Genomic DNA, 72,089 nt, shown 5'->3' with positions numbered 1-72,089 from the left:
TTTAATTGTTTTATGACACCACAACAACAGCTCCATGTTGCAGTTGCACTCTTTCTTTATCTAAAATGCTTTTTAGTTCTTTTATTTTATTTTTATTTCTGGTGGCTACTTTATCGTATTTTCAGTCAGAATCCGTAACAGGTAATAAAAACTTCTATTTTTCAAACATTTGCAAATTTTTTATATTTTTAGTAATTGTCGCAAACAGACAGTCAAATCAACAAATACAACAAGGTTAAAAAACGCATATATTGTTTCAGATGGGATTATGTTGATGTGATGATTGCATCTGTTGGAGGATTCATGATTACTATGTGAAGTAAGGTGGTATTCGGTTATTTTCTATGCATAAATTTTGTGCAAAACATTTTGTCATGAATATTGGCAAAGTAACAACAAAATAAATATTATTATTTCAGCTTAAGATCAAATTGATTACAAAAACTTTATGCTTGAAAAAAAATTAACGTATAATATTTAACCAGAATCTGTGCATTTTGCATTCAGATAAATATTTTTCATCACTGAACGTTTTTAAGTTTAATTTTAGCTCATTTTCTTTACATAAAAATGCCTGAAAACCCTGGTAATATTACCATTTATGCATTAATACCCAAAGCCCTTTTTTTAAAGCTCACATTTGCTAAGTGAAATGTACTCAGCCAAACGAACTGTAATTTTCAAACAAACTATTTATTTGGGAAACATTAATTTCTGAGATCAAACTAAGTTGGGGTTTAAATCTGTTCGTTTGTTGTTAGAATTGAAAGTACATGAACCAGGAACTGTTAATTGTGTCAGCTCAGTCATTAAGTAATCACCACACACTTCAAGGAAACAATTATAAAAACTATGACACACACTTCCTTGTTTAGTTTATTTTCATTTATAAGTTATAGTGAAGCAGTGAACTGTCATTATGAATACTTTGGTGTAGTTTTACATTAAATGCTTGTAGCGAAATGATGTATGTTTTCATTCTTGTAGGCGTTTTGTCTTATAAATGTTCAGGTAAAAAAATAATATATACAATTATAAAGTATCTTATTTCAACAATAATTGCCAACAATAGCTTATTTAATTTAATTATAATGTTATTTAAATAGCTTTTTCAGGTGTTAGTAACAAAGAAAGTTTGATGCTGAATGAATGTCAAGCCAAATGGTTCGCATATATTTACATCATCTTAAAAAAGAAGTTGCAATACACTCTTGTTTCATCATCAATTATTGTCACAGAAATCTACAGATTGAAATGTATTTTTTACGATGATTTCAATTACGCGACCAATTTGGCTTTGACTTTCATTTTCAAGCTACTTGACAGATTGAAGCTAAGTTTAAATTTGTTTTTGTTTATTTCAGCAATTTGCAATCCAGCTGTAAATGGAGTTGGGTCAAAAGTGTTAAAGTTGTCAAATGATATTTTGAATTCAAATGATGCTGAAAACAATTGTGCATTGTTGGGAGGACATCTAGTGGTGAATAATGATGTGAAAACAAATCAAATAATAACGTCGATGGCTGACACCTTACGGACAGGTTAAACCAAAACATTATATATTGCTAGGTTAATTTAAATAAAAGCTTTTTTATCCTGAACTGTTATTGTAAGTTAAAAGAAAATTACCATTGACATCAAAATTTCAAGAAGCAAAATTAAATTTAAGCTTAGTTGAATTATTTTTTGTGTATGTTTTTCGCATGCAATTGAAAAGTTCCTAAATTTTTTTAGCTCGTGGCACACTAAAAAAATCTTAATTATTTTGCGGCACACTTTTAAACAGAACAACAATAGAGTCATTTTACAATCGCCCTTAACACACAACAAATAATATGTAAATGACTCAAACTTATTAATTTTTAATAAATAGTGCGTCTTTAAGTTTAAATTGCTTGCGTGCATGCCAAGGTAATACAAATACATTGTTTTCTGAAATGACAAAAAGTTCCGCGGCACACTTGACAATCTATCAAGGCACGCAGTTTGGGATTACAAGGTCATATCATTGGTACACCGGGAACTACTCAAACACCAACATCATTATATAGATTATGATGTACATAAAGAATACATTTTTAGAGCCAAATGATCAGCTCAGAAATTTACGTTCAAAAATCATCTCGAACAACAGGTTAAAATTGAAATATTACATAATGTTACTCACAATAGAAAAACATAGTCGCATTCCTACTCCAGATTTTAAAAGAAAATAAGTGGGAATATATAAAAATTACAACTCACAATTGGCTTTTGGCAAATGATATATGAGCGAGTTAAAACAGCGGTGTTAGATGTAACTCATTATAAAGCTTATAAAGTTAAGTACCATAAAATAAAAAAATATTCTGATACGGACAGCATTTTTAAATTTATTTTTTCAGATCTTACAAGAGTTTGGATTTTCTACAACCCAAATGATTGGAAATATAAAGCATTGTTTTACAAATACTCGAAATCACCTAATGAAGTTGGTGATTGGAAAAGCACTTCTAGGTTGGGACACTTGTCATACGTCGACCTTTACAACACGTAAGTCATCTGGATTACATCATATTCTCACATTATTCATCACATGAGTTTTATGCAATCAAACATTTACACAGAAATACAACCGAAAGAACTGCTCTATACTTCTGTTATGCTGCAGAAAGAACACATAAATGGGCTGTAACGTTAGGTACATCATGTGCTGGTGCAGGTAAGAAGTTATTAATTCACATTGTTTTTTAAGTTTGTCAAACACATACAATAATAACAAGGAAACATAAATGGGCTGTTAAAATTAGAACAACATGTCATGGTGATGGTAGGAAATAATTTACTCAAATGTTTTAAATTAATTTGCAATATACATAAATATAATAATTTAGTTATCAGAATTTTTTGTCTACCATCTGAAACAACAGCTCCGGCATGTCTAAACAGTATGTCACAATTTGTCCCATGTCAACTGCTTATGCAATAAAGTGGTCAGATAGTTTTCCAAACATTTTTAAGTAAATAAGTTCTTCATAACTGATAATTATATAACAAAACTGCAAAACATCTTTCACTGACACTTTTAAATAAAGTATTGTTTTACAGGTTGGTATTTTGATTTTATGTTGTACGCAAATACATCACCAACCCCTGGACATAAGGCAATATATATTTACCAACGTAAGCTGGGAATTTACTCGTATCGTTTGACAGACGTCAGTGGTGAGGTTTATCACAATCACACCAATTTAGTTGGAACATTCAATGTACCAGGTAAAAATATTTGTTCAAGTAAGTTTTGGAAGTAATTTAATCCAAAATAAGATAAAGGTCAACAAAACATTAAAAGTTACAATTATTGACTGCCTTGAAGATGACAGAAGAACCTTTGAGAAAGAAATCCAATTTGCTTCTTTGCTGGAATTTTTTATTTTTTTAAGTTTATTAGCAGATCTTTGTTAGGTTGTTCTACAAGTGTTTTTTCTTAATCAGTTTTTAAAAGTGTATTGGTCATTTCCATATTCTGCTGATACAAAGAAAGTTTGACTGAAAAATATATTTCTTTTGATAGTGGACAAGAAAGTCTTACTTGGAGCCAAATGGAAATCCAAGCAATGGTTGTGGAGCGATGAAACAACAGCAAACTTCACTTCACTAAATAAAACAACTTGTCAGCAAAAAGCACTTTCTTATGGAACTAATGGATGGGAGACGGTTAATGTCAACTGTTCAACTGAAGCTTACTACCTATGCCAAATCAAATGTAAGGTTTTTAATTTGTTAAAGGTCAAAAATACTCAATAAAAAATAAATGTTTAAATGCAATAACAATTGCTTTGCTTTTATTATTATTGATTTTACAGTTACGCCAACTTTAAAAGGAACAACAACTAAATGCAATTCGTCAAACGCTACTATAATGTGGACCAATCAGTTTGGTAAAATAACAAACCAAACTGGACTCACAATCAACAAGGTAAGCTTTTAATTTCACCAAAAAAACAAGATGATTTTATCACAAGTTCAACAAAAACAAGTTTAACAATTCTAGGTTGATCTATCAACACAAAATAATGGAAAAGTTATTTCAATGAAGACATTTCAGTACAATGACTTCCAAGCAACTTTAAATGCACTGAAGCCAATGACTGAATATTCAATTAAGGTGAGCTTTTGCACAACAAATCACTTTTACAGTATTTGTCACAAACTTTTGGTAAAAATATTATGTTTCAGATCATAGTTGAATTTATTGGCTGCAGCAACTTTTCAGTTGAAAGCAGGTTAAACTTGACAACAAGAGCAGTAATACTTCCAGATGCAGTTACAAGTGCATCGGTGATCTCAAGCAATCCTTGTCTGTTGCAAGTAAACACAAACCACACAAACATCATCTACTATAATGTGAGTGATTTCAAATTTAAAATACAACTCAATGTGCTATGATATGTTGTTTTTTTGCTTTTATCTTCAAATTCTTATCTTAAACTTTGTGAAATTTATTTATTTATATGTATACACATATAATTTACCCATAACTTATATTTTAAAACAGCCAATCACGTAATATTTCTTGTTTCCAGGTTTCAGCGTCTAGTAAAACACTAACAACACTTAAACAATTTGAAGTGAGCGAAAACCCACAACTACGAATAAATACATCGAAGCATCAAGAAGAAAGCGATATTACTCTAAAAGTAAGATCTACATTTGTGACTAGTATATTAAAATCATGGTACAACTGCATTTAAATTTATATTACTAACTGATAGGTAGAAAAATTTAGCTTTTTTATATTATTTTATCAAAAAACAAATACTTTATTTTATTATTTCTTTTTTAAGAAGGGTTAATCTATATTAAACAGTAGGTTACAGTTATAGTTCTTCATGATTTTGCCCTTAAAACGTTTACAGCAGTCTTACAAATAAACTTACAACTTTTATACCATTTAAAGTTTTATGGCTCGGAAAACATAAAAAAAATATATTTTTTTCAGATCCAAACCGTTTTCTGTGAAGGGTTAAGTGTTTGGAGTGAGGTCAAGGGTCAATGTCGTAAACCAAAAGTTCAAATCACACAAAGTACAACTTTCACCACAAAAATACGTGATACAGGTCAAAAGACAACTGCATCTGGTAAATTGACAAGTGCTTTATTACAAAACTCTCAAAACTAGGGGTTGTACAAATAGTTTCAGGGGTTAAGAGTAGGCCGACTTTATTAATACAAATCTGAAAATCCAGCTGAACTGTTTAAGGACAATCTGTATAGTATGGAATATCAATAAAATGATGATTTTTATAAATGTAGACTAAGCAGTACGTTGTGTGGTAATATTTTTTGTCGATAGCTGTATTTTTCTAATTCTAAATTTTGCAATCAAATGGCATTGTTTAATGAGAAATTGTATTTTAATTTTGCGAAATTTTGGACAACTTTGCTTCTTCAGGTCAAAATAATAACAAAAATAAAGTAAAAGGCTTTTGTGGATATGTTCGACGTGATTCGACACAACTTACTTAAGCTAAGGTGCAAAGCAGACACACAGAAAATGTTATTTTTACCACTTTTAAGTTTTGCTATGAAACTGAAAGGGCTGCAGAGTGAAGAGTTTGGGAAACAATCCTTTATAATTCAATTCTCAGTCATGCACATACTTCTTTAAAAAAATATCCACTGTCACAAACTTTAAAAAATAAATGCTTCAATGTATGACAACACTATTTACAGTAAAAAAAGTAACAGTTTCATAAATGTCTGCTATATATTTTTTTAAATTAGGCCGTTTATTGCGTTAATAGCATTTACAACAAAACACTTCCTATTTTTTTACTCCAGAAAGCAAATCTGGTGCAATTGTTGGATCAATCTGTTCTGCAATCCTTGTTGTGTTGCTTGTTTCTGCTGCTGTTTTTCTTTATAGAAGGTAGGCGACTTACAAGCACACAGTGCAATAAATTAACATGGTCGGTTAGGGATGCCTTGAGAGCTACTTATGTGCTTGTGATTTATTGAATGCATAGGAATATAACTTTTATCTTAACTAGCAACTACATTGAAGCCTTATAAAATAAAACTTAAGTTTATTCAATTAAAACATAGTAATTTTGAAATTTTGATTTGCTTGGGTCGTTTAAAATATACCGCCTATTATATCGACTGTAAAATAACTACATTTTTTAGATTATAGGTAGCATTTCTTATAAACAGTATTTAATGTCTGCACTGAATTACAGATTATGTTTATAATTTTTTATAGATAATTATAGTATGGCATTATGTAAGGCTTTCTTAGCCATTAAACAGTTAACTTATCAGCCCTATAAACCAATGTGATGCATCATATTACAGGAAGCGGCGTAGTGCCAAGAATGTTGTGCCCACAGGACTTAATTTCGCAGGTTTGTTGTTAGGTCTAGAAGTTTGAAGTGTTGATTAAACGATCTTATTATGATTTAGCTATAAAATATGCTATTGTGATTTTATATACTTAATAAACTCATAAATGTATAGCAAAGCAGATTTACAGTTAAAAGTACCATTTTTTGGTCGTAGGATTAGGCTGATGCCTGTAACTTGCTTTAACCTCTTCTGTTTATGGACCTATACATAGATAGTTAATCACAGTCAATTTTATTGCAGCTGTTAATACATCAGCTGAATCTAATTTCTTAAGCATACAAGGTTGGTGTGATAATTGTTTTGTTAAAAAATACATAATCTCAAGGAGTTTAAGAGGACAAAAAGTATTTTTTAAATCTCATGTTTAAAAAATTTAATTTTTTAATTCTTTGTCTTTTGTATTTTTCTTAAATTTTTTTTCAATTTGAAAATACTAAAAGCAACTTGATGATGCAAATGGTTAAAAGTTGAATTATAAACATTTAGTGTTGTTGAGGTTTTTTTGTTTAACATGCTAAAATATTAGGACCCGGTTTCAATGTTGTTTTTATATTTCAGATGATAATGTACCAATGCGAAGTGCACCGCAGCCTTACATTGCACCAGGTCACAACTTAACAGTATTTTTAGTTTTACTTGCTTTTAATTAACCATACATGCATAGAATATTTGCCAGTGTAAGAATGACCAAAGTCAATAAAATACATTTAAGTCCTTTTTTTTAAATAACTTAAGTTGATTTTTGTCGTTTTGGCAAAATGACTTGACATTGACCTTTACATTGGTATTTTCATTGACATTAGTATTTTTATGAACTTTTTTTATTTTACAATATTTTGTAAACTAAGAAAACAATTTGCTTTCTATATGTTGCGTATAGGTTACTTATTTCTGAGTTATTGCTCATAATAATCTGATGTTTACAAGGTTTAACGTTTATTTTATAACAAAGATTTGACTTGGAATTGACTTGCTCTAATTATGGCTTTAACAAATGACTTGGCTGGGACTTCAGTCTTTTTAAATTGACTTGTTTACAACACTGGGTGTTTATTGTCGAAATATTTCTCAGGGTTGAACGAGTTTTTCAATTTTAATAGCCCAATATTTTAGTTGGATGATAATGACTTGGAATTTAAAAATTACTTTAGGACTTAAACTTTTTTGCAAATTAATAACTTGAATTTTTTTTTCATGAATTGATTCAAGTTATTTTATAAGTAACTTGTCAAGGGGCTTGTTTACAACACTTCTGATATTTACAGCTAGCCACAATGCAATCTCACCAAACAGAAATCCTACTGTTGTAGAAAACATCACAAACCAAAGCAACCGGCGACGAAATGTGAGTGCCAACATATTTCTACATGTAAACTTTTTTCTTAATTTCTATATATTTTTTGCAGAATGCAGATGCTGCATATGAGAACTTTAACAGAGATGGAGTCGCCATCCAAAAGCCACAAAGTGAGTTTATGTTATTTGTCTTATTTTCAACGCAATACATAGGTTTATTGGCAGTTTTTTTTTTTTATTGTTAATTAAATATAAATCCATAACAAAATTTAAATATTCTTTATTTTTAAATGTTTAGCAATAACACATAAAAGTTACACTGATGGCCATAAGCTATTGCTGAAATTATTAGAAACAAAAAATATATAATCATTTTGTTGAATATTTTTGCCTTTATAACTGTGTTTAAAATGTAGGAATGTTTGAAAGTCCAAGCTCTATTTTCAATTTTTGTTTAATACATAGTTATAATACATTGTTATTATAAACATTTTTTGTGATATGTAGTTCAAAATTAAATATGATAACAAACTAACAAATATTGAAGTTATATTTCAATTAGTTTGAGTATAAAAGTAAACTATAAAATTCATAAAGAGATGTTCAAAATGTTACTAACTTCCATATGGGCTTAGTATTCCTAAAAAGTCAAAACAACATCATTTTTTAGAACAATGGAAACTGAAAACTGCATATGAACTTAAAGCAGCGAACAACATGAAGTTATTTAACGAAGAGTTTCAAGTAAATATTTTGGTTATAAAAGAAATAGTGGTAGATGCTACGGTACTAATTATATATATTATGGTTTCAACCAGACTTTAAAACAAAGGCTAGGTTAACAAATGTACTGTAAAAAATCAGGAAAAAGATTCTTGGTTGTCCATCTATGTGAAATACTATTTATTTTGGCCAAATATTTGTTAGGATGTATAAAAACCTCAGTATCATATAACAGAGGGCAGCAACCAATGTTAATCGCCATGCCTACCTTTCAAACAAGGTTCCATTGACTTTTTAAACTATACAAATATGCCAAAAAATCCTATTAGACTAGTATTTTTATGTATATCAGTATTTTTCTTTGCTAGCAAGTTTTTATTATATATCCCTTATAGTTGCCTGTCCTGAAAGTATTGTAAGAATATTAAGCTAAGCCAAAACAGAAAGTAAAAAATATGTTTTATATGTTAAAATACTTTTGTCTGCGGCGCATTTTAAGTTACATTAATGTTCTTCCCCCTAATTACGTTTTTAAGCAATATGGGTATTCTTACTGTTAAAGACATTTTGATTAGTTTAACTTCTGCACTAAACCATGCCTGGTCTTCATACCAAGGTTAGGAACCATTGTATAATGCCGACATATTGTTACAGGAAATAGTTAAAACTAGCCAAAGCAACACCAGTAAAAAACATCTCTCACAACTGCCACAAAATGCTGAAAAGAACAGATACAAGAACATATATTCTTGTAAGTTCAACAATAATTTTGGTATTTTTTGTCTTACCTTAACTTAACTATGAAGTTTTAATTGTAATTGTTTTAAATTGTAATTCTAATTCTAACTTATTTAACTTATTAATGTAATTCTTTTAAGTTGTAATTCTATTGGACAGGATTGCCTATATGCAGTAATTATTTACTTATATACAAGAACTTTAACAAGCATTATTTTTAAAAATAGAACTATTTGAAGTGCTACGAGAAGTAGAAATAACCGACTTTTGTTAATATACAGTTGACCATGCAAGAGTTGTACTCAGGGGCCAAGGACAGGACGATTACATAAACGCTTCTTTTATCGAGGTAAAGTTTGTCATTTTAATTGTGACAATTGTCAGACACCACAAAATTTATAACATTGTTGTTGTTATCCTTATTGCTATGTGAAAAATCCAGCAAAGTGCAATTGAAAATAATGGATTGCAGGACTTAAAAAACACTTTTATTTTTCTCAATAGTTTTAAAAATTTTAAAGTGTCTGTCAACCAGTTTAAATCTTCATTATCTTTAATTTTTTTATCGTCGAACTTATGTTAATTAGAAAGCACTAGAAAAGTTTAATTTGAAATAAAGGGCAATCGCCTTTATTTAACAATAATGTCTTGTTATTGAGGTAAAATATCCCAGTATTTGTGTTGCGTTAAATTAAATTATTGTTGGTGTTATTGATATTGCGGCTTTTTCTTTCAAGCCTTAAAAACCAAGATTTGGTGTAACATTTGTTTTGTTTCTGTATTCAAAGACATTCACGTTAGTCACCTCAGTCCATTGATGAACACTTCTTTATAAAAACAGCATCAAAAATAGTTTTTTACTGTGTTTATATTTAACAGTTAAACTAGACACAGTCTCAACATTATGTAGTCATATATATAGAATACCCAAAAAAGGCCAAATACGTTTTTAAGCCCTTGCAGAAGTGTATAATTTGATGTGTTTCGAATAACTCGTTATTTAGTTTTAACTTAAAATACCATTTTCAAAAAAATCCCTACTTCTCTATGGTCTTTGATATTCATTCTACGCTTAACTATACCCTCCAGCCATTATGCTAACATTTATTTATTTTTTTCACAGGGATATTCAGAGAAGAATAAGTTCATAGCATCTCAAGGCCCCAAGCCAAACACTATGGGTGATTTCTGGCTGATGGTTTGGCAACAAAATGCTTCAATCATCGTCATGCTGACTGGAATAAAGGAAAGGAACAAGGTTTGGTGAAAACAACTTTGCTTTATTGATTTCATAGCTTTGTGTATAAACATTTTGTGTTATACTAGAACTAGATTGTGTTTTACAAAGAAGGCTACTTTGCTTTTTGGAAAAATGTGTGTTCAGGATTTTTTATGACGTCTTAGGGGATATAAACTAATTTGCAAAAAACTGTATTCTTGTCTAATTGATGACAAACACCCAGATATATTATAAACTTTTGGCATTCTTATAAATTTGCAGTTTCATAACTTATAGAAGGCTGTTTTTATTACTATGGCAATATATACCAAATGAAATGAATGTTAGACTTCCCATAGACCTTTAGAACAAAGTCGGGAAATAAAATACATATTTTGAAATGCCTCGAAATATAATCTACTTGTATAACTACAGAAGTTTCAACTAGGGCTATTTTTAAATTGTTGCAGTCTTTTGAAAATTCTTAAGAGGGCACTGAACAAAACTTTCACATGAGCTTTAAAATTGCATTTAACAAACAGTGCTAAATAAACCTAAAAACCAACAACATTACTTTAGTGTTTAATACTTGGTAATAAATACATATGAATTGTGAAGAAATAAATAACAAAATATTACATTTCGGGTTAATAAGTCACCTAATTTATGTGTTTTTAGGCAAAATGTGCGAAATACTGGCCGGATCCTGGAACTAGTTTTCAACATGGAAAGATTAAAGTTACTTGTGATGAGGAAAATATTTTGGGAGGAATCATGAAAAGAAAACTCAGCATCAGCAATGACAAGGTTTTGTCTAATTGAATATTGACTTAGCTTATAAAAAAATTTTAATAACCTAATTGTTTGTTAGTAGTGTTTTTAAAATAATCTGTTTTAATCTACCTAAAAAAAATTGTTAAATGAAAATTTCAAGACACCAAAATTTTTTTCGATGTTTATTTTTAAAAAAATTAAAAAAAAATTGTTAAATGAAAATTTCAAGACACCAAAATTTTTCTTTGACCTCAGGACTTTACAAATTATTTGTTTTTTCAAGATGTTTATTTTAATGACCTAATTGTTTGTTAGTAGTGTCTCTATTTTATAAAATAGAGTAACCTATAGTCTTAAAACTAATATCTAAATTGTGTAGTTTATTGTTTTAATGGCAGGTATATATAAAAAGAAGTACTAAAAATATTTTATTTACAAAAAAACTTATGCAAAAATTGTGTTTGGCCAAACGAAACCACCTTAAGATATCATGTATTTTTTAATCAACCTAAATTGTTTTATACCAATGTAATGTTTGTTATTGCAGAAAACACAAAAGGTTACTCAGTTTCTTAAGACAGTGTTGTGTGTTCTTAAATCAACAATACCCCGCAATTTCATTCCCTTCCCAAGCCACAGTGTCTTATTACTTTAAGGAAACGCGTAACGTGACTCAGTTCCAATACACAACCTGGCCCGACCATGGAATTCCAACTACAACTTCAGACATGGTTTACTTGAGGAGAATGGTGGAAGAAAAACACGACAAACAAGCTCCTGTTGTCGTCCATTGCAGGTGGAAATGTTTGTGTGATTTATTAAAATAAAATCTTAAAGGATTTTAATGAAAAAAAAAAAGATATCATAATTAGTACAGCTTTCTGGGCTTTGATAAAATTCAGTCCTAGTTAAACCTGTACAATATTAAATTAATCGTGCACAAAGAAAACTTAATATTAAGAAAGCTAGTACAGTTTTAATATACTGTTCCTAGACTTTAACACTGTGTTTAGACAGCAAAGAAAAAATAATGTTATGAAGGTTTGACTAAGCTTGAAAAAACAGAAGTGTTGTTTAAGCTTGTGTACAAAACCAAAAATAAGTTTGAAATATTAGTTGCCTTGTACCAGACATCTCTAACCCTTTAAAAAATATGCGTTTTAATCCACTAAATATATTGCAGGTAAAAACTAAGATATGATTCATTTAGAGAAAGCTTTAAGACTTTTAATGGAAAAAAGTATGCCAATAAGAAATAACAAAACTTTTCAGGGTTTTAAAATTTATCTTTTTCTAGTAAAACCTGTGCACTCTACAATCATTATAATATACAAATAGAACTTTATATTTTTCCAATGCAAGAAAATATAGTTCCTGTTAACAAACTTTGTGAACACAATAACAAAGCAAAGAATAATATTCATATCCCAAATAAAATTATGAAGTTTTGACTAAAATTACAAAAGTGTTATTTTAAGCTTAAACCAAAAGCAGATTGGAGTTAAATGGACAACACATATAAAGACAAAAAAGTTTGCCCAATTGGTTTGCATTGTAGCTTCTATAATAAATCTGCTTTTTTAATCTATTAAAAAGTATAAAACCACACTAGCTCTGCATTTAGTCGTTAAGACTTTTGCCAATAGCAATTGTCAACCTTGTAAAATAACACTAGTGCTGGATTCAGCCAGGCTTGTCACAGTTTATTGTATTTCACCGCCACTATTTTTTTGCACTGTTGTTATTATTGGTCAACATTGTTAACCCCCCTCCCTAGTGGTGGATCCACTTATGTTATATATGTATTATCGCTTTTATTGTTTTGTATTGTCTTTATTTTTTTGTGGTATAATTAGTACTTATCATCATTGTCACTTACCACTGTTTAAATATTTATCATATTTCAATGTTTTGCGGTATAATTAATATTATTAACATTGTAAAATACCTATATTGCTGTTAGGTATACTATCACATTTTATTGTATTGTACTGTTATTAAAACTGGTCAAATAAGTCTAGTGCTGGAGTGCTTCATACTAGCCTTATCACATTTCATTATTTTATATTGTTATTATTATTGGTCAACATTGTCACATACCATTAGTGTTGGAGTCGGTTGTATTATCTAGGTATTTGTCAGATTTTATTGTTTTGTAAGGTCATTATTATACTTTAATAATGTCATATACCTCTAGTGCTGGAGTAGGTCGTACTGGAACTTACATCGCGATGGACGTTTCGTTCGATCAACTCGACGCAGAAGAAAATGTTGAAGTTGCTCGAACTGTGATCAATATGAGGGAGAACAGGACGGAAATGGTCCAGACTCTGGTAACATTATACTTTTTGTGGCACTAACAGTACTTATCGTGACGTGTCAATTAACGGACAAGTGATGTCCGATACTTTTTTTTTTTTTTTCGACACTAGTACCAGATAATTTAGATAAAACAGGGCAACGAATCAGGCCAATGTTCAATTTCTCTATTAGAGACAATTATTATTTTTCTATTACACAACTTTATGCAGGTAAAACATTAAATCTTAAACACTGTTATAATTTTTTTTTTTTATTGTTTTGCTTCAATAATTTGGCTACTAAAAATAATATTATTTTAGTATAGCAATAAAATAATATAAATTGGTTCAAAATTATTTAAGGTATTTAATCTTCAAAATTTTGTATTTAATCTTAAAACTTTTATTTCTCTTCAAAATTTTGTTTTCTGTAATTTAGCATTGATGGTAATTTCCACATACTTAGAATTGGCCACCAATGTTTAACTTCCTTTTTTATTATTCCAGCAACAATATGTCTTCATCCACAAGCTTATAATGGAACATGAAATGTTTCCGGCAAGTGATCGGACAACAACTGAACTATCGGATCTCACTGAAGATGACTTGTAAGTAATACATATAATAACCCTAAGTGTCAATAGCAGCAACAAGTCATTTTAAAATAACTCCAAGTCGAGTTATTTGAAAACCCCAAACTTTAGTTGCCAAGTCATTGGTTCCCAGTCAAGAATTTACACAAAAATAAAATGTTAAACTAATTCAATTGGTAAACTCGGCCAATTATGAGCAATAACTAAACTAAAAATAACAAAAACACAATTTACTGGGTGAAAATTGTTTTATAATGACTCTTAAGTGTGTTGACAAATAACTTAAGTCCAAGTCAAGTCTTTTTAAAAAATAACCTAGACATATTATTGCTGCCAGGCATTGTATTAATTATTATACGTACTGACATTTTGATGATCTATTAAGTTCATCAGGGCAATAATCTTGCAACTGGGCGCAAAAAAAATATATATATGCGGTCACGACATTTATGTATAGTTATAATATGTAACCTGGTTAAACCAAAAAAATCATGTAAAAGTTTGTTTTCAACTTGCAAAAAGAGTGAATGTTTTTTCCTAACCAAGAATTGCCAAAATACATCACATTTCGTGTTACTTTAAAAGTAAAAGAATTAAAGCTAGAATGGCAACACTTTAATCTGCAGAGGTCTATATTGAAGATTATTTAGATATCCCTGCAACAGAAAAGTAATCGAAGTTATATTTCAGACCTAAAATCAGCATTGAGGAGTTTAACTTACTTCAACAGATTCAGTCACAATCAAAAGGTGATTATTGTTGTTAGTAAATATCAGTTGTTAAATTGGCAAATTTAAAATGTTTCTTACATTATTTTCTCATTTTTGCTTCTAGATAAAGCAACAAGTTTGCTTGAAAGGAGCACAGTGATACAGGTAAGGTGCAAATGTATTTCTATTACAAATAACAAACATCATTGCCTGTAGTCCTTATAACTATAGTGCTTTTACGCTAAATATTAACCCAGCCAAATCTAGGCTTGTGTCGGTGCCAATTACATAACATTTAACTGTTATATTTTTTGTGTTTTAATGTGTTTCCATTCTAAATAACAAAGGTTATTGCATAGAGTTCTTAACCCATTTGGAAACTGCACGGCTATAATTCCGTGGTTTGTTGAATATGACCAGGAATAGACAAGTGTTGTGTTATCAGTGCAGATACAATATCAAATTGTCTAATATAAAGACGTCATTGTATATTGCTTTAAAATGTTGTACATTTTGCTTAAAATATTAGATATCCATACTGAAGTAAAGCAAGTAGTTTAAAGAGCAGCTAGGACTTTGGAATTTTTGAGCTTGTTTATTTTAGTATGTTTACTTGCATTACCATTGGTATAACCTTTAAATCTTACCTATCAGTGTTTTAGACTTGTGTTTCAATTATCAGCTGTTGTTGATATTGATATATACATTTCTTATGGTAAAAGTATATGATGTTAGGTTTCTGAATTTTAAAGTATCAATAACAAATTACATGAAGTAATATCAGTGACAGAATGCTTTATGGCTTTGAAATTTTGTGTTTTTTTTGTATTTTAATTTCCAGGGAGACAGCTGTTCTACAACCTTTATTACATCACAATCAACTTCTTGTGACAGACAAGCAGAGTTCTGGAAGTCAATGATTTATCAACAAGTCAACACTGTTGTGTGCTTGGAGGTAAGTTGGTGTGAGTGAAAAATATGACAAAATTGTGTTTATAATATAATAAACGTACAAAGCGAAAAGTAAAAAATAATAATTTATTTTTTTTTATTTTAGTTTTTTCTATGCATCGCCTTTTTAATTAATATTAAATTTAATTGCAATAAATTAGCAAACTTTTGAACAAATAGGTTGGTTATTGAATGTTTTTTTAATTTTTTTGATATTTAAAATATTTGTTCAATCACACGTTTTTGAATTTGTTTGCGAGAAATGTTTTATTAATTCTAAAGCTTTGTTTAAGGCCTTGGTAATCAATGACTTATTGCATAGAAATTATTCTATAAATTCTGGCATTCTAACAAATGGATTGGTGATTGAATATATATAATATTAAAAAGAATTGCTTGGTGGCTTGTAGAGCATGGGTTAATTTTGAAAGGTAAGAGTTCATAACTTAAGAAATGATTAGCGGAAAATCATTAAATTGTCTAACACATAGTTTCACATGCATTCAAACTAATATAGACAAACCACTGACTCATAAATTCAATGGCATTAAGTTTTCCTTTTATATCTTACAATGCGGTTGTGAATAATGGTCTTGGGTCAAACCCTGGGTATCAATTGTTCACTATTTTCACTTTCCAATGAAACTTCCAGAAATACAAATAACTATTATGGCATAAAGTATTTCCGAATCGTTTTAAAAATAGATAAATATTTTGATTTAATCAACTGTTATGGCTTTGATACTTTCATTGAAATGACAAATCAATGATTGTAAAATATTTTATATAACAATACATATTTGTGTGAAGACAATAAGGAAAAGTATTTGTTGTCTTTTTTACTTGATAAAGTTTAATCTGCAAAGTTGTTAAAATTTCTGTAAAAAATCTTTCTCTCTGTACAGCTTTACCCAGCTGACCTAATTCTGGCGGGAGAAATATTCTGTCTAACCATAATTTATTGTGTAACTTTTTTGAGCCAATAAGGCAAAGTTTTTATTGACTTGTTAAACTTTAATAATCCAAATGTTTTAAATATTTATTTCTGTACAGCCTTATGAAGCTGACATTATTACTACAAGTGGAGGTGAAATGGTGGATTTTGGAGATGTGAAACTCACAATTAATTCAACGAATGATCGAGGAAGTTTTGTTGAGAGAACTGTGAAAGTGGAGATGACGTCACCACTTAAGGTGGAGCTTTGCGACAATCTAAATACAACAATAAAATCCATGGAGTTGTTATTCAAGCTTTAACATTGGTCATATAACCTAAACCAAGCTGAATATAATTGAATGAATACTGAGAAACATTTTCAGCATTTTTAAACAATGTTGCTTTAAAACCTTGTTTTTTAAAACTTGATTTAAATTTTTATAGTTCAAAATTACCACAGCATGTAATGTTGTCTGCCTATAGTTCCGCATGCTTTAAAACATGATTTTTTCAAACTTAAATTAAACTTTCATAGTTAATAATTGTATAGTCCATTATGCCTTAAAATTGGAAACTAATGTTCATGTTTCTGTAATTTCTTTGATTGCAAATTCTGTCTTTTTTTCTCTGGAATTAGTTACTTCGTTACTTCTTTGCAACACAATACACCGTTTTTTTTAGTAATTTTAATAAAAATATTAAAGCCATAATATTGGATAGTTACTTCTGTTTTAAAATAATTTTTCTGAATAATAAAGTGTTTATGTGATAATGTGTACTTAAACTATTGACCAACCAACCATAACATCCAAAATGCTGCTATTTAAATCACTTGTTATTTTAGCCGGTGTGTTTTCACCAACAGGAAAAAATTGATGTGAAGTACCTGGTTCTGAACACCTGGAAAAATGTCAACGTCCCTCCAAGGTCAAAGTTGATGTTGCAGCTGATGGATGAAGTTCAAAGGTCGCAAGGGGGTCCACAAGGTGGCAGTAAAGTGATGGTTCAATGCAGGTAAATACACAAGGTGGCAGTATAGTCGGGTTCTGGACTCAACAAAGCTAATTTTAATTTTATTTGACCTGAGTCGGACTCTGAACTTGTGGAATAAGTTGTAAAGGTTGAATAACATATTGTGGAAAATGTTTCAACCAAGTATTGCTGTGGATGAATCATATGACACCTCTTTGAGGAGGGGATTGCTGTACCCTTTGATTAAGTGAATGTTTGGAATGTAGGCTGCAGATTCATAACCCGACTCAGGACTTAAAATTGTACATTTACCGGAGCCGGTCTCTGTTTGTTATTACCCGACTCGCCGATTTAAATGTAGGCCAGTTGTTGGTAAATCTCTACATTTAAATACGACTCTAAACAGTGACAAAAACCAGGATGCTGTATATGCCTGACACACAGTGTTACAAACAAGTCATTTTGAAATGACTTAAGTCCCAGTCAAGTCATTTCCAAAAAATTCATTTGCAAAATTAAAAAAAATAGAACCTGCCAATTTAAAAAAACTGCTTACATGAAATAAACTAGAAATTGTAGTCCCTCAATGCCTTAAAACTACAATGTTATTTGTTTACTTAACCTGTTGTTCAAAATATCAATGTTTTCAGCGACGGAACTGTGAGGACCGGCACCTTCATCGCTCTGATAAACATTCTGGAAAGATTGAAAGCTCAGAATAAAGTCGATGTTTTAAGAACCGTGAAAGATCTGAGGGACCTGAGACCAAACATGGCGGACAACCTGGTTAGTTAGACAATTGGTAATCCAGTGTTTCTCAACCTTTTTCTCGGCAGCCCAAGTTTTAAACGTTAAGCACAAAAGCCTTGAAGATCTGATTCTTTCCACTAAACTCTTAAGCGAAAAAAACATAAGACGTAATGAAGTTAAAATGTAATTAAAATAAACACTTCTTCATGTTGTTTATGTGATTTATTTCAAATTTGGAAAAATCTTTTTTAGAACCAAACTCAATAAATCTGAGAAACCTTGGATTAACACCTTGGAACAGTTTATTGTCACTTAAATATGTTTCCTTGTTGTACAATACCATTCCAAAGAGCCATTTAAACTTATGTTAGTTGCTATATTATTATAGATAACCTGTTAAGATAAATAAAATAGCATGCATATATTTATCATTATTTAAAAAAATTGTTCAACACAAAAGTTCAATCTGGTTTATACCTTTAAACCTAGTTTATTGTGATATTGCAACAACAAATATATTGTGTGAATATGCCTAAGACCCAATAACTTGTGTTTTTTACCAGGAATGCTACAAGTTCATATACTTGGTGATCATGGAGTATCTTTCTTCGTTCAACACTTATGCAAACTACAAATAGGAACCAGAACAATTGCACTTCAAACTATTACTTTTAATTTTTTATCCTTGTTTTTTCACTGAACTTTTTATATTTCTTATTTATCAACTGAGCTTTTGGTTGCTTTGGTTTTTATTTTTTGATGAAGAGATGAATTAACAGAACACACAGAAACACTTGAAATATATTTATTTTTCTTGACTTCAGTAGCTAGTATATATTTTCACACTTTTTGTTTTTTGTTTTTTCTTCTATATGTGTGTGTGTTTTACACTTTTCGAAAGGCTTACCAAAACCAGTTGGCCTAATCACGATTATTGTGCAATATTTATTTAGATCTGTACCATAATGTCTTGGTTTATTTTTTTTTCTGGTTCAAAATACAATGTTTTCCTTTTAGATGACTACGCACGCACGCATGCACACACACTAATATATATATATATAAGTAGATTAGTTAGGCACATTTGCAAAAAAGAATCCATTTATTTTTTTTTAAATATACATTTTTTAATTTTTATCCTATGTATTTCTCTATAGAATAAATGGACGTTTTATGAGGCTCGTTAATTTATATTTTGTATGTTTTTCTTGAGGTGTTTCTCGTGCGCAATAGGAGTGTAGATGTAAATGTAATTATAGCATTTGTTAATTTGAGGCAGAATATGTTTCATTAAAAGTGCCACCAATTATTAAACTACTGAAAAGAACTTTTAATATTGTATTCCGATAAATACATTACAATGTTTTGCAACTACTAAAATAAAATGTTGCATTTCTAACTGAACTTTCCAAATGTTTAAAGAGCAACTTTAAATTTGTTTTATAAATGTGGCACCAAAGATGTTCCTTTATATTTCCTTTTTCTTTTTACAAGAACAGCCCAGGAATAATACGTCTAAAAAATGCCAAATAAACAAAATGCCAAAATAAACTAACTACTGCTTCATGAGATTTAATAGTTAAGAAACGTTGAACTTGCAATGATGGTGGAAATATGATTCATGTATATTTTTAGATGTCTTATTATCTAACGGCAACGTTTTTGTTAAACTATATACAATCATCTTTTTATATTTTTATTATTGCTTACAAGCAAACTGTGTTTCTCCTGTAGGGTTTTCCATATATCTTATTTTTCTCAGTGTTTTTGTGCTTTTTTGTATTTTATTCGAGTGTGAAATCTTGTTGTTGTGTACATAAAGCAAATCACTGTCAGTTATTAAGGATTGTTTTTTACCAGGTGTATTATTTTTATTTAATATACTTTTATTGGTGTGGCAAGCACAACTGTATATTTTGTTAATTGTTGCACAATAAGTGTTGCCTGGCTCACTATAAACCTTCACGTTTTTGCAAACTAATCAACATAAGCTCAAAATGCAACATTTGGTAAAATCATGAAAGCTTACCGGTTAAGCAAAAATCAGATTCTGAACATTCTCAAATACCTATCGGCACCCTTGAGCTACGGTCCCGGCTGGACCGGAGGTCGTGAGTTCGAACCTCACTGCAGGCTACTTGTTTTTCTAGTCTGCCCTGCTTGCATCATAGATCGGTGAGTCTGCGATGGCTTTTGGTGTACTAATTATACGTTAGCCGTAATCGTTGGTCTAAAAGCAGCTGCGAAGGGCTAAATCTCAGATATTAACACACATATGTGTGATCGCAGGTCAGTTACTTGATAAAACTGATGTCCTTGTCATTCCGATTAGTTCCTATAGGAAATATTCGATTTAAAATATCCCGAAAATTGCGATGTCAGTTGGCTATAGGAGACCAGAAATACCGAGGAAAGATTTATTGCTTAACACATATAACATATAGGTTAGATTGGGTTAAGATTCCACGATACCTATCGGCACCCTTGATTGATAGTTTACCGATATCGAGATATAGAAAGGGCACACCATAAAATATGCATCAATTTTATTTTTGCATGTCAGTATTTTCAATCATTGAAATAATTATTCCAAAAAATGACAATAAAGAATGTGATACAATATACATCAATAAATTAAAGTTGCCAGTAAATTATAAAAATAAAGAAACTATTTTGGAATGAATTTTATTGTTCTAACCATAAACAAACAAAATATTAAGACCGAAAAATATAGTTAATACTAAGTGACGTTCTGGAAAATATTTTTTGAAGCTTAATATTTTTTTGCAAAAACTTTTAAGGGTTAAATATTTATTACAACTTCTGAACATCATGCCAAAATTAATGTTAAATCACTATGCACACTAAATAATTAAACACATCAAGAGATCACAAACAGATAAAACATAAAAAAAAAAGTTTATAGTTTTTTTTAGATTAATTTAAAAAATGGCAATAGTTTAAAATATTTGTTTGTGCACAATGATTTTTTCCCAATCCATAATGCAATAAGTAAACACAAGAAGGCATATTCATAAAAAAAATAATACAATGAACAGTCAACTGTTTTTAATTTCAGCAAAATACAGTTTAGGTTTATATCAGTTAGTTATTTTTCCAATGACCTACAAAATATGGCAATATCCTATCCCAAGCAAAAACCCTAATAAAAACAAGCAGTCTTTCTTAACTATATTAACAGCCATCCAATTGAATGCCTTTCCCTAAGTAAACAGTAAAAAACGATATAGAAAGTTTGAATTTAAAATAAAAAATTTAGACCAAATTTTGTAAACATTTCATGAAAGAAAATATTAAATAAAGACTAGTTAAAACTCATTCTCGTTACAGCATTTTTAATCATTGTCTTTGTGTGGGACCCGAATGCATTAAGTAGGCATATCGGTGGAATTAACCAAGCGTTTAACATACACTAATAGCGTTCATAAACATAATAAGTTGAAAATTCAAAATGTTTTTTAACATTCCAAAATACCCTGCTATGTTTTTTTTAATATATGTTTTGATTTCTATGCATTCATGTATGGATCCTCCATTTCCAACGCATTTGGTTTAGCTCTTTGTGGAAACTCTGCAAATATAAACAAAAATGCATTCGATAACAAACAACATTTTAATGGCTGTTTTACTTGTAAGTATATAGTTGCACAACTTTTATTGTTTTGTAATAAAAACAACAGCTACAGTAGGGGTTCTAAACCTTTTTAGCCTAAAGAAATTTGCGCTGTGTCAACAACAAATTTTTAGAGATGACGTCATAAATTTAAGCCACAATGCAAATAGACAGAAATCTTCTGTTTCCGAAAATTTGAAGCGAACCTTAACTATATTTCGGGTAGAAACGTTTTACTTTTAAAACACCTTTCTTTGAAAATTTGATTACTTTTTAAATATACACTAAAACTTCAATTAGGCTTTCATGGACCCCTAAATCTATTTCACGGACCCCAAAGGGATCCATGGACCCCAGTTTATGAACCCCTAAGCTACAGCAACTGACAATAAAGTCATTATTACCAAGATGTTTTGTCTAATGTTGGATGTTATTGCCAGTTCATGGTAGTTGTCTGATTTAGGTGATGCTACTAAAAGTAACAAATCATTTGCATTTTAACTTTAAAAAGCGCCAATTCTAAAAAGCTTTCCAATTTTATAAATAATTTTTGAATGACACTTTATACCAGGGTTGTGGAACTGGTTAAAAATAACCAGAGTCTAACTCTGGCCAATTAAATAAAACTGAGTCGTTGAGTCCCGAGTCCGGCTGCCACTCTACAGCCTATGTAATTAAACTAAATCCAGGTGGATATTCAGCAATCCATTCAAATTTATTTATTCAAAAATACTTAAACTTTGACTTGTTATTTTACAAATGACTTGACTCTGACATTTGTCATTTCAAAATGACTTGTTTACAACACTGGTGGACATTTGTGTACGCACCTAAACTTTTTTGGGTTGTGGTAAGATTCTATGCTAGGTGTGCTAAAAATATGATTTTCGCGTCCATGTTCCACCCTCTATACAATTTTTATGATTGTCAAATATCCACCATATGCTATTCCACCCTTACAATTCGCCGTGGCTATATCAGCTTTGAAATTTGGTATTGTGCATGCTCAATTGGGGTCAAGTTAAAGAGCTTTTGTATTTTATTATACTGTTAAGCATTTGTAATAAGATGTATAATCCCCATGATGCTGCCATTTCTGTTTGTACTTGAAACATACTTATTATAGAACTCAAGTTGTGTTTAGGTTGCGTCAGGTATGAAGTTATTTACCATTTCTTTGGACGTTAACAGCCGTTGGGGAAGGTTCCATGGAAACTGTTTTCCTGTGAGTTGAAGGTTTGTAGATTTTAGTACTTTGAAACTTTTATTGACCAAACATTATGAAGTCAACACACACTAGTTGGTAACATTTTAAAGAAATTGTCACAACTTACTTTTTTAAAGAATATATGATTCCTAGAAGTGCAATAATGATTGCCACGGAAATGGCAGATATACTTCCAACAGCAGCATATAATGAGTCGGAATCTGTGTTTGGATAATAAAGTACAATATTAACTATGTTGCACTGAATGTATTTGAAATCACCTCGCCAGGAGTGGGCAATGGTTCGCTAGTCAGATCCCACCAACGCCAATCATCCGGCCCGCGACCTGTTTTTACTGAGAGGCCATTTCTCATATTTTTTTTGGTTATTTTAAGTAAGTAAAAGCAAATTTTTTTTTGTGTTTTATGCAAATCTTGTTCCTGTATCGAGTGTAACATGTAGTTCGGCAAAATAGTTTACTTTTATCCCTGATTAACAGTTGTTGCGGTTGTTATTATAAAATGTGGAAAGTTTACAGTTAACATTTAATGACACGTAGGGCCATAGATACTTTTCTGAGTTTGGTTTTGGCCCAGGACTAGAAAAAGGCTGTCCGCACCTGACGTTGTAAAATGTGTTTACTCAGATCTACTGACAATGTCGAAATTTCTTTTTAACATGTTTACGAAGTGTCTGGCCTTAACAATAGCAGCGGTGGTCCATTTTGCAGTTACAATTCTAACAATTGGTATTTGTTTTTACTATATATAGCAGCAATTATGTCAAGACTGAAAATGGTTCCAAAACAGTGTTACATTAAAGATTGTTAAGTGTTGCATCAAACTTTGCAACTTTTGAAAAAAAAATATTTCTATAACAAACAAATCAGGCCAGTATGTTAAACTTGATATTACAAGCATCAAACTTAAGTATATAAATTACTGAGAAAGAACACAGTAAAAAAATCAAACGTATTTTACACAATTGATAAAACCCTCAGTTATGTGTGTTTTATTATTGGATTTCACTTGACAACTTGTTAAAAGGAAAATATTTATTGTAATTTTTTATATATATTGCTACATGCTCTAGTGACATAAACAACTTTTCTAAAAATAGATGTATAAAGTATCTTAAAATATATTCATACTGTTAACAACAAATTTTGCGATTTACATTTGCCATCTTATTTTTGCTATTTGTTTCATTTCCAAAAATAAAATACATCTTAATTCTTACTTTTCACGCAGATGCTTTTGTTTGTGTAGCTTGGCGCAAGGCAGGATCCATTCACAGAAACAAACTCATTCTTGTCGTTGCATGAAACATCAGTTAAATCTTTGATCTACAATACAAGGAACAATATCAACCAGGTATGTCCGATACATTTCATTCCAAAATCAATTCCTAATATTCTGGACAAAAAGTGTCACAATCTTATTGGACACCAAATGACATTATTACTATGCCCACAAGCAAAATAGATAATATTAAATGATTAAAGGGCAATTTTATTCAGTTTATTGAGCCAAATGTACATTTTAGTCTGATACCAATGCCTGTTATTTTTGACAAAAAGTGTCACAATCTTATTACACCAAATTACCTTATTACTATGCTTAAACAATTAGATGAAATTTAAATATTTAAAAGGTAATTTTATCCAGTTTATTGAGCCAAATGTCGCTTTTAAGAAGTTTAGTTTCATGGGTGTTCTAGTATTTTTGTATAAATTTACCTTTTAAGGTAAAAATCGTTGCAGTAAATTATTATATTAAATTTGACACTGATACCATCCTAATCTCAGACAGGTATCGATACTAATACTTGTTATCGGGAATTGGCTCCGATCCGATATTGTTGAAAATACTTAGTGGCAACATGAATTAAGATGAATCGAGGAAACATAACGTTTTTCAATTAAAAAGTAATTTTACATATATTCTTACTGTAAAAACAACTTTTCCTCCACCCATATGATCTTTAAGGTCAATTGTAATATTTCCATCCACTTTTGTTGCTTGGATATGAGTTGTACGGTTCACGGAGCTTTGTCCGACAATCTAAGTTCAATTATAAAATATATTTGCTGTATTATTGTTGAAAGCTTAAAAAATACAAAGTAAAACAGATCGCTGTTTTTGTCTGGCAACTTGCTTTAGGCAAGAATAACAAAAACAAACTAGATATGAGGTTTGAACAACCTTATTCCTGCTCTACCAACTGAGCTAGGCAGGCTGAGAGGGGAGAAACTTGAGAAACAACTGTAGCATTTTGGAGCATTATGGTTTGAGGTTGTAGTAAGATATTGTAACAATATCAAAGCCCATATACAAGTAGGTCTTATTTTAAACGTTTCGGATAAATTTTATCTATTTTACTTGAAATGTTCAAAATGATGCCTACTTGAGTGTGGGCTTTGATGTTTTTATTAGCTTTTTTGCTTGCTGTATCTTGACAAACTCACAATCTCAGTTATACAGGATTGTCAATGTTCAAACTTTACAGTGGCTTTAAAAAACAATTTGAGCACCTTACCTCTTCTTATAACAGTCGCCAAAATCGTCACTGAGTTATGTTATTGGAGTGTTGGTGAATACCATAAGCCTTACACATATGTTTATACAGTTCAGGTAATTATACTGTTTAGTTTAAGTTTTTATTGTGACTAAAAAACAAGTAGAGTAAAACAAAGCTTACAATGTATGAAGTATTTTCACTGAGAAAACTTGTATAACACAAGGCATTGGCGAAACGACTTTTGCTCCAATTACTCTTGTTGATATTATTGTGGCTGTTGTAAACTCCGAAGTTGATTCAATTGTAAAGTTCGAACATCCAGTGAATATTGCCGAGACCTGTTTAAAGTTTATAAAAACTGAATGCTTTAAGTATAGGACTTTTGCTTCTTACTGTACCTTAATTGAGTAATCAGCTGCGTTTTGAAGTAAATTGAAATTGATTTGTAAATTATATGGATGACGTTGGATTACAGATTCCCAATTTTTGGTCTTGATTTTAATCTGGAAAGAAAAAAACACAGGGGTTGATGATAAAGATTAATGTGGTGGGCAAGAGTTTATAGAAAACGACGCTGGTCTAGAATCAATGGCTTTTCGGTGTACTAATAATACGTAAGCCGTTATCGTTGGTCAAAAAGCAGCTTCAGAAGGGCTAGATCTCAGTTGTAAGCACACATATATGTGTGTACATATGTTTCATTGTATTATGATATGATACTGGCGATCCCCTTCATTATGAAGTTGCTTGTACTAACAGATTGAGCAAGCATTGGCGTATGGTTGTTTCTCGACTCGTTCCCTTCTGAGCCTGCATAGCTCAGTTGGTAGAGCGACGGTCCCGGCTTGACCGGAGGTCGTGAGTTCGAACCTCACTGCAGGCTAGTTGTTTTTCTAGTCTGCTCTGCTTGCATCATTGATCGACAGATTCGGTGAGTCTGCAATGGCTTTTCGGTGGTCTAGAATCCTACCACATTCCCAGGGCTTAGATTGCTAACATTATTTGGGTTTGGGTGCAATATAGTATTTGGGTTTGCGTGGGTCAAGTATTAATTATATTTATTCTCTCATATTTATTTATTTCTTGCAATTTCCATTATAACAGCTCGTTTTGTTACTTTAAATAAGTGGTAGGATTCTAGACCAGCACCCAGAAAACCTTTGCCATATTAAACTCTAGCCTGTGTAAATAAACTTTATGGCCTTTGGTTTTTTATATAGCAGAACAGGTAATGTAATAATACAAATATTTTAAATTTATTTTTGGTAACTAAAATTTTGAGTGAAAATAATCTCTCCTACCTCAATTTCAACTTTGTAGCCCTCAGTTTGTGCTAAGTTGGCAAAAGTCTGTGGCCATTTGATTGTTCCGGATGTCACGTTGCATTTTGGTTTGTGGACTTCTGGTTTAACTATCCACAAAGCAAAAAAGTTTTGAATATACCGTTGCTGCCTGGCATTGTATCAATTATAAAGGGGGTTCTTCTGACAAATATGTATTCAGTGCCGACGTTTTGATTAGGTAATCTTCTTTAGGGAAATAAACTTGTAACTTTATTTTGTTCAGAAGCGGCAATTAGAAAGCTGCAGTTGGTTATCGCGTTCTCCCTTTATTCATGCCTTGTTTCTTTTTTTCGCCTCGTTTTGCCACCTTGGTTTTTCGTTTTTTGGCTCATTGTATATATACCCTTCTGTAAAGTTACAAGTTTATTTCCCTGAAGAAGATTACCCAAATCCCCCTTTATAATTAACAAAAAATTGGTATGTTTTTCAACAACAGAATCTTGCCCTCGAAATAGAACACATAATGCCAACGATAATAAACTGATGATGACATTTAACCGGCGAAATGCATATTTTATATTTTTAATTTTTAATACCTTGTTGGCTGATTTTTATTCAAAGAACTTTTAAAACTTGTTGTTGTTAATTATATTTTTTATGTTGTTAAAATTATGTTTTTTCACTTGACTAGTCAATCTAAATATTTGTTGTGCTACAAGTTTACTTACAAGTGATTTGACAAGCGTAATATGCTTTTGTGGTACATTCAACGTTAACTGTTTTCCATCCATTAACCTCATATGACAAAGCTTTTTGTTGGCAAGAGTTAAGAGGTTTAAAATTAGCAATTGTTCCATCACTCCAAAGCCATTGATTGGAATTCCATTTGGCTCCAAGTAACACCTTGATGTCTGAGATTGTTTATGTTATTGTGAAGTAACTTAATGATATCAATTTGATTTGATAAACATGCAACTAAATTTTTCCTAGATAGATACGGTTTTGTAGATCCCCTTCAATGTAAAGTTGCTTGTTTTAACAAAATGTGGCAAGCATTGGCTTATGATTGTTTCTCGGCTCGCTTCTCTCTAAGCCTGTGTAGCTCAGTTGGTAGAGCGACTGTGCCAGTGTATTGACGATGTTGTGAGTTTGAACCTCACCACAGGCTTGTTTTGCGAACAGGATGCAAGAGGCAACAGTGCTATGGTTGTTTCTTGACTTGCTCCACTCTGAATCTGTGTAGCTCAGTTGGTAGAGCAACGGTGCCAGTATGGGCTAGGTCATGAGTTTAAATCTCACTCAAGGCTAGTTGTTTTTCTAGTCTGCCCTGCTTGCATCATAGATCAACAGATTCAGTGAGTCTGCCATGGCTTTCAGTGTACAAATAAAAAAATTAATCAAAATACAGCTCATTTAGTTATTAAATTTATTGTTATGGTGACCTTTTTAAGTTACCTTTATTAGGGTGAATGAAATATACATTTAAAACGTCAACTTTCTGGTCTTACTCAACATTTCACACAAAGTAAACTGTTATTTCTATGAATTTTAATAATTTACCTTGACATCATTCCTTTCTACAGCTTTAGAAAATGTTTATTAGGGTGAATTAAATATAATTTAAAAAAAAATTTTAATATTATTTTTATATATATTATATATTACAATTCAAGTATATTTTTTGGTGGTCTAAAAGTTTTATTCTGTTGGTTGTAAATTCAGCAACTCAAATAAATAAACAAAATAATTGTGAGAAATATTATTTTACCTGGTGCATAAAAGGTTCCATTTTGCTCAGTGTGGTTCTTGAATGTACCAATGGTGTCTGTCAGTCGGTGTGAATACATGTGACGAGTTTCTCGCGCATAAATATAAATAAGCTTATGTCCAGGGTTTGCAAGTTCACTTCCGTACAATTTAAAGTCAAGATCCCAACCTAAATTTATTTAAATTGTGAAACTTAAATGTTTTGCTTAACTTTTATTCAATACTAGTTATTCAAGATTACAGTAAATCTTTGAAGTATAATGGCTGGAGATTGTAGTTAGGCAAAGAATGATATCAATGCCCATACAGAAGTAGGTAGCATTTTGTAAATGTTTTCAATAAATCTTAACATAATATCTGGAGGTTGTATTCAGACATACAGAAGTATGATTTCCACAGTAAACATCATTTAATATATACTTTTATTACCCATCAAAGAGTAGTCTGTTTCATAATATCCTATATTTTTCTTACCCTCTCCAGCACATGTTCTATCGGTTGTTACTGCCCATTTATATATCATACCTTTAAGGGCATAACAAAAGTATATTGCCATCCGACCGGGGGCCATTCTAAAAAACAGGACAACATTAACCTTGATCATAATTTTAAATATAGCATTTGAAGACCTGAGTTTTAAAACTACTTAAAGTTATTTTATTATTTGTTGCTATAATTCAAAACTAAGTTTTATAGCCAAATTTTATGACATGACTCAATGACCATAAAACATTGACCGAGTTAAGTAACACGGAGATGTTGTTTACCTCCCGTTAACGCACCTCTGATAAATGATTCTATGGCCAAGCGAGGTGTACAAAAAGATTGAACCTGAACTGGGAAATAAGTGAGCAAAAGGAAGATTACAAATATATCAGCGCAGTTTGCAGTACTCAAGTCAACAATAAAGAAGTTTACTTTTCAAGTGGATTGCTTATCTTAACCACACGAGCCCAAGCACTCACAACAGAGGAAATGGCATGCAACGCTCGCCTGATATTAACATTGCTTCGACATAGTGTGCGTATAACAAATTAATCTGGCACAGCACGCCACTTGCAAAATAACACAGACATCTTAGCACGTAAGTGCAAAATCAATTTGGCTAGTTGGTAATACACAGCACTCTACAACTTGTATGTTTGGTAGAAGTGTTTTTTTATAATCAATTTTTAGCTGTGTAATAGCGAGTTCCCTTTAGTACATCGATATTAACAAGCAAAGAAATTATCAAACCCTTCTCGTTACAAACATAATTTGGAGCAGATTAACAAGTTTTAAACAGCGAATTAACTAAAGTATTGTATTTTGGAACTTCAGTGGTTTTTTAACATGTCTTTAATTACTTTAAACATGTCTTTAATTACTTTTTAACATGTCTTTTAATAAATATTTTGTTGAACTTAAACAAAGTTTGCACATTCTTTAAAATTAAAATATACTGACACTGCTTTTACTAGCGAAATTTATATATATATAGTATATTCAACATTTATACAGGGTCGCGTTTACACCACTGAGCTTGTATCACTAAGTTGGTGCGAGTTAGTAATCGCTGTTTATATGTTTGGTTGGTTGAAATTAGTCGCTTTATAAGGAATCTGTCTTGCATGATATGACATTATCCTGATGAAGGTGTCTTGTACAGGACATCAAAACATTGATTGTTTATATAAAACTGCTGGATGAGCAACACTCGGTTATATCTATTAATAGTGCCTGAATTTCTAGCTTTACCTCATTATTCTGCTGTTAATAACTACTTTAACTTACTTTGAGTAAAGGTCTATGTAGGACAGATGCCCCAATTCACTTGCACTTTTCCAACTATCATTCAAAAGTGGTGAAGTAGAGTATTTGTAAAACATTCCATAAAGCGTTGGATGGAATGGATGGCTAACATTTAATTTGTAGAAAATGTAAACTCTTGTGAGACCTTAACATATTGTTTTTAATTAAATAATACTAAAAAAAAATATCAAAATAACAACCCCAATAATCAGTGGCTTGAGAGTTGTTTTTTGAAACACCCAAATCTAAAATAACAATGTGAGGCAAGATTTGATGTCCACGGTGCCAGAAATTAAGGAATTAAACATTTTGCTATAATAGGGGTAGCTGACTTATTTCACATGGTTTCATTACAAGCTATAACCATAATGTTTCAGATAAAATGTTACCAGTGTGTGGAGTTGTTGGATATTGGTCTATTAGAAATATTATCTAATTTGCCCGATAGCTATTAGTAGTTATCGCATAACATTTAGTTTAATTTTGATAAAAAGGCATTTTATTGTTTAGATCCTGCATTGTCGGTTGTAACATACTGTTTTTTCACATTAATAATGCAATATATTGGTGGTGTGGTATTATTGTTTTTTTCCTTTTTAATTTATTTTTGTAATTATTTCAACCTGTTCTTAATGTGTCCGCCAACTTTAATAAACTTTTATTGACTTCTTCATAAATATTCATTTCAAGAAAAAATTTAAATAATTATTTGACAAACAAACCTTGCATACAGCTAAGTTAAACACAGCATCAATCAATCCAAACAAATGCAGATATTTCCAGACAGGAATGCCTACACAAATCTAAGTGTTGTGATTGATAAAAGTAAAACAACAAAGAGATTCATGTTGCCTTTATCTATTCTTACCATTAGGTTACACTCAGTTACAGCAGATAACAAGGTATTGATGAAGTTGTTCTCTCAAATAACATAGTTTATGTTTATGGCTGTTATTATTTTTAAAGCTGCTAATTTCTGCAAATCAATACAAGTGTAAATTGCTATAAGATTGGTATGGATAAAATAAAAAATATGTTAAAACTGTTAACTCTCACTATTAGGTTACACTTAGTCAAAGTAGTTAAATCGAGAAATTCAGCATCTTGATTATTGTAAAAGTTTTATGCTTGTAGTTTTATTAAATAGAACAACTTTTAGCAAATATGCTTGTTATTACTTTTATCATTGCATTTTTTGCAAGTCAAAGTACAGGTAAGTTTAGAAAATTTTTAAATAACTATTTGTTAGTTATGCCTCTAACTTGATTTCTTGTTCAATTTTAATTCTATTTATACAAAGTATTTAAATAACTAAAGTATCATTATGATGAATTTAGTGCATATGTCCTCCTTAGATGCATCAAAATGTTTTCAGTTGTAATTTAAGCAGGAGTTTTGTCTCTTCAATGTATAAGTAAACATTATGTGCATTTAACTATATTTTTGTTGATTTTCAGCAATTTGCAATCCAGCTATAAATGGAGTTGGGTCAAAAGTGTTAAAGTTGTCAAATGATCTTTTGAATTCAAATGATGCTGAAAACAATTGTGTATTGTTGGGAGGACATCTAGTGGTTAATAATGATGTGAAAACAAATCAAATAATAATGTCGATGGCTGACACTTTACGGATAGGTTGAATAATTGTATATTAATAGGTTAATTTAAATAAAAGCTTTTTTATCCTGAACTGTTGTTGTAAGTTAAAAGAAAATTACCATTGACATCAAAATTTCAAGAGGCAAAATTAAATTTAAGCATATTAAATTTTTTTTTGTGCAATATGTTATTGTGTGTTTCGCACACAATTAAACGGTCACGCTGACCGCAAAACCGCCACTTGTAACAGGAGGGCAGTTAGAGGTTACAAGGTCATAGGCCAAAACATCTCCACTTTTTCGACCCACTTAAACTAACAGCAACATATACAGACAACTAAAGTACATTTTTAGAGCCAAATGAAAATTTATGATCAAGGATCGACAAGCTTAGACATTAAGTTAGAATAACATCATGAAATATTACATTAAGTTGCAAAGACCTCTTTGCATTTCTATTTCTAAAGAAAATATGCGCAGATTACGCAAGAATTGCACTTCACAATCGGCACTTTGGCAAATTATATATAAGGGTGTTAAAACAGCGTTATACGAAACACAATCTTAAACAGTTAGGTAACTTAGAGTAAAAAATATTCTGATATGGATAGCATTTTTGAATTTATTTTTTCACAGATCTTACAAGAGTTTGGATTTTCTACAACCCCTACGATTATTATCATAAAGCATTGTTTTACAAATACTCGAAATCACCTGATGAAGTTGGTCCTTGGAAAAGCACTTCTAGGTTAGGACACTTGTCATACGTCGACCTTTACAACACGTGAGTCATCTGGATTACATCATATTCTCACATTATTCATCACATGAGTTTCATGCAACTTAACACTTACACAGAAATGCGACTGGAAGAAATGCCATTTACTTCTGTTCTGCTGATAAATGGCATAAATGGGCTGTTAAAAAGGGTGCATCATGTCATGGTGAAGGTAAGAAATAGTTGGTTGCTTGGATTCAAACACATAAATACAATAATTTAGTTATCATAAATTTCTCCACCACCTGTAATGGAAACAACAGTTGCAATAATTGTTCAAGGCGTATAAACAGTTTTTTGTTGATTCTTTCCATTCCCTATTGTCTAATGTAACAACATGTGTTAGGTTAACAGGCCTTACCTAGCATATGTAAGAATGTCAACTAATTCTCAACAAAACGGTTGATTGTATAAGTCAACTGCAAAACATATTTCACTGACACTTTTAAATAAAGCGTTGTTTTACAGGTTGGTACTTTAATTTTACGTTGTATGCAAATACATCACCGACCCCTGGACATAAGGCAATATATATTTACCAACGTAAGCTGGGAATTTACTCGTATCGTTTGACAGACGTCAGTGGTGAGGTTTATCACAATCACACCAATTTAGTTGGAACATTCTATGTACCAGGTAAAAGTTTTATTAAAGTAAATTTTAGAAGTAATATAATCCGAAACAAGAAAATAGGTCAAATAAATAGTAAAATTTACAATTATTTGCTGCCTTAAAGATGACAGAATAACCTTTAAAAGCATTTATTCAATTTACTTCTTTTGCTGGACGTTTACATTAATTATATTATTTTTTTTTCTAATTGTATATTTTTTAAAAAATTTATTATCTGACCTTGGTAAGGTTGTTCTATAAATGTTTTTCTTAATAGTTATTAAAAAAATTCTGGTCATTGCTATGATATCCACCTGCCGTAAAACTATTTGTTTTTATTGTAGACAATAAAGTATTACTTGGAGCCAAATGGAAATCAAAGCAATGGTTGTGGAGCGATGGAACAACAGCAAACTTCACTTCACTAAATAAAACAACTTGTCAGCAAAAAGCACTTTCTTATGGACATAATGGATGGGAGACGGTTAATGTCAACTGTTACACTAAAGCTTACTACATATGCCAAATCAAATGTAAGTTTTTGAATTTAATAAGCTTCGCAATACCCACTTGAAACTTAATCTGAATTAAAATGCAATGTTATTGTTACAGTTTTCCCAACTTTAAAAGGAACAACAACTAAATGCAATTCGTCAAACGCTACTATAATGTGGACCAATCAATTTGGTAAAATAACAAACCAAACTGAACTCACAATCAACAAGGTAAGCTTCGAATTTCACAATAAAAATGCACTTTTAACACAAGTTTAACAAAAACAAGTTTGAACGTTTTAGGTTGATTTATCAACACAAAATAATGGAACTGTTATTTCAATGAAGACATTTCAGTACAATGACTTCCAAGCAACTTTAAATGCACTGAAGCCAATGACTGAATATTCAATTAAGGTGAAATTACATTTACATAACTAATCACTTTTACAGTATTTGTCACAAACTACTATTTTTTTTCAGGTCACAGTTGAATTTATTAGCTGCAGCAACTTTTCAGTTGAAAGCAGGTTAAACTTGACAACAAGAGCAGTAATACTTCCAGATGCAGTTACAAGTGCATCGGTGATCTCAAGCAATCCTTGTCTGTTGCAAGTAAACACAAACCACACAAACATTATCTCCTATAATGTGAGTGTTTTAATATTTAGAATACAACTCACATGCAATGTTTTTTGTGTTTTGCTTTTATCTCCGGATTTTTATTTTAACTTTGTAAAAATCTTATTTGCTATAGAGGTTCAATAAAGATTCCTAGATTTTACTGAAAATCATTTTCTGTTTGGAATACTAATAAACAATAGAAATGTTTGATATGGCATAACAAACAAACATTTTTAGGTAGCATTGTCTTTATAAGTTTTGTTTTTTGCATTTTAAACTTTTTGAAAATTGCTTTTACTGTAAAATAACACAAAAACGATTCCTAGATTTTATTAAAAAATGATTTGTTTTTATACTTTTATAATTTTTTATTTAGAATATATAATAAACAATAGAGATGTTTTATATGGCATAAAAATGATGATTTCTAAAAAGCATGAGATTAAAAATGAATTTATATTTTTAATTCCTATCCATATATATATATATATATATATATATCATTTACCAAAAACTCATATCTGATAAGCCAATCACATTCCATAACTTATTTTGTTTTCAGGTTTCAGCATCTAGTAAAACAATAACAACACATGAACAATTTAAAGTGGACAAAAAATCACCACTACTGATAAACACATCTAAGCATCTGGATGTAAACAATATTGATCTAAAAGTGAGCTACATTCATGACTAGTATCTTAAAATCATGGTCCTTAAAAGTTTACAGAAGTCTTGCAATTAAATTTTAAAATATATAGATAAACAGAAAATTAAATTTTATTAAAAATACTATTTTAGAAAATTAATCTTTATTAAAAATACTATTTTGGGTTAACATTTTTTTGTATTTTTCTTAGACTGTAAACAACATTTAGTAAACAACATTTATTGACATTTATTGATTACAAATGAATTTAAAAAAAATTATGCTATTTAAAATTTTATGACTAATCTTTCAAATATATTTTTTCAGATCCAAACCGTTTTCTGTGAAGGGTCAAGTGTTTGGAGTGAGGTCAAGGGTCAATGTCGCAAACCAAACATTGAAGTTCAAACCACACAAAGTGTAACTTTCACCACAAAAATACCCGGTACAGGTCAAAAGACAACTGCATCTGGTAAATTGACAAGTGCTTTATAACAGAACTCTCAGAACTTGGACTTGTGCAAATAGTTTCAGGGGTTAAGAGTATAAGACAACATTATTATTACAATTCTTGAAATCAGGCCGCACTGTTCAACAACAAACTGTGACATAATTAACAATTGCTATTGTTTCTGCTTTGACCTGATGAAGCACAAGTGTCTTAAAGCTTGTTTAAAATTAACATTAAAATAAAATTTGCAATTAAACAATGCCATATGATTTTTAAAGGTAGAAATAGACAAATACGGCCATCAACAATGATCACACAACGTCCTGCTTAGCCTACATTTATACAAATCATCTTTTTTGACTTTTAATATTAAATGTCAAAAATAGGACAATACGCAATCCTTAACTCTTTACTTTAAGATGTGGGTGCAAAGCAGGAAAACATATTTAAAATTTTATAAAGTTTTCTTCAATGTCTGTTAAATTATCAATAAATTAGGTTTTTTATTGTGATTTTACTGACAACAAATAACTTACTATTTCAGAAGGCCAAACCGGTGTAATTGTCGGATCAATCGGTTCTGCAATCCTTATCCTGTTGCTTGTTTCTGCTGTGATCTTTCTTTATAGAAGGTAGGCAACTTAAATACAAGCACACAGTGTAACAAACTAACATAAAACTTACTACAAATGAGCATGGTCGGTTAGGGATGCCTTGAGAGCTACTTATGTGCTTGTGATTTATTGAATACATAGGAATATAACTTCTGTTGAACTAGCAACTACATTGAAGCCTTATAAAATGAAACTTAAGTTTATTCAATTAAAACATATCAATTTTGAAATGTTGATTTGCTTGGGTCGTTTAAAATATACGGCCTATTGTATGGGCTGTAAAATAACTACTTTTTAAGATTATTGGTAGCATTTCTTATAAACAGTATTTAATATCTGCACTGAATTACAGATTATGTTTATAATTTTTTATCGAAAAATATAGTATGGCGTTATATAAGGCTTTCTTTGCCAGTAAACAGTTAACTTATCAGCCCTATAAACCAATGTGATGCATCATATTACAGGAAGCGGCGTAGTGCCAAGAATTCTGTGCCCACAGGACTTAATCTTGCAGGTTTGTTGTTAGGTCTAGAAGTTTGAAGTGTTGATTAAACGATCTTATAATGCTTTAGCTTTAAAATATGCTTTTTATATACCTAATATACTCATATAAATGTATAACAAAGCAAATTTACAGTTTAAAGTATCATTTTTTGGTTTTAAAACTAGGCTTATTTCTTGTAACTTCTGAAGCAATGGAGGCTAAAATTTGTGGCAAAAGCTTTAGAGAGTTTATAACATTTTTATCCATAATTGTTTTTTTTTTGGGGGGATGCTTATTCCTTCATTATGTTTGTAATAGAAAATATCACAAAATCTTGAAAGATTTGTATTAAGTTATTATTCGGTGACCACAGATTGAACGAAGGTGCTTGTTTAACTTTTTTGCTTATACAAACTATAAACAGATAGTGATTATCCATAGTCTATTTTATTGCAGCTGTTAATACATCAGCAGCAAATGAACCTGATCTATTAAGTATACAAGGTTGGTATAATAACTGTTTTGTTAAAAAATACCTAATTCCTAGGGTTTAATAGGAAATATGAAAAAAGTTTTTAAATTTTATATTTTGAAAATTAAATTTTTTAAAATGCTTTGGCTTTTGTATTTTCTTGAATTTTGAAATTTTGAAAATACTAATAAAGAGTAAAAAGTAACTTGATGATGCAAATAGTTAAAAAGTTGAGTTATAGAGTAAAAAATTTAGAGTGGTGAGATTTTTTTGTTTGATATGCTATTTGGTGGTAATGATATGGTTTAAATGTTGCTTTTTATTGCAGATGATAATCTACTGATGCATAGTGCACCACAGCCATCCATTGCACCAGGTCAGAACTTAACAGCATTTTTTTAGTTTTACTTGATTTTAATTAACAATACTTGCATGGAATATTTGTCAATGCAAGAATGACCAAAGACATGAAATACATCCAAGTCACTGTTTTTATAAGAGATATATAATATGTATTCTGTTATCCCTAAATAATATTTTGTAAACCTAGATTACTAACCTCATGTTTAGCGTGCACCGAAGGTTTCTTATCATATATTATTGCATTCAGTTGTTTCCAGTGCTGTAATGACTTAAGTCAATGAATTGCCTTAGGTGTACTTAAGTCACTGTTTTGTCTGTTGCGAAATGACTTGACTTAAGTCTTTTAGATAAATTACTTTAGTTGAAATGAATAGTTACTTTAAGCATTTTTTCAAAAAATTATCTTATTTTTTAATTTTTGCACATAAAACAATTTGCTTGCTATATGTTGCGTATAGGTTACTTTTTTCATGAGTTATTGCTCATAATATTCTGATATTTACCAGGTTTAACGTTTTATTTTATAACAAAGATTATGACTTGGAACTGACTTGCTCTAATTATGGCTTTAACAAATGACTTGGCTGGGACTTCAGTCATTTCAAAATGACTTGTTTACAACACTGGGTGTTTATTGTCGAAATATTTCTCAGGATTTAACAAGTTTTTTAATTTTAATAGCTTAATGTTTTAGTTTGATGATTATAACTTGGAATGGGACTTGAACTTGTCCTAAATTTTTTTTTTTCATAAATGTCATTAATTGATTCAAGTTATTTTACAAGTAACTTGACAGGGGCTTGTTTCCAACACTTGTTTACAGAAAGCCGCAATGCAATCTCACCAAACAGAAATCCTACTTTTGTAGAAAACATTACAAACCAAAGCAGACTGCCACCAAATGTAAGTGCCAACATATTTCTACATTTGAACTTTTTTCTTAATTTCTATATATTTTTTTGCAGAATGCAGATGCTGCATATGAGAACTTCAACAGAGATGTAGTCTCCGTCCAAAAGCCACAAAGTGAGTTGATTTTATTTTCAATACAATACAGTTTATTGGCAATTTTAATAAAAATATATATAATCCATAACATTTGAATATTTAACATTGTCTTTGTTTTTAAATGTTTAGCAACAACATACTAAAGATAGACTGGTGATACCATGAGTTATTGCTATAATGTTTGGAAACCAAAAATATATATTAATTTTATTGAATAAAATAAATGTAAACCACGTCCATTTGTTAGAACAATGGAAATTCAAAACTGCATACGAACGTAAAGCAGCAAACAACATGAAGTTATTTAATGAAGAATTTCAAGTAAATATTGTGTTTATAAAAGAAATAGTTGTAGATATTACAGTAATAATGATATATTATGGTTCCTATCAGAATGCAAATTAAAACAAATTAACAGGAAAAAATATGCTTAAAAAAATCAGGAAAAACATTGTTGCTTGATTATCTTTTCCAAATATTCTCTATAATGCATAAAAACCTCAGTGTCACATAACAGAACTCGGCAACCAATGTAAATCACCAAGCCTACCTTACAAAAGAGGCAATGCTCCATTAGCGTTTTATAACCGGGGTCGGCAACCTTTTTTTTTTTTAGTTCCTGGACTCTACGGGCCGCACAAAATGTTTGGCATGACTTTTACGTAGCCAATTGTAAGAATATTTTTCAATTGCATAACAACCTTATATCCACCCCACAAGACACACATTGTAATAACAAATAATGTTGCCAACCCTATTGTTGAGGTTCAGGTAACCTTAATGTTATAAACCCTAATTAGTTTTTCTAAGCAATATAGTCATTTTTATTGTTGAAAACATTTTGATTAGTTTTAACTTCTGCAATAAACCATGCCTCGAGACCAATGTTATGTTGTTTTCCATTATATAATGCCGACATATTGTTACAGGAAATAGTTAAAACTAGCCAAAGCAACATCAAGAAAAATCATTTCTCCCAACTGCCACAAAATGCTGAAAAGAACAGATACAAGAACATACATTCTTGTAAGTTTCAGATTATAATTGTTAATTTATGGGTTACTTCACTTAACTTTGAAACTTTAATTATTTTGGGTTGCCATTCTAATTCTTTTAACTTGTGAATGTAATTATTGTTGTAATTCTATTAAACAGCTTTGTTTTTTTAAATATAAGTGTAAGTGCTACAGAGCTAGAAATGACATACTTTTGTTATTATCACAGTTGACCATGCGAGAGTTGTACTCGGAGGGCAAGAACAAGACGATTACATTAACGCTTCTTTTATGGAGGTAAAGTTTGTCACTTAAAGTTAATTGTGACAATTGTCAGACATAACAAAATTTATATTATAGTGTTTGTTATCATTTAATGTGAAAAATCCAGCAAACTACAATTGAAAATAATTGATTGCAGGACTTAAAAAACAATTTTTCTGCATAGTTTTTAAAATTCCTTATAAAAACAGCATTAAATATGTTTAACAATTTAAAGGAAACCACATTTCAACATTATAGAGCAGTATACAAATTACCAAAAAATTGTAATATATTATTTTTAATCAGGGATATTCAGAGAAGAATAAGTTCATAGCATCTCAAGGCCCCAAGCCAAACACTATGGGAGATTTCTGGCTGATGGTTTGGCAACAAAATGCTTCAATCATCGTCATGCTGACTGGAATAAAGGAAAGGAACAAGGTTTGGTCAAAACAACTTTGCTTTATTGTTTCATAGCTTTTTATATAAACATTTTATTTTATACTAGAACTAGATTGTGTTTTACAAAGAAGGCTACTTTGCTTTTCATAGAAATGTGTGTTCAGGATTTTTCATGGCGTCTTAGGGGATATAAACTAATTTGCAAAAAACTGTATTCTTGTCTAATTGATGATTAACACCAAGAAATATTATAAACTTTTGGCATTCTTATAAATTTGCAGTTTTATAACTTATATAAGGCTGTTTTTATTACTATGGCGATATATACCAAATGAAATGAATGTTAGACTTCCCATAGACCTTTAGAACAAAGTCGGGAAATAAAATACATATTTGAAAATGCCTCAAAATATAAGCTACTTGTATAACTACAGAAGTTTCAACTAGGGCTATTTTTAAATTGTTGCAGTCTTTGAAATTTCTTAAGAGGTCACTGAACAAAACTTTTACAATGAGCTTTAAAATTGTGTTTCAACAAACAGTGCTAAATAGACCTAAAAATCAACAACATTAATTCAGTGGTTAATGCTTGGTAATAAATACATATGAATTATGAAAAAATAAATAACAAAATATTACATTTTGGGTTGATAGCTGCCTAATTTATGTGTTTTTAGGCAAAATGTGCCAAATATTGGCCGGATCCTGGAACTAGTGTTCAACATGGAAAGATTATAGTTACTTGTGATGAGGAAATTATTTTGGGAGGAATCATGAAAAGAAAACTAAGCATCAGCAATGACAAGGTTTTGTCTAATTGAATATTGACTCAACTTATAAAAAAAGTTAAAAAAAAATTGTTAAATGAAAATTTCAAGACACCAAAACTTTTCTTTTACCTCAGGACTTTCATTATATATAAAGTATATACAAATTATTTGTTTTTTCAGAATGTTTATTTTTAATAACCTAAATGTTTGTTAGTAGTGTTTTTTATATATTTTGTTTTAATCTATGTAAAAAAACATATGAATCAGGTTGATTTTATTGATTTGTGTTTTTTTTATAAAATAGAGTAACCTATAGTCTTAAAACTAATATCTAAATTGTGAGGTTTATTGTTTTAATGGCAGGTATATATAAAAAGAAGTACTAAAAATATTTTATTTACAAAAAAAAACTTATGCAAAAATTGTGTTATTCAAATTACTGCACTATGGCCAAATGAAACCACCTTAAAATATCATGTATTTTTAAATGAACCTAAATTGTTTTATACCAATGTAATGTTTGTTATTCCAGGAAACACAAAAGGTTACTCAGTTTCTGCAAACAACGTTGTGTGTTCTTAAATCAATAATACCCCGCAATTTCATTCCCTGCTTAAGCCACAGTGTCTTATTACTTTCAGGAAACGCGTAACGTGACTCAGTTCCAATACACAACCTGGCCCGACCATGGAATTCCAACGACAACTTCAAACATGGTTTACTTGAGGAGAATGGTGGAAGAAAAACACGACAAACAAGCTCCTATTGTCGTCCATTGCAGGTGAAAATGTTTGATGTGGTTTATTAAAAGGAATCTTAAAGGATTTCAATGAAAAAAATTAATTACCTAAATATGTAATAAAGTTTTCTTGGTTATTATAAATCTGTCCTTGTAAAACTTGTACAACCTTAAATTAATCATGTACAAAAAACTTAATATTTTGCCGAGGAAAGCTACTATAGTTCCAATATAATGTTCCTAGACTTTAACACTGTGTTTAGACAGCAAAGAAATAATATTATGAAGGTTTGACTAAGCTTGAAATAACAGAAGTGTTGTTTAAGCTTGCGTACAAAAGCAACAAAGATTTCTATATTGGTTTGTATTGTACCGAATATGTATCTCTAATCTTTTAAAGAAATTTTTTTTTTTAATCCACTCAACAGTATGATATTACCACTAGACATACCCTTTTTGTGTCGTGTTTCATTTACCATTCGTCCTGGAGTTTATATATTTGTAATACTCAAGGGTGCCAAAATATATGTGAGAATATTTAGGAATCTGATTTTTGCTCAACTCTTACATATTTTTTTTATAACGATTGGAGTAAAATAAATCCGAATATAACTTCTTATTCGTTGTGTAGAGTTGTTGTGTGTTGTTCCAGTTCCGTTTATATTTTCATTGCAGGTGAAAATGTTTCTGTGAATTATTTAGAGAAATCTGTAAAAATCTTAATGGTAAAACTGTAAGATGTCAAAAATAGTACATTTTTGGGGCTTTGATGAAATTCAGTCCTAGTTAAACCTGTTCAAACTTAAATTAATCATGCACAGAGAAAACTTAATATTTTGCCAAAGAAAGAATATTTAGCATAACATTTTCCAATTATAACCTTTTCCAACAGCATTTTCTCTTACAAATAATAATAATGCTACCTGCCGGTAAAGTGTGGTAAGGGTAAATTGGGTCAGGCCTTATAACGGCAATGAAATGCCCACCGGCTTGTTTTATTTTTGCAGAGTTGGAGATCAAACAGTTTTTAACAGTTTCCTTATTTTTCATTTTCGACTTGTAAATTTTCAGTAATTGACTTTAAGAATTAAAAATAATGATCCTAATTTAATGGAAAATATTTTAGTATGACGCATTTATTGCAATTTTAGGAATTAAAAAAACAATTATTTCATTTATTAGCTGATTTTTGATAAATATTCCTTAAAGCTTAACAAACCAACCCTCTGACACTCATTGCACCAACCCTTATACGTGCACTTACACTTTGCTGGATTGTATTAGGTCAATTTTTCAAATCCTAAATTTGTACAATATTTACGATCACGGATACAAAGAAGTTGTATATAAAAAATAAATCTTTTTATGATTTGCAGAAAATATCATTGACAAAAATTTACTTTAAATGTTATTTTTGACAATTATAGAAAATGTTTAAACTGATTCCAATATATTTTTAGCAGGCTTTTCAAAAATGATCCTAATTTAATGTTTCATTGAATTTCAAAAGTTAAGTTTGAAACAAACTTGTTTAAAACCCTAAAACAAGACACAGGTCCCAAAACTTTTTTGTTAAATGTTGGACTTCGCGTGAACCCTCACTTAATATTTTTAAACTACACAAAACAAAACATGTGTGATCTTTCAAACACCGTGCATAACATGTTCACAAACTTTGTCAAAACATTTACAATGCAAAGAATAATATGTAATTCCTAAAATAACATTATGAAAGTTTGGCCAAGCTTAGACACATAACTAGTTTGCACTTTGGTTTGTGTTGTGCAAAAAATATATATTTGCCATTTTCAATAAATCTGCTTTCTTAATTTACTAATCAGTGTTATAATGCAGCTAGTCTTACTTATCAGTTTTTTGTTCTGTGGTGTAATTAGTGCTAGTGCCGGGTTTGGCTGTACAGGAATTATCACATTTCATTGTTTGTTTATTGTCATTAATTAATATTTAATGTTTTTCTACTGGCATTAGTATTGGTACTAATGTTAAAACACCGCTAGTGATAGAGCCGGTTATATTATCTAGGTATTTATCACATTTTATTGATTTGTTTTCTTAATATTTTTAACTGTTTTGTGCTATAATTAATAATAGTAAACATTGTTACATACCTCTAGTGCTGTAGTTGGTTGTATTTATAGGTATTTATCACATTTTAATGTTTTTTGGTATAATTCATATCGTTTAACTTTGTCAAATACCATTGTTGGTTGTAACTGTCACAGTACTTTCAATATTCTGTTTTAATTATTATTGTTCAACATTGTCATATACGTCTAGTGCTGGAGTGAGTTATGTAATAGTATATACAAATTTATCACATTTTATTGTTTTTTACTGTTATTAACATTGCCATATACCTCTAGTGCTGGAGTGGGTCGTACTGGAACTTACATCGCGATGGACGTTTCATTTGATCAACTCGACGCAGAAGAAAATGTTGAAATTGCCCGAACTGTAATCAAGATGAGGGAAAACAGGACGGAAATGGTTCAGACTCTGGTAAGATTATACTTTTTGTGGCACTAACAGAACATATAGAGACAAAGGATGTGCGATACTTGACACTTTTTCGACACTAGTACCAGATAATTTAGATAAAACAGGGCAAGGAAACAGGCAAAAGTTTCAATTTCTCTATTAGAGACAATTATTATTTTTCTATTACATAACTAACTGCAGATAAAACATGAAATCCTAAACACTGTTATCATTTTTTTTTATTGTTTGGCTTCAATCATTTGGCTACTAAAATTATTCTTATTTTAGTATAGCAATAAAATATATAGATTGGTTCAAAATTATTTAAGGTTTTTAATTTTTCTTCAAAATTTTGTCAATTCAAATCAGCACTTCGATAAAAAGTTGCAATTCCTTGAATTTCTAAGTGGAAAATCAAAGCAAAAACTTCCTTTTTTTATTATTCCAGCAACAATATGTCTTCATCCACAAGCTTATAATGGAACATGAAATGTTTCCGGCAAGTGATCGAACAACAACCGAACTATCGGATCTTACTGAAGATGATTTGTAAGTAATTCATAAAATAATCCCAATGTGTTAATAGCAGTTTTGCCAGCAAGGCAATTTGAAATGAGTTAAGTCTCAGTCGAGTCATTTGAAAAATGACTTAAGTCCAAGTCAAGTGATACATCTAATAAAGTGTGTACTTAGGTAGTTGTTTCTACACAAATATCTGTTCAATGGTTAGACAACAACCAAATTATCAGATCTCACTGAAAGCTGTGTTGTAAATTAAGCTTCCATTTTAAATACAGAATTTCAAGCTGGTTTAAAATGCAACATTTAAAAGTAACTAATCCATGACGTTTAAACATATTTTTGCTGCCAGGCTTTGTATGAGGGTTTTTTAGACAAAAACTATAGATCGATGGTCAAAATGTAGTTAAATATCACTGGAATAAAAAAAGTAATTTATTTTATATTTCAGACCCAAAATTAGCATTGAAGAGTTTAACTTACTTCAACAGATTCAGTCACAATCAAAAGGTAATTATTGTAGTTAGTAAATACCAGTTGTTAAATTTGCAAATTTAAAATTTATCTTACAGTAATTTCTCATTTATGCTTCTAGATAAAGCAACAAACTTGCCTGAAAGGAGCACAATGATACAGGTAAGGTACAAATGTATTCCTTATAACTACAGTGCATTTATGCTGAATATTAACCCAGCTACTACTAGGCTGGTTTCAGTGGCAATTACGTACCAAATTAAGTATGACAATAACTTCATAGGATATTTTTAGACTGTTTTACTTTTTTGTATTTTTTACCTGTGTTTCTATTACAAATAACAACATTATTGCCTGTAGTTATTATTAATATGGTGTATTTTTGCTGAATATTAACCTAGGCAATGCTAGGCTGGTTTTAGTGCTAATTCAAAACCAAAATGACTATGATAATGTTGTCATTGGGTATGGTATTAGACTGTTATACTTTTTGTAATTATTTTTGTTAATTAAAGTGGTATTGTTCTTTAGTTTCTATCCAACTAGAAACTGCCGTACTCTAAATCGTCCATTTTTGCTAAAAACTACCAATAATGGACTAGTGTAATGCTGCGTATGTCTATTAAAAAAATTAACATACAGATGCCAAGTGGTGGTATCGTTAACGTCCAAAACTAGGGTGGTATTGCTGCCGGTCTGATATAATTGACTATCATAATGACGTCATTCGGTATTGCTACAGGTGTTTATACTTTTTGCTAAAAATATTAGGTACCGGTATGTATATAGAAGTATAATATTAAGCCTGTTTTGTCACAATAAAAATGCTTTAGTTTTAAGCAAATATGCATTAAGTTAGAATATTCCCAGCCTACATTTTTTTAGCTTAGATTACACTCAAGTGGGTATAAACTTAAAAATTTAATTATAACTATTTTCGGCTGGGTAATTAACAAGGGTTGTTTATATTGATTTATGATAATGAAAGTATATGATGTTAGGTTTCTGAATTTCCAGAGCTGGTTTATTTTAGTTTTTTTACTTATATCACCATGGGTATACCCTTTAAATCTTACCTATCAGTGTTTTAAACTTGTGTTTCAATTATCAGCTGTTGTTGGTGTTGATATATACGTTTCTTATGGTAAAAGTGTATGATGTTAGGTTTCTGAATTTTAAAGTATCATTAACAAATTACATGAAGTAATATCAGTGACAAAATGCTTTATGGCTTTAAAATTTTGTGTTTTTTTTGTATTTTAATTCCCAGGGCGACAGCTGTTCTACAACCTTTATTGCATCACAATCACCTTCTAGTGACAGACAAGCAGAGTTCTGGAAGTCAATGATTTATCAGCGAGTCAACACTGTTGTGTGCTTGGAGGTAAGTTGTTGTGGGTAAAAATAAAGACAAAGTTGTTTTTATAATATAATGTACAAAGCGAATGGTAAAATATTTTTATTTCTTATTTTTTTACATATTTATTTTGTCAAGTTCTTACAATTTTGTTTAATGTCCTTGGTAATCAAGCTTGAAGGTATAAATGCAAAAAATACTTTATTCTATTTTTTTTTTCTTTATGAATTTGGTGCTAAGAAATGTTATTTTTCTATGCATGGACTTGGTGTTTGTTTTAATTGCAATCAATTATTAGTCAATAAAACTTGGCTTTCGAACAAATAGTTTGGTTATTGAATGTTTTGTATTTTTTAATTTTGACACTTTTGTTTACATTTTGTTTTTCTCACAACTTTACTTCATGCTTTTGGTAATCAAGGATTTATTTAATTGCAAAAGATTAGTCAATGAACCACGCCTTAAACAATTGGTTTGTTGATTGACAGTTTAATATAATATTAAAAAGGAATTGCTTGGTGGCTTGTAGAGCATGGGTTAATTTTGAAAGGTAAGAGTTCATAATTTTAAAAATAATTAGCGGAAAATCATTAAATTGTCTAACACATAGTTTCACATGCATTCAAACTAATATAGACAAACCACTGACTCATAAATTCAATGGCATTAAGTTTTCCTTTTATATCTTACCATGCGATTGTGAATAATGGTCTTGGGTCAAACTCCGGGTATCAATTGTTCACTATTTTCACTTTCCAATGAAACTTCCAGAAATACAAATAACTATTATGGCATAAAGTATTTCTGAATCGTTTTAAAAATAGATAAATATCTTGATTTAATCAACTGTTATGGCTTTGATACTTTCATTGAAATGACAAATCAATGATTGTAAAATATTTTATATAACAATACATATTTGTGTGGTTTGCTTTAAGCCATTAAAGGTTTGTTTTGCAAAGTGTTCACAATTCTGTAAAAAATCATTTTTTCGGTTCTGCCTTACTCAGCTAATTCCGATGGGAGAAGTAATCTGTGTAACTATACATTTTTGTGATTTTTTTGTAAGCCAATAAGGCAAAATATTTATTGCCTATATTACTTGTATAGATATTTCATTTTTTAGCCTTTACTTGCAAACGAAACCTAATGCAGGACTTATGTTTTTGTACTTAACAAGACAAGTGCGTTGAATAATAATTCTAGAAATACAAATTACCAACTTAATTTTTTTCAAGATGACATAAGCTATTGTAGAACCATTTAAAAACAGAGAAATATCTTAATTTTATTGAATTTTATGGCTTTGATATTTTATTGAAATGACTTACAACCAACCATTGTGACATTTCTGTGTGATTTTTGTTAAACCAATTCGGCAAAATATTAATTGTTAATATTACTTGGTAAAGTTTAATTTACAAAGTTGTTTACAAATCTGTAGAGTCGGTCTTTCTGTACACCCTCAACCAGATAACCCAAGCACAACTGGAGAAATATGCTGTATAACAATACTTTTTTGTGTGAAAGGCAATAAGGCAAAATATTAATTGTTAATATTACTTGCTAAACTTTATTACAAAAGTTGTTGTAACATTATTTTATGTTACATGATTCTCGCAATTGTGTACTACGATACGAAAGTTGTTTTGTTGGTCAGTACGAATTTTAAAAGGCTTGATAACAAAATATACATTGTGTAAAAATGTTTCATTATTTTAGTGGCCTGGTCATTACTAGCGAACAAATCCTAATGCCTGCTTTTTTTGTTCCTAACTTATTGTTGTTAAAATAAAACACATCTTTGCTCACAATTTTTAGCCTTATGAAGCTGACATGATTACTACAAGTGGAGAAGAAATGATGGAGTTTGGAGATGTGAAACTCACAATTGAGTCACTGAATGATCGAGGAAGTTTTGTTGAGAGAACTGTGAAAGTGGAGATGATGTCACTAGTTAAGGTGGAATTTAGAAAACTAAATATGACAGCAAATGTAAAATCGAAAGGCTTCTTATCCAAGTTTTAACATTGGTCATGTAACCTAAACCAAACTAAATATAATTGAATAAATACTGAGAAACTTGTTCAGCATTTTTAAACAATGTTGCTTTAAAACCTTGTTTTTTCAAACCTGATTTAAATTTTTATAGTTCAAAATTTCCACAGCATGTAATGTTGTCTGCCTATAGTTCACCATGCTTTAAAATATGATTTTTTCAAACTTGAATTGAACTTTCATAGTTAATAATTGTATAGTTCACCATGCTTTAAAACTCAAAACTGTCGATCATGTTCTGTTAATTTCTTGGGCTTGATTACAAACTCTGTATTTTTTTCTCTGTAATTAGTTACTTCTGTGGAAGACAATACACCGTTTGTTTTTAGTAATTTTACTAAAAATATTAAAGCCATAATATTGGATAGTTACTTCTGTTATCAAAATAATTTTTCTGAATAATAAAGTGTTTTATGTGATAATGTACTTAAAACTATTGACCAACCAACCATAACATACAAAATGCTGCTATTTAAATCACTTGTTATTTTAGCCGGTGTGTTTTCACCAACAGGACAAAATTGATGTGAAGTACCTGGTTCTGAACACCTGGAAAAATGTCAACGTCCCTCCAAGGTCAAAGTTGATGTTGGAGCTGATGGATGAGGTTCAAAGGTCGCAAGGGGGTCCACAAGGTGGCAGTAAAGTGATGGTTCAATGCAGGTAAATACACAAGGTGGCAGTATAGTCGGGTTCTGGACTCAACAAAGCTAATTTTAATTTTATTTGACCTGAGTCGGACTCTGAACTTGTGGAATAAGTTGTAAAGGTTGAATGACATATTGTGGAAAATTTTTCAACCAAGTATTGCTGTGGATGAATTATATGACACCTCTTTGAGGAGGGGATTGCTGTACCCTTTGATTAAGTAAATGTTTGGATTGTAGGTTGCAGATTCATAACCCGACTCAGGACTTAAAATTGTACATTTACCGGAGCCGGTCTCTGGTTGTTATTACCCGACTCGCCGATTTAAATGTAGGCCAGTTGTTGGTAAATCTCTACATTTAAATACGACTCTAAACAGTGACAAAAACCAGGATGCTGTATATGCCTGACACACAGTGTTACAAACAAGTCATTTTGAAATGACTTAAGTCCCAGTCAAGTCATTTCCGAAAAAGTCATTTGCAAAATTAAAAAAAATAGAACCTGCCAATTTAAAAAACTGCTTACATGAAATAAACTAGAAATTGTAGTCCCTCAATGCCTTAAAACTACAATGTTATTTGTTTACTTAACCTGTTGTTCAAAATATCAATGTTTTCAGCGACGGAACTGTGAGGACCGGCACCTTCATTGCTCTGATGAACATTCTGGAAAGATTGAAAGCTCAGAATAAAGTCGATGTTTTAAGAACCGTGAAAGATCTGAGGGACCTGAGACCAAACATGGCGGACAACCTGGTTAGTTAGACAATTGGTTGTCCAGTGTTTCTCAACCTTTTTCTCGGCAGCCCAAGTTTTAAATGTTAAGTAAAACAATGAAGCCTTGAAGATCTGATTCTTTCCACCAAACTCTTTGTAAGCGAAAAAACATAAGACATAATGAAGTTAAAATGTAATTAAAATAAACACTTCTTCATGTTGTTTATGTGATTTATTTCAAATTTTGAAAAATCTTTTTTAAAACCAAACTCAATAAATCTGAGAAACCTTGGATTAACACATTGGAACAGTTTATTATCACTTAAATATGTTTCCTTGTTGTACAATTCCTTTCCAAGGAGCCATTTAAACTTATGTTATTTGCTATATTATTATAGATAACCTGTTAAGTTTATTAAAATAGCATGCATATATTTATCGTTATTTAAAAAAATTTATCAACAAAAAAGTTCAATCTGGTTTATACCTTTAAACCTAGTTTATTGTGATATTGCAACAACAAATATATTGTGTGAATATGCCTAAGACCCAATAACTTGTGTTTTTTACCAGGAATGCTACAAGTTCTTATACTTGGTGATCATGGAGTATCTTTCTTCGTTCAACACTTATGCAAACTACAAATAGGAACCAGAACAATTGCACTTCAAACCATTACCTTTTTAATTTTTTATCTTCGTTTTTTCACTGAACTTTATATATTTCTTATTTACAGAGTTTTATATTCATTTGTTTTGCTGTGGTTTTTATCTTTTGTGAAACACATGGAGTAACAAAACACAGAAACACTGTAAATCTAAGTTAAATATTAGTAGTTCTGCACTATATTGTATTAGTTAAGCTTCATGATTCAAAACCCTATTTGCTTTTTCTTGTTGGCTTTACTCACTGTTATATATTTTCACACTTTTTTTTCTTATATGTGTGTGTATATACTGTATGCCTTCAGAGAGGATTACGGAAAGCAGTTGGCCTAATCAGGATTATTTGTGATTTAATTCTGAACTTTTTAAAATACTATGATTTGCTTGTTGATGCTCACGCACACACACTTACTAATATATAAGTAGATTAGTTAGGCACATGTGCAAATAAAAATCCATTTATTTTCTTCAGAAATATATTTATCAGTTTTTCATCCAACATATTTCTGAACAAAACAAACAATAATTTGATGAGACTCATTATTTTATATTTTGTATGTTTTTCTTGAGGTGTCTCTCATGGGCAATAGGAGTATAGATGTAAATGTAATTGTAGCATTTATTAATTTGAGATTAGAATATGTTTCGTTAAAAGTGCCACCAATTATTAAACTACTGAAATAAACTTTTTCTTTTTACACTTAATTTTCAGAAAATACATTACAATGTTTCGCAACTACTAAATAAAATATTGCATTTATAGTTCAACTCTCCAAATGTTTAAAGAGCAAGTTTAAAGTTGTTTTATAAATGTGGCACCAAAGATGTTCCTTTATATTTCCTTTTTCTTTTTACAAGAACAGCCCAGGAATAAAATGGTCAAAAAATGCCAAAATAAACTAATGCTTCACAAGATTTAATGGTATAGAAACGTTGAACTTTGCAATGATGGAGTTTATGCAAGAAATATATTTTTAGATGTCTGTAATTATCCATACAGCCACATTTTTGTAAAGCTATATACAATCATCTTTTTATATTTTTATTATTGTTTATAAGCAAACAGCCACAATTGCACTTCAAACCATTCCCTTTTTTTAATTTTTTATCTTCGTTTTTTTCACTGAACTTTTTATAATTCTTATTTATCAACTGAGCCTTTGGTTGCTTTGGTTTTTTTGTTTGATGAAGAGATGAATTAACAGAACACACAGAAACGCTTGAAATATATTTATTTTTCTTGACTTCACTCACTAGTATATATTTTCACACTGTTCGTTTTTGTCATTCCTATATATGTGTGTGTATATGTACCGAAATCAGTTGGCCTAATCAGGATTATTGTGCAATAATTATATACTTCTGCACCGTAATGTCTTGTTTTAGTTTGTTTGGGTTGAAATACTTAATGTTTTCTTTGTAGATGTCCACGCACGCACACACACACATGCACACACACATATATATAAACATAATTTTTTATATATATATGTAAGTAGATTAATCAGGCACATGTGCAAATAAGAATCGATTTTTTTTATTTTGAAATAGTCAGTTTGTTTTGCCGGACTCAGGACTCGATTTAGACCGTGTAAAACTACCCGATTGTGACGTGCGCATGCCAGTATCAAACTTTAAAACTGTTAAGGCGGCAAAATGTAAGTTGTAAAAGTGTAATAGCCAATTGTGAAATATTTTTAAACCATGTAATGCGAGAGGATCAATTATGGCACCAATATTAGTGGATTGCAGAAAATCCACCTTAATTTAGTGGCATAAATGGGTAAAATACAGGCTGTAGAGTCAGAGCTGGACTCGGGACTCGACAAAATCTTACATTTGGTCGTAGTCGGACTCGGGTGTATTTTTTTGGCCGGATTAGGACTCTGGTTGTTTTTAACCGACTCCGCAGCCCTGGTCTCTAATTATCTAACAGCAATGTTTTTGTTAAACTATATACAATCATCTTGTTATATTTTTATTATTGCTTACAAGCAAACTGTGTTTCTCTCGTAAGGTTTTCCATTTATCTTATTTTTCCCAGTGTTTTTTTTTGAGTATGGAATCTTGTTGTTGTGTACATAAGCAAATCACTGGCAGTTATTAAGGATTGTTTTTTACCAGGTGTATTATTTTTATTTAACATACTTTTATTGGTGTGGCAAGCACAACTGTATATTTTGTTAATTCTTGCACAATAAGTGTTGCCTGGCTCACTATAAATCTTCACGTTTTTGCAAACTTATAAATATGAACAGAAATTACAACATTTAGTAAAAACATGTTTTTAAATATGCATTAATTTTATTTTGCATGTCATATTATTAATCTTTAAAATAATTATTCCAAAATTGATAATAAAGAATATTATACATAAATTATAGTTGCAAATAATCTATGTAAAAGTAAAAAACTATTTTGTAATGATGTTTATATTAAGCTTTATAGAACTATGGGTAATACTAAGTGACTTTTTGTAAAAAAGTTTTTAATGCCTAATATTTTTACAGGGTCTTTAACGGGCTGAATATTTATTACGACTTCTCAGCAATATGTTAAAATTAATGTGAAATCACTATGCACATAAACAGGTTAAAAAATTAAAAACAAGGTTTTTCTAAAACTACCAGTTTACAGTTTTTGTTTAGAATAATTAAAAAAATGACAAAATTATGTAAGCGCAACATTGCCACCAAACGTCACAGTCACAACAAACAAATAGAAAGATATGTTTGGTTTGCGCATGCACAGAACATCACCAACAATAACAACGGCAAAATTTAAATCTTTGAAAAAACTCAATGGTTATTATCTCGGCTGGGTTGGTCAGTGTTTTGTTTTCGTTATTTGTATGCATTGTTGCCCAAAGATTTTTTCCCACTCCATAATGTAATAAGTAACAACAAGAAGGCATATTCATTAAACAAACAAAAAATACAATGAACAGTCAACTGTTTTTCATTTCAGAAAAATACAGTTTAGGTTTAAGATAAGTTGGTTATGTTTCCTATGATATACAATATAATGGTAATACTCCTATTCCAAGAAAATTTCTGCCCTAAATAAACCCTAATAAAAGCCTTTTAAACTGCAGTGTTTTTTGATTGTTTTAACAGCCATCCAATTGAATGCCTTCCCTGAATAAACATTAATCTAGAAAGTTTTGATTTAAAATTTCAACCAAAGTTTGTTTCACGGACAAAATTATTTTATTTAAAAGAAATAAAATGTTGAATAAAGAGTCTTAATAATTTAAAAATCATTCCTGCTAAAACTTTATTTATCATTTGCTTTGGGCCCCCCAATGGCATAAATTAGGAAGCATATAATATGAAATAATACAGCATTTAAAATACACTAATAAACTTCAAAAACATAATGTTGAAAATCCACACTAGCTTTTAACATTCCAAAATACCCTGATATTTTTGCAATTACAGCAAAAAAATTAAAAACTTAGATGACGTTGTTTTTGTTTAGAATTTGCAGTAAAACTTTTTGTTAAATACTTTTGATTTCTATGCATTCATGTATGGATCCTCCATTTCCAATGCATTCGGTTTAGCTCTTTGTGGAAACTCTGCAAATATAAAGAAACATGCATTTGATAACAAACAATATTTTAATGGCTGTTTTACTTGTAAGTAAATAGTTGCGCAACTTTTATTGTTTTGTAATAAAAACAACAGCTACATCAGGGGTTCTTAACCTTTTTAACACGGACCCCTAAAGAAATTTCCGCTGTGTCAAAAACAAATTTTTAGAGTTGACGTCATAAATTTAAGCCACAATGCAAATAGACAGAAATCTTCTGTTTTCGAAAAGTGTGAAACGAACCTTAACTATATAGATTACTTTTTAAATAAAGCATTAAAACTTTAATTAGGCTTTCATGGACCCCTAAAGCTATTTCATGGACCCCAAAGGGATCTATGGACCCCAGTTTATGAATCCCTAGGCTACAGCAACTGACAATAAAGTCATTATTACCAAGATGTTTTGTCTAATGTTGGATGTTAAGGCCATTTTTAAAAAGCTTGCCAATTTTATAAATAAATTTTGAATGGCGCTTTATACCAGGGTTGTGTAGTCGGTTAAAAATATTCGGAGTCCGACTCTGGCCAAATGTCCTGAGTCCGGCTGCGAGCCTGTATTTCTCCCATTTACGTAACTAAAATAAGGTGGATATTCGGCAATCCTCTCATACGGTTGTCATATAGCACATTCCCCCATAATATGTGGTTGGAAAAGATTCCACCATATGCTGTTTCACCTTTGCAATTTACAGTTGGCGGCAATATCAGCTTTGTAGTTTGGTACTGACATGCACAATCTGGGTCAATTTAAAGAGCTTTTACATCTTATCATATTGTTTAGCATTTTGTAATAAGATGTGTAATCCCCATGATGCTGCCATTTCTGTTTGTAACATACTTTATTGTAGACAATTTGTGTTTAGGTTGTGTCAGGTATGAAGTTATTTACCATTTCTTTGGACGTTAACAGATGGTGAAGATGATGCCATGGAAACCGTTTTCCTGTGAATTAAAGGTTTGTAGCTTTCAGTACTTTGAAACTTCTATTGACCAAACATTATAAAGTCAACACACACTAGTTGGTAACATTTTAATATTATAGCGCAACTTACTTTTTTAAAGAATATATGATTCCTAGAAGTGCAATAATAATTGCCACAGAAATGGCAGATATACTTCCAACAGCTGCATATAATGAGTCGGAATCTGTGTTTGGATAATAAAGTACAATATTAACTATGTTGCACTGAATGTATTTGAAATCACCTTGGCCAGAGGTAAGCCATGGTTCACTGATCAGATCCCACAAATGCAAATTATCCGGCCCGGACCTATTATACTCAGAACGAGGCCATTTCTCATATTTTTTGGGTTATTTTAACTATGTAAAAGCAATTTTTTTTTCGTTTTACGCAAATCTTGTTCTTGTAGAATGTGTTAACTCAGATATACTGACAATGTCTTTTAACATGTTCATAAAGTGTCTGGCCTAAACACTAGCAGTGGTGATCCATTTTGCAGTTACAATTCTAACAATTGGTATTTGTTTTTACTATATATTGCAGTAATTATGTCAAGACTGAGTAGGAAAATGGTTCCAAAACAGTGTTACATTAAAGATTGTTAAGTGTTGCACGAAACTTTATAACTTTTGAAAAAAAAATATTTCTATAACAAACAAATCAGGCAAGTATGTGATACTTTATATTACAACTAAACTTAAGTATATATATTACTGAGAAAGAACACAGTAAAAAGTGTATGCTCAGTTTGCACTACATCATTTGAATTAATCATCAAATTTACTTGTAATCACAGGTTTGCCACATTTTATTTTATTTTATTTTTAGGTCTTTAAATGTCTACGAACTGATTTATAATTTAAAATGTCTTAAAAAAAATATATGTATATATCTTTAAATTTATTTTTTGCCAGTTTAAGTTATGTGTTTGTGACCTTAACACATTATCGATAGACCATTCTGCAGTTACAATTCTAACAATTGCTATTTGTCTTTTATTATATTAATTTATATCCCAAACAGTGTTGTATTAGAGATTCTTAAGTTTTGCCGAGACTTGTGTGCAATTTTTGTAAAGAGATATTAGTATAACAAATATGCAGGCAAGTATGTAAGACTTACAAGCATCAAACTTAAGTAGATATACAACTGAGAATAAAACACAGTAAAATAAATCAAAAAGTATTTTACACAGTTGATGAAACCCTTAGTTATGTGTGTTTTGTTATTAGATTTTACTTGACAACTTGTTAAAAAGGAAAAGATTTATTGTAAATTTTTATATATCGCTACAAACTTTAGCGACATTAACAACTCTTCTAAAAATAGATGTATAAAGTATCTTAAAATATATTCATACTGTTAACAAAAAGTTTTGTGTTTTACTTTTGTCATCTTATTTTTGCTATTTGTTTCTTTTATAAAATACATCTTAATTCTTACTTTTCACGCAGATGCTTTTGTTTGTGTAGCTTGGCGCAAGGCAGGATCCATTCACAGAAACAAACTCATTCTTGTCGTTGCATGAAACATCAGTTAAATCTTTGATCTGCAATACAAGGAACAATATCAACCAGGTATGTCCGATACATTTTATTCCAAAATCAATTCCTAATATTCTGGACAAAAAGTGTCACAATCTTGTTGGACACCAAATGACATTATTACTATTATCAAAGAGGCAAAATAGATGAAATTTAAATGATTAAAAGGTAATTTTATTCAGTTATTGAGCCAAGTGTTGCTTTTAAGAAGTTTAGTTACCTATCAGTGTTCTACCTACTAATTTTTTATAAATTTACCTTTAATCATTGCAGTAAATTATTATATTGAATTGAGCACGGATAACACTTCTTTATGGGACAAGTATCGATACTACCACTTGGAATTGGGTATCGACTCCGATTCGATTTTATCAAAAATCCTTAGTGTGTTAACATAAAATAAGATGAATCAAGAAAACATAATTTTTTTAATTGAAGCAGTAAATTACATTAAACTAAACTACAAAGTGCATATTTCAGATATTTTTAAACACATTCTTACTGTAAAATCCACTTTTCCTCCACCCATATGATCTTTAAGGTCAATTGTAATCTTTCCATCCACTTTTGTTGCTTGGATATGAGTTGTACAGTTCACAGAGCTTTGTCCGACAATCTAAGTTCAATTATATAATTTGTTAGCTGTATTATTGTTGAAAGCTTAGAAAATACAAAGTAAAACAGATCGCTGTTTTTGTCTGGCAACTTGCTTTAGGTGAGAATAACAAAAACAAACTAGATGTGAGGTTTGAACTCACAGCCCCTGCCATACCTGCTCTACCAACTGAACTAGGCAGGCTAAACGGGAAGAAACTTGAGAAACAACTGTAGCATTTTGTGGAATAATGGTTGAAGGTGAACAAAGACCATACAGAATTAAGTAGCATTTTGAACAAGTCAAATAAAGTCTAAAGAGTTACTTGAAATGTTCAAAATGATACCTACTTCTGTATGGGCTTTAATAAAACCGTAGCATTATTGCTTGCTGTAAACTTGCAAACTCACAACCTTGGTCATACTCGGGCTGTCAATATACAAACTTCACAGTTTATGCAGTTACATTGAAACAAATTTTGTCACCTTAACTCTTCATATTAGATTAACCGAAAGCCTGACTGAGTTATTTTATCGGAGTGAGTTATTTTTACTGACTGAGTTGACTGAGTTATTTTTACTATTGTTCTTACACATATGTTTATACAGTTTAGTTTGAGTTTTTTTTGTAGTAGAGTAAAATAATGCTCACAATATATGAAGTATTTTCATTGCTGTTGTTATTGTAATGAACTTGTATAACACAAGGCATTGGCGAAACGACTTTTGCCCCAATTACTCTTGTTGATATTTTGTGGCTGTTGTAAACTCCAAAGTTGATTCAATTGTAAAGTTTGAACATCCAGTGAATATTGCCGAGACCTGTTTTAAGTTTATAAAAAGTGAATGCTTTAATTATAGGACTTTTGCTACTTACTGTACCTTAATTGAGTAATCAGCTGCATTTTGAAGTAAATTGAAATTGATTTGTAAATTATATGGATGACGCTGGCTCACAGATTCCCAATTTTTGGTCTTAATTTTTACCTGGAAGGAAAACAACACGGGGTTGATAATTGTAGAAAGAAAGATTAATGTAGTGGGCAAGAGTTTATAGAAAACGACGCTGGTCTAGAATCCTACCACATTCCCAGGGTTTAGATTGCTAACATTATTTGGGTTTGGGTTCAATATAGTATTTGGGTTTGCGTGGGTCAAGTATTAATTATATTTATTCTCACATATTTATTTATTTCTTGCAATTTCCATTATAACAGCTCGTTTTGTTACTTTAAATAAGTGGTAGGATTCTAGACCAGCGCCCATAAAACCTTTGCCATATTAAACTCTAATCTGTGTAAATAAACTTTATGGCCTTTGTTTTTATTTAGCAGAAAAGGTAATGTAATAATACAAATATTTTAAATTTATTTTTGATAACTTAAATTGTGAATGAAAATAATCTCTCCTACCTCAATTTCAACTTTGTAGCCCTCAGTTTGTGCTAAGTTGGCAAAAGTCTGTGGCCATTTGATTGTTCCGGATGTCACGTTGCATTTTGGTTTGTGGACTTCTGGTTTAACTATCCACAAAGCAAAAAAGTTTTGAATATACCGTTGCTGCCAGGCATTGTATCAATTATAAAGGGGGTTCTTCTGACAAATATGTATTCAGTGCCGAAGTTTTGATTAGGTAATCTTCTTTAGGGAAATAAACTTGTAACTTTATTTTGTTCAGAAGCGGCAATTAGAAAGCTGCAGTTGGTTATCGCGTTCTCCCTTTATTCATGCCTTGTTTCTTTTTTTCGCCTCGTTTTGCCACCTTGGTTTTTCGTTTTTTGGCTCATTGTATATACACCCTTCTGTAAAGTTACAAGTTTATTTCCCTGAAGAAGATTACCCAAATCCCCCTTTATAATTAAAAAAAAATTGGTATGTTTTTCAACAACAGAATCTTGCCCTCGAAATAGAACACATAATGCCGACGATAAAAAACTGATGATGACATTTAACCGGCGAAATGCATATATTTTTATATTTTTAATTTTTAATACCTTGTTGGCTGATTTTTATTCAAAGAACTTTTAAAACTTGTTGTTGTTAATTATATTTTTTATGTTGTTAAAATTATGTTTTTTCACTTGACTAGCCAATCTAAATATTTGTTGTGCTACAAGTTTACTTACAAGTGATTTGACAAGCGTAAAATGCTTTTGTTGTGCATTCAACGTTAACTGTTTTCCATCCATTAACCTCATATGACAAAGCTTTTTGTTGGCAAGAGTTAAGAGGTTTATAATTAGCAATTGTTCCATCACTCCAAAGCCATTGATTGGAATTCCATTTGGCTCCAAGTAACACCTTGATGTCTGAGATTGTTTATGTTATTGTGAAGTAACTTAATGATATCAATTTGATTTGATAAACATGCAACTAAATTTTTCCTAGATAGATACGGTTTTGTAGATCCCCTTCAATGTAAAGTTGCTTGTTTTAACAAAATGTGGCAAGCATTGGCTTATGATAGTTTCTCGGCTCACTTCTCTCTAAGCCTGTGTAGCTCAGTTGGTAGAGCGACTGTGCCAGTGTATTGACGATGTCACTGCAGGCTTGTTTTGCGAAACAGGATGCAAGAGGCAACAGTGCTATGGTTGTTTCTTGACTTGCTCCACTCTGAGTCTGTGTAGCTCAGTTGGTAGAGCAACGGTGCCAGTATGGCCTAGGTCATGAGTTTAAATCTCACTCAAGGCTAGTTGTTTTTCTAGTCTGCCCTGCTTGCATCATAGATCAACAGATTCAGTGAGTCTGCCATGGCTTTCAGTGTACAAATAAAAAAATTAATCAAAAAACAACTCATTTAGTTATTAAATTTATTGTTATGGTGACCTTTTTGAGTTACCTTTATTAGGGTGAATGAAATATACATTTAAAACGTCAACTTTCTGGTCTTACTCAACATTTCACACAAAGTAAACTGTTATTTCTATGAATTTTAATAATTTACCTTGACATCATTCCTTTCTACAGCTTTAGAAAATGTTTATTAGGGTGAATTAAATATAATTTAAAAAAAAATTTAAATATTATTTTTATATATATTATATATTACAATTCAAGTATATTTTTTGGTGGTCTAAAAGTTTTGTTCTGTTGGTTGTAAATTCAGCAACTCAAATAAATAAACAAAATAATTGTGAGAAATATTATTTTACCTGGTGCATAAAAGGTTCCATTTTGCTCAGTGTGGTTCTTGAATGTACCAATGGTGTCTGTCAGTCGGTATGAATACATGTGAAGAATTTTTCGCGCATAAATATAAATAAGCTTATGTCCAGGGTTTGCAAGTTCACTTCCGTACAATTTAAAGTCAAGATCCCAACCTAAATTTATTTAAATTGTGAAACTTAAATGTTTTGCTTAACTTTTATTCAATACTAGTTATTCAAGATTACAGTAAATCTTTGAAGTATAATGGCTGGAGATTGTAGTTAGGCAAAGAATGATATCAAAGCCCATACAGAAGGAGGTAGCATTTTGTAAATGTTTTCAATAAATCTTTAGATAATATCTGGAGGTTGTATTCAGACATACAGAAGTATGATTTCTACAGTAAACATTATTCAATATATACTTTTATTACCCATCAAAGAGTAATCTGTTTCATAATATCCTATATTTTTCTTACCCTCTCCAGCACATGTTCTATCGGTTGTTACTGCCCATTTATATATCATACCTTTAAGGGCATAACAAAAGTATATTGCCATCCGACCGGGGGCCATTCTAAAAAACAGGACAACATTAACCTTGATCATAATTTTAAATATAGCATTTGAAGACCTGAGTTTTAAAACTACTTAAAGTTAGATTTCGTGAAAATTGAGTTTTCAACAAAAATTATTTTGTAGTAGACATTTTATTATTTGTTGCTATAATTCAAAACTAAGTTTTATAGCCAAATTATATGACATGACTCAATGACCATAAAAAATTGATCATGACCATAAAACATTGACCGTGTTAAGTAACACGGAGATGTTGTTTACCTCCCGTTAACGCACCTCTGATAAATGATTCTATGGCCAAGCGAGGTGTACAAAAAGATTGAACCTGAACTGGGAAATAAGTGAGCAAAAGGAAGATTACAAATATATCAGCGCAGTTTACAGTATGCAAGTCAACAAAAAAGAAGTTTACTTTTCAAGTGGATTGCTTATCTTAAATACACAAGCCCAAACACTCACAACAGAAAAAAATGGCATGCAACGCTCGCCTGATATTAACATTGCTTCGACATAGTATGCAAATAACAAACTAATCTGGCACAGCACGCCACTTGCAAAATAACACAGACATCTTAGCACGTAAGTGCAAAATCAATTTGGCTAGTTGGTAATACACAGCACTCTACAACTTGTATGTTTGGTAGAAGTGTTTTTTTATAATCAAAAAAAAATTTTAGCTGTGTAATAGCGTGTTCCCTTTAGTACATCGATATTAACAAACAAAGAAATTATCAAACCCTTCTCGTTACAAACATAATTTGGAGCAGATTAACAAGTTTTAAACAGCAAATTAACTAAAGTATTGTATTTTGGAACTTTAGTAGTTTTTTAACATGTCTTTAATTACTTCATAATTCATACTTTGTTCAACTTTAACAAAGTCTGCACATTCTTTAAAATAAAAATATACTGATGGTGCTTTTGCTGGCGATATATATATATATATATAGTATATTTAACATTTATACAGGGCCGCTTTTGCACCACTGAGCTTGTATCACTAAGTTGGTGCGAGTTAGTAATCGCTGTTTATATGTTTGGTTGGTTGAAATTAGTCGCTTTATAAGGAATCTGTCTTGCATGATATGCCATTATCCTGATGAAGGCGTCTAAACATTGATTGTTTATATAAAACTGCTGGGTGAGCAACACTCTGTTATATCTATTAATGGTGTCTGGCCCAAAGTACCTCATTATTCTGCTGTTAATAACTACTTTAACTTACTTTGAGTAAAGGTCTATGTAGGACAGATGCCCCAATTCACTTGCACTTTTCCAACTATCATTCAAAAGTGGTGAAGTAGAGTATTTGTAATACATTCCATAAAGCGTTGGATGGAATGGATGGCTAACATTTAATTTGTAGAAAATGTAAACTCTTGTGAGACCTTAACATATTGTTTTTAATTAAATAATACTCAAAAAAATATCAAAATAACAACCCCAATAATCAGAGGCTTGAGAGTTGTTTTTTGAAACACACAAATCTAAAATAACAATATGAGGCAAGATTTGATGTCCACAGTGCCAGAAATTAAGGAATTAAACATTTTGCTATAATAGGGGTAGCTGACTTATTTCACATAGTTTCATTACATGCTATAACCATAATGTTTCAGATAAAATGTCACCAGTGTGTGGAGTTGTTGGATATTAGTCTATTAGAAATATTATCTAATTTGCCCGATAGCTATTAGTAGTTATCGCATAACATTTAGTTTAATTTTGATAAAAAGGCATTTTATTGTTTAGATCCTGCATTGTCGGTTATAATATACTGTTTTTTCACAATAATAATGCAATATATTGGTGGTGTGGAATTATTGTTTTTTTCCTTTTTAATTTATTTTTGTAATTATTTCAACCTGTTCTTAATGTGTCCGCCAAATTTATTAAACTTTTATTGACTTTTCCATTATTGTCCACCACTAGATGTCCTCCCAACAATGAACAATTGTTCTCGGCTTCATTTGCATTTTGAAGATCATCTGATAATTTCAACACTTTGTCTTCAACGCCAATTAATGACGAACTGCAATTTTCTGTTTAAATAAACTCATTTTTACATCACTTTGTTTACAGTCCCTTTTTATATAATATATTGATTTAACTTAATAATAAATTGCAAAGACAAAAAGGTCGAGTAGGTTGACATCATCTTGATTAAGACGTTTCGATACGAGCTTCTATCATCTTCAGTTAGTGTGCCTGAGAAGCAATTCAAGCATCACTTATAAAAGGTGGAAAGCAATTGTTTCAATCTGAGTTTCGAAAGTTGGGGCATAATTCAGCACCTTCAGGTGTTGAACAGGTACAGCGGTGTTGATAAGGTTTCATTTACTCAACCTTTTTGGCTTTGAAATTTATTATCAAGCCACATTACAGATCCATGCATAGTGTACCCAAGAAAATTGATTTAATCTTAACTATATTACAATTTATTGAAATTATTCTATTATAAGCCAAAAATTATGGTTTGGCTTTGTTATTGTTGTTATAATTGTAGCAATATTAGAATTATTTAAGTTGCCTACCTGAGCTTGAAATAACAAACAGAACTGAACCTACAGCCAACAATCCCAGAATATTCATGTTTCTTTTATTTGACATTGAACCGTTTTAGAGTCTTGATTTTTAAAAGCAAATCATCAACCACAACACAGTGACTGTTAAACTGTGCTTGTGTGGTTTAAAAGAGGAAGGAGTTGTTATGTGTTTTTGTTTTAACTGAAGCCATAATTAGGAACTGTGTAAACTTTATGTGTGGGTCTACATAAATATCTTCACCTCCTAATACAGCTTGTTTAAAAAACAGCACATGTTAAGTAAACAATGAACTAAATCAACTTATTACTATGGGGCAAAAATCAAAACTATTTCATGAAAAGCCAAGCATGAAATTTTATGGGCATATTATTTCTTAACAGCTTTCTGGTCTAAAACTAGCATACAGTCCATGACAGTGGCATAATCACGATCACATGAGCGGCATTTGTTTCGAGTAGGGTGCAGCGATTAGCACAAACCTTGCAATCCACTTATTCTTGTCCGACATACTGAGTATCTAATAATATTTTTACCACACAAGACTATGCTACAAACATCACACCTAATAACAACTGAACAAAAATTTAAAAAGTTGATAAAAAAACACCTTTCAAAATAATGAAAACGAAATATGCTTAAATACAAAAAAATCAATATTCTGGAGAGAGGTAAAGTTTATATTGGCAGTTTGTCCAAACGTTTATTATTAACGGTTTGAGCAAAATATGTAAAAAAAAATGACAAGGCCAATCATGTCTTTAAGCCTATTATTGCTTTATATTGTTTTCAAAATGTAACTTCTATTTTCATTCCCTGGCAAAAAGATAGAAAAATCGTTGTTAATAACAACTTCAAAGTTTGTGTGGTTTAAAATGAGGAAGGAGTCTTTGTGTTAAGCTGAGGCCATAAATGAATCTGTGGGTGTAAAAATAACAACAATTACTGCTTCATCTATTTGTACAGCTTGTTTTCCATCTGGCATGAACTGAGCCAACAACTATCCAAGTGTTTTATTACTGTTTATTAATATTATTGTGGTATCATTTGTAGGTTGCGAATAATCCATTGCAAAATTTAAAGACAAATAAATTCCAAAAAAATTGTTAATTTAACTAGAAGAGCAAATTAGATAATGTTCTTCTCCACACAAAATAAAACAGTTCATTTCTGATATATAAATGACAATCTAGAACAAATTACAAAAAAAGTTTTAACACAATAAATTAACTTATTCAAAATCTCATATAAAAAGCTATATAATTAAACACCTTCTGTTTAGAAATAACTACAAATATTCTTAAAATTATTACAGGTATTGATTAATTTTTTTTATCCCTTTACAATATCGTAAATATGAGGAGATGATAGTTGTTCTTTCACCACCTTGTAGATGTACTTGTAACTTTCCTGGAAAAAATAGATGTTTAGGACTTTTCTTTTTTACTTTCTATATACCACCTAGAAGTCTAGCAATCTACAGTGTTTAAAACATTAACCACTGTGGTAGAAGGCAATTCTGTAAAGTTTATTGAGTCTTTGCTGATAACGTTTCATTGTGAAAATTAGTCGTACATCAAATATACAACATTTTGCTTTTTATTTGTTGTTAAATAATTTAATGATATCAATTTGTGTTGATAAATTAATTATGCAATAAAAGATACACACATATGTGTTTAAAACTCTGGTCTAGCCCTTCTGAAGCTGCTCTAGAATGATATGGTTTTGTATGATATATACTTCAATGAGAAATAAGCAATGAGAAGTTGCCTGATACTACTTTTATTATTTTAATAATCTTGGTAAAACAATTCATGATTTCAAAATATATAGTTAATGTTTAACGTAAGAGGTAGGACAATTTAAGGTTGTTCAGATAGTTACCTAACAATTACTTTATATTGTTGTCAATAAACGTAGAGAATCCTAACCCTAACTTAAAAGAAAATCTTTGTTTCAAGAATTGAAAAAGTTAACTCGTTATTGACAAACAAGCCTTGCATACAGCTAAGTTAAACACAGTAATAGTTAATCCAAATAAATATAGATATATTTCCAGACAGGAATGCCCACACAAATGACAAATGCCCACACAAATCTAAATGTTACACTCAGTATATTGACTGGTTGCTGCATTGTTGGTTGTAATATTCTGTTTTTTTTAATACTAATACAATATAATGGTGGTGTTGTATTATTGTTTTTTTCGTTTTTAGGTTATTTTTGTAATTGTTTTGACCTGTTCTTAATGTGTCCGCCAACTTTAATAAATTTTGGTTGACACAGCATCAATCAAATCCAAACAAATTTTGCCCACACAAATGACAAATGCCTACACAAATCTAAATGTTACACTCAGTTAGAGCAGTTAACTAGGTATTAATGAAGTTGTTCATAAACATAGTTCATGTTTATGCCATGTTATTATTTTTATAGCTATTAATATTGGCAAATCAATACAAGTGTACATTGCTATAAATCTGGTGTGGATGACATAACAATATGTTAAAACAATTAACTCTCACTATTAGGTTACACTTAGTCAAAGAAGTTTAATCAAGAGATTCAGCATCTTAGTTATTGTACAAGTTTTATACTTGTAGTATTTATAAATTGTACAACTTTTAGCAAATATGCTTGTTATTACTTTAATCATTGCATTTTTTGCAAGTCAAAGTACAGGTAAGTTTAGAAAATGTTTTAAATAACTATGGATTAATTCAGTTTTGTTTTATTTATAAGTTATAGTGAAGCATTCAAGTGTTATTGTGATTTATTTAGTGTACAGTACCTCCTTAGATGCATCAAACTATTTTCAGTTATAATTTAACTTAAATCATAAGAAAAGTTTTTGTAAAACAAAAAAGTTTTCTGTTCATTTTTCAGAAGTCACTTTTTACAAATTACAAGCCATACCATATTTTTGTTGATTTTCAGCAATTTGCAATCCAGCTATAAATGGAGTTGGGTCAAAGGTGTTAAAGTTGTCAAATGATCTTCAAAATTCAAACGATGCTGAAAACAATTGTGTATTGTTGGGAGGACATCTAGTGGTGGATAATGATGCGAAAATAAATCAAATAACAACATCGATGGCTGACACTTTACGGACAGGTTAAATAAATAGCATTTTCTATCAATAGGTTAAGTTTAATTAACACTTTTTTAATCTGTGCTATTCTTGTAAATTAAAAAAAATTACCATTGACGTCAAAATTTCAATCCTAAATTTAAGCATATTTGAATTATTTTTTTGTGCATTGTGTTTCGCACGCAATTAAAAAGTCACGCCAGCCGCAGAAATGCCGCAAAAATTGGAACTCTTTAGAAGGGCAATTAGAGATTATAAGGTCATATGCCAGATCTTGTGTACACCGAACCACTCAATCACCAACAGCATTATAATATGATGTACATAAAGAGTACATTTCTACTAGAGGTCAACCGATATCACTTTTTTTTACCAATACCGATAACCGTTTTTTTACATTTTTGTCAACCATATCTGATACCGATACCAATTTTTTATATACCTGGGAAATGTTCAAAACTTGATATAATTGAAAATCAAATCAAAATACTGCCTTAGTTTATAATACCTTTAGTTATTATAAATTATTATTAAACTATTTTATTTTGCATATTAATTTGGCGTGATGCTAATACCAAATTTTTTTATCAAAAAATGGGTCAGTTGTATGTTGTACAGGAAAAATTAGATCATATTTTCGTACCAAATATCGGCGATAGTATCGGCCTAGATTTAAATCCTAGCCGCATTCCAAAACCCTTTTTAAAAAAATAATAAGTGCGAATATTATATAATCATTACAATCCTAAAGTGGCTTCTGGGCAAATGATATATAAAGGGGTTAAAATAGCGGTGTTAGATGTAACACAATATTAAAAAGTTAAGTAACTTAAAATTAAAAAATTTTGTGATATGAATAGCTTTTTTGAATTTATTTTACAGATCTTATAAGAGTATGGATTTTCTCCAAACGAAAAAACAGTATTCATCAAAATGCATTGTTTTACAAATACTCGAAATCACCTAATGAAGTTGGTGATTGGAAAAGCACTTCTAGGTTGGGGCACTTGTCATACGTTGACCTTTACAAAATGTAAGTCATCTAGATTACATCATATTCTTACATTATTTATCACATGAGTTTCATTCAATCAAACACTTACACAGAAGTGCAACTGGAAGAACTGCGATTTACTTCTGTTATGCTGCTGATAGAAATCATAAATGGGCTGTTAAAAAGGAAACATTGTGTGCTGGTGATGGTAAGAAGTTATTAATTCACATTGTTTTTTAAATTTGTCAAACTCATAAACACAATAATTTAGTTATCATAAATTTATGTTAAAAAATATGTGTTCAGCATGTCCAAACAGTTTTTCTCAAACTATCCCATTTCTAAATGCTTATGGAACATATTTATTCACTTAATCCTATATACAGTATATAAAAGTATTAATAAATTGCTTTAGATTTAAGTATTTTAAGGGCAAACTTGTTTCTTAACAAAACTGTTAATTCTATAATACAACTGCAAAACATATTTCACCCACATTAAATAAAGCATTACTTTACAGGTTGGTATTTTGATTTTATGTTGTATGCAAATACATCACCAACCTCTGGACATAAAGCAATATATATTTATCAACGAAGGATGCAAGATATTTACTCGTTTCGTTTGACAGATGTCAGTGGTAAATATCATGCGAATCACAACATTTTAGTTGGAACATTCTACATACCAGGTAAAAATGTTTATTAAAGTAAATATTTGAAGTAAAGTAATCTAAAATATGACAACAGGTTGCAAAAGAATTAAAAGTTACAATTATTTGCTGCCTTAAAGAGACAGAATATGAAAACATAAATTAAATTTACTTTTTATTTTACCCTAATTAACTTTACCCTAATTTTTAGTGTCCACAAAAGTGGTAATTTTCTTTCCAAATGAGAACCACCCTACCCCAGTGTTTTTTTTTTCTTAGTAGTTAATTAAAGTATACAGGTCATTGTCATGATATCTAATCTGTTGTTATGAGCAAAGTTTATCTTTTTCTTTTGAAAGTGGGCAAGATAGTATTACTTGGAGCCAAATGGAAATCCAAGCAATGGTTGTGGAGCGATGGAACAACAGCAAACTTCACTTCACTAAATAAAACAACTTGTCAGCAAAAAGCACTTTCTTATGGAACTAATGGATGGGAGACGGTTAATGTCAACTGTTCAACTAAAGCTTACTACATATGCCAAGTCCAATGTAAGTTTTTTTAAACTTAAAAAAGCTCCTTGAAAACGAAATCTGTGTTTAAGTGCAATAAGAAATGTTGTGTTTTAATATTATTGTTGTTGCAGTTACCCCAACTTTGAAAGGAACAACAACTAAATGCAATTCGTCAAATGCTACTATAATGTGGAACGATCAGTTTGGTAAAATAACAAACCAAACTGGACTCACAATCAACAAGGTAAGCTTTTAATTTCACCAAAAAAACAAGATGATTTTATCACAAGTTCAACAAAAACAAGTTTAACAATTCTAGGTTGATCTATCAACACAAAGTAATCAAAATGTTATTTCAATGAAGACATTTCAGTACAATGACTTCCAAGCAACTTTAAATGCACTGAAGCCAATGACTGAATATTCAATTAAGGTGAGAATGTGGCATAACTAACACTTTTACAGTAATTGTCACCAAACTTTTTATATAAAAATATTTATGTTCCAGATCACAGTTGAATTTATTGGCTGCAGCAACTTTTCAGTTGAAAGCAGGTTAAACTTGACAACAAGAGCAGTAATACTTCCAGATGCAGTTACAAGTGCATCGGTGATCTCAAGCAATCCTTGTCTGTTGCAAGTAAACACAAACCACACAAACATCATCTACTATAATGTGAGTGTCTGATTATTGAGAATACAACTGAATATGCAATGTTTTTTTGAATTTTTTCTGTTATGGATTTAAACTTTTTGAAGTTTGCTTTTACTATAGAATAACAATAATGATTCATAGATTTTTCTAAAAATGGCATTTGATAGATAGCATTTGGTTAAAAATGAATGTATACTTTTAATTGCCTTATATATTGATATATATATTTTATAATTTACAAACATCTATATTCTGAAATGCCAGTCACATAACAGAACTTGTTTCAGGTTTTAGCATCTAGTAAAACACTAACAACACTTAAACAATTTGAAGTGAGCGAAAACCCACAACTACAAATAAACACAACAAAGCATCAAGAGGAAAGCGATATTACTCTTAAAGTAAGAGCTACATTTATGACTAGTATTTAAAAATCATGGTCCTTAAGTTTAAGTCTTACAACTGCTTTTAAATATATATAAATAATTGATAGGGAGAAAATTAATCATTTTTATATTATTTTATCAAAAAAGTTATTTTAGGTAAACGATTTATTTTTCACATGTAAAACTAAAGGAGGGTTAATTTATTTTATTTATTAAACAGTAGGTTACATTTATAGATTTCCATGTTTTTTTGTTTTTTTTTGCTATTAAGTATTTACAAATAAACTTACAATTTTTATACGATTTCACGTTTTATGGCTCAGGAAACATAAAAAAAAATTTTTTTTATCAGATTCAAGCTGTTTCATGTGAAGGGTCAAGTGTTTGGAGTGAGGTTACGGGTCAATGTCGCAAATCTAAAGTTGAAGTTCAAACTACACAAACTACAGCTGTAACTACAAAAATATCCGGTACAGGTCAAAAGACAACTTTATCTTTCAACATTAAAATGTCAAAAATAGACAATAGACCAGGGGTGGGCCTATATATTATTTTTATATATGTACATTTTTACATACAAGTGTTTGATGATTTTTATTTTATGCAATGGTCAGGCAAGCGGTCACAAAGATTTTTTACAAAAATGCTGTAACTATTTAGTTTTGTCCACCAGTATTGGACAACTGGATTTATTTTAGATTTATTTATTCGATTTGAATTAGATCATTTTAAGTTTTTATCCTAGATTATAAACTATAAAACTAGAATTACACTAAACATGTTTACGAAAGAAAGTATGCAACTTGAGATTTCGTCGCGTCAGGAATTAAATAAGAAATCGATCAAAAATTCTTACACATTACTTAAAACAACCTACCTTTTGGTCTAGATTTTAAGTTGGTTTTCTTAAAATCTAGACTCTAAACCTATTTTCTTGCCGCATGCGGCTCGCCGGCATGTTTTTTGCGGCTCGAATCGTAAAATTTCAAAAACATTGTGAAGGCTACCAAGATATTGTTTATGTTTCTCTTTTTTTCTTTTTTATTTCGGTTGGCATTTCGTTTATGACGACCTTAGCTCAGTTTAGTCTACTTGAATACAGTACACTGCAAAACGATAACATCAAAACGCTAGCAAAAAACGAAAATGGGCGCTGCTATAGAATCCTACCACAGCGTTAAAACAATTTAGGTTAGGGTATTGGTTAGCGTTTTAGTGTGGGTGGGTCAAGTGGCATTATTTATATTTAATAATAATCTTTGACCCACCCTAACCCATACGCCAAACCGCACCCTAACTCAAATAATAATATGCGTTGTGGTAGGAATCTAGACTAGCGCCCAAAAATGTAAAGACGAAAACTTGTTATATTACAATTCTGTTATTATTATTAACGGTTTTGTAAATAATTTTAAGGCTCTCTGGTACTTGAATTTTCTGCAAATGGCTCTTCTATTGAATACATTTGCCTACCCTTGCAATAGACAATCCAAAACTGAAACATAACTTATTAGATTTGTGCAAAGCAGACAAACAGAAAATGGTATATCCTCCACTTTAAAGATATTGCGGAAAACTTTATTCAACTGAAAGAGATGCAGAATAATTAGTTTTGGAACCTTGCTTTGTTTTACAATTAACAGTTATGCAGTAATATATTAAAAAATAAATAAATAAAAAACCCACTGTCACAAACTAAAAAATAAATGCTGCAATGTGGTCAACGCTATTTGTAGTTTCATAAAGTTTCATAAATGTCTGCTATATTTGTTAAGTTAGATCGTTTGTTGTGTTTTTACAAAACACTTTTATTCCAGAAAGCCAAACCGGTGTAACTGTCTATTTACAGATTTATAAGAGTTTCATAAATTTCTGTTATTTTTTTTTAAATTAGGTCATTTATTGCATTTATTGTGTTTACAACAAAACACTTCTTATTTTTTTATTCCAGAAAGCCAAACTGGTGCAATTGTCGGATCAATCGGTTCTGCAATCCTTATTGTGTTGCTTGTTTCTGCT

General features: G+C 30.4%; 4 protein-coding genes, 1 long non-coding RNA gene and 1 other non-coding gene across 6 annotated transcripts; 4 read left to right on the top strand and 2 right to left on the bottom strand.

Moving 5' to 3' along the window:
- The first annotated feature begins 3,901 nt into the window (after nt 1-3,901).
- LOC146141325 (receptor-type tyrosine-protein phosphatase epsilon-like) lies at nt 3,902-20,335 on the top strand. The gene is made up of 25 exons (XM_083392885.1): nt 3,902-3,958; nt 4,034-4,147; nt 4,219-4,386; nt 4,566-4,679; nt 5,787-5,911; nt 6,337-6,386; nt 6,628-6,669; nt 6,946-6,993; nt 7,653-7,732; nt 7,794-7,854; nt 8,354-8,427; nt 9,061-9,157; nt 9,426-9,493; nt 10,268-10,402; nt 11,042-11,170; nt 11,794-11,933; nt 13,335-13,470; nt 13,945-14,045; nt 14,721-14,779; nt 14,865-14,905; nt 15,582-15,695; nt 16,745-16,885; nt 17,494-17,642; nt 18,251-18,386; nt 18,914-20,335. Exons 1-25 carry the CDS (start codon nt 3,902-3,904, stop codon nt 18,986-18,988), a joined length of 2,454 nt encoding a protein of 817 aa, XP_083249011.1. The 3' UTR covers nt 18,989-20,335.
- Nucleotides 20,336-25,179: 4,844 nt separating this feature from the next.
- Nucleotides 25,180-26,199, bottom strand: LOC146141324 (uncharacterized). The gene is made up of 3 exons (XR_014501274.1): nt 26,110-26,199; nt 25,892-26,049; nt 25,180-25,254 (listed from the first exon to the last, which is right to left on the bottom strand). It is a non-coding gene; the product is annotated as an uncharacterized LOC146141324 (long non-coding RNA).
- A 320-nt stretch (nt 26,200-26,519) lies between these two features.
- Nucleotides 26,520-26,594, top strand: Trnaa-ggc (transfer RNA alanine (anticodon GGC)). Its single transcript has one exon. It is a non-coding gene; the product is annotated as a tRNA-Ala (tRNA).
- Nucleotides 26,595-34,207: 7,613 nt separating this feature from the next.
- LOC146141322 (receptor-type tyrosine-protein phosphatase C-like) lies at nt 34,208-49,384 on the top strand. The gene is made up of 24 exons (XM_083392884.1): nt 34,208-34,264; nt 34,337-34,450; nt 34,517-34,648; nt 35,220-35,333; nt 35,634-35,778; nt 36,302-36,389; nt 36,839-36,888; nt 37,315-37,362; nt 37,659-37,706; nt 38,517-38,596; nt 38,659-38,719; nt 38,949-39,022; nt 39,631-39,727; nt 39,926-39,993; nt 40,267-40,401; nt 41,040-41,168; nt 41,774-41,913; nt 44,256-44,391; nt 44,819-44,919; nt 45,341-45,399; nt 45,485-45,525; nt 46,634-46,747; nt 48,542-48,682; nt 49,355-49,384. The coding sequence occupies exons 1-24, from the start codon at nt 34,208-34,210 to the stop codon at nt 49,382-49,384; spliced, it is 2,202 nt and encodes a 733-aa protein (XP_083249010.1).
- Nucleotides 49,385-49,402: 18 nt separating this feature from the next.
- Nucleotides 49,403-51,202, top strand: LOC146141321 (receptor-type tyrosine-protein phosphatase epsilon-like). The gene is made up of 3 exons (XM_083393036.1): nt 49,403-49,441; nt 50,049-50,184; nt 50,719-51,202. The coding sequence occupies exons 1-3, from the start codon at nt 49,428-49,430 to the stop codon at nt 50,791-50,793; spliced, it is 225 nt and encodes a 74-aa protein (XP_083249162.1). The 5' UTR covers nt 49,403-49,427; the 3' UTR covers nt 50,794-51,202.
- Nucleotides 51,203-54,002: 2,800 nt separating this feature from the next.
- Nucleotides 54,003-63,229, bottom strand: LOC146141320 (uncharacterized). The gene is made up of 12 exons (XM_083392883.1): nt 63,096-63,229; nt 62,456-62,618; nt 61,131-61,228; nt 60,658-60,825; nt 59,632-59,814; nt 58,919-59,028; nt 58,389-58,493; nt 57,415-57,528; nt 56,812-56,917; nt 55,459-55,552; nt 55,296-55,348; nt 54,003-54,390 (listed from the first exon to the last, which is right to left on the bottom strand). The coding sequence occupies exons 2-12, from the start codon at nt 62,548-62,550 to the stop codon at nt 54,329-54,331; spliced, it is 1,188 nt and encodes a 395-aa protein (XP_083249009.1). The 5' UTR covers nt 62,551-62,618; nt 63,096-63,229; the 3' UTR covers nt 54,003-54,328.
- Between the last annotated feature and the right edge of the window lie 8,860 nt (nt 63,230-72,089).

This window comes from Ascidiella aspersa, chromosome 6 (genome assembly GCF_963924565.1).
Source record: "Ascidiella aspersa chromosome 6, kaAscAspe10.2, whole genome shotgun sequence".
Taxonomy (NCBI): domain Eukaryota; kingdom Metazoa; phylum Chordata; class Ascidiacea; order Phlebobranchia; family Ascidiidae; genus Ascidiella; species Ascidiella aspersa.
This window is presented reverse-complemented; position numbering and strand designations above follow the sequence as displayed.

Bases quoted from the DNA above. Each gene is read 5' to 3' on its own strand.
- LOC146141325 (XM_083392885.1), top strand. From the start codon at position 3,902: ATGTGGACCAATCAGTTTGGTAAAATAACAAACCAAACTGGACTCACA. The intron at 4,387-4,565 runs GTGAGTGATTTC...TCTTGTTTCCAG, and splicing joins CAAACATCATCTACTATAAT to GTTTCAGCGTCTAGTAAAAC. The intron at 5,912-6,336 runs GTAGGCGACTTA...ATCATATTACAG, and splicing joins GCTGTTTTTCTTTATAGAAG to GAAGCGGCGTAGTGCCAAGA.
- LOC146141322 (XM_083392884.1), top strand. From the start codon at position 34,208: ATGTGGACCAATCAATTTGGTAAAATAACAAACCAAACTGAACTCACA. The intron at 44,392-44,818 runs GTAAGATTATAC...TTATTATTCCAG, and splicing joins CGGAAATGGTTCAGACTCTG to CAACAATATGTCTTCATCCA. The intron at 45,400-45,484 runs GTAATTATTGTA...TTATGCTTCTAG, and splicing joins GATTCAGTCACAATCAAAAG to ATAAAGCAACAAACTTGCCT.
- LOC146141321 (XM_083393036.1), top strand. The intron at 50,185-50,718 runs GTTAGTTAGACA...GTTTTTTACCAG, and splicing joins CAAACATGGCGGACAACCTG to GAATGCTACAAGTTCTTATA.
- LOC146141320 (XM_083392883.1), bottom strand. From the start codon at position 62,550: ATGTATTACAAATACTCTACTTCACCACTTTTGAATGATAGTTGGAAA. The intron at 60,826-61,130 runs GTAAGAAAAATA...AAATAAATTTAG, and splicing joins TAGAACATGTGCTGGAGAGG to GTTGGGATCTTGACTTTAAA. The intron at 58,494-58,918 runs GTAGGAGAGATT...TTTTCCTTCCAG, and splicing joins GCTACAAAGTTGAAATTGAG to GTAAAAATTAAGACCAAAAA.